This window comes from Ambystoma mexicanum, chromosome 4p (genome assembly GCF_040938575.1).
Source record: "Ambystoma mexicanum isolate Mex_15411 chromosome 4p, UKY_AmexF1_1, whole genome shotgun sequence".
In the NCBI taxonomy this organism is placed as follows: Eukaryota; Metazoa; Chordata; class Amphibia; order Caudata; family Ambystomatidae; genus Ambystoma; species Ambystoma mexicanum.
The window spans coordinates 974,411,164-974,483,252 of NC_090927.1; positions in this window are offsets into that span (position 1 = coordinate 974,411,164).

Genomic DNA, 72,089 nt, shown 5'->3' on the forward strand with positions numbered 1-72,089 from the left:
GACTCAGCAGGCACGCTGTGGGAATCACTCAAATGCTATATAAGGGGGGTGTGCTTAGCCAAAGAGAATGGTATTTTGAAATTAATCCGCCACAAACTGACCACCAGCGAAAACCGTCTGAAATCCTTAGAAAGACAGCAACGAACCACGAACGAAAATCGCACCCAAGCAGAGTTGAAGAAGGAACTTCTCAACTTCAGGACCCTAGCGGAGCGTGAATTAAAATTCCTAGGACACAGACATAGGATCAGACAATACAACGAGGGCCAGAAACCAGGAGCTCTCCTTGCCCGACTGATCGCAGCAGACAGGAAACCCACAAAGATAGAAAGAATTCGATCCCCACAACGAGACATGATATATAAAGAAGACGAAATAGTCGAGTCATTCCGAACATACTATCAAGAACTGTACAGCGCCAATCATCCACCAGACACATAGGCGATCCGTACATATCTCAACGACACCGAGTTGTACTGGCTGGAGAGGGAATTTCGAGAGCCCCTAAATGACCCCATCTCACTAGAAGAGATCCAAGATGCAATAAATAGTCTACCCACCTGCAAAGCCCCCGGGCCTGATGGGCTAACAGGCGAATTCTATAAATCCTTTGCCCACATCATAGCTCCTCTCCTGTTAAAGGTTTATGAAGAAGCAATTGAGGCCGGCATTCTCCCCCAAACGCTAAGGGAAGCACAAAAAAGACAAACCCCCCGAAGAATGCAAATCCTATCGCCCAATCTCTAATTAATCTCGACAAATCCTGGCAAAAATCCTGGCAAAAATCCTGGCAAATAGATTACTCCCACTAATGCCTTCACTGGTGCTAGCAGACCAAGCAGGCTTTGTGCCTGGGCGAAATGCAATATTTGGGATACAGAGAATGTTTGGGGTGATAGCAGCACTGGACCCCAATCAGCAGGCTATAGCGGTGCTGTTAGACGCTGAAAAGGCCTTTGATTCTGTTGAGTGGCCCTTCCTATTCGCAGTGCTGCAGCAACTCGGGCTCGGGAACCAGTATATAAAATTAGTCTCCCTCCTCTACAACCAACCCCAATCAGCAATCATTTTAGGAACAACGAAATCTGCACCCATAAAACTCCAACGCGGCACCAAACAAGGATGCCCACTATCCGCCCTGACCTTTGCACTAGTAATGGAGCCCCTGGCGGCTGGCCTTCGAGAGCAGCAAATTCAAAGAGTGCTTAATATCGTACCTCACAAATTAATAATATCCCTTTACGCCGATGACAGAGTTCTCTATGTACAAAACGCTAGCGAAAACCTCAATCCCATCATGCGAGAAGTAGTAAAGTTTGGGGCAGTGTCAGGGCTAAAAATCAACCACTCCAAGTCAATTTTATTCCCCCTAAACACCAACACTAAATCATTTAATGACAATTACAATTTTAAATGGGAAAACATCCATGTCCGCTACTTGGGGATCCAGATGTCCCTGAATCACCATGAAATATTCAGAGATAACTATGAAAGCGTACTTAAAACACAATGAGAAAAGGTGAACAGGTGGGAAACACTCCCACTTACCCTGTGGGGGAGGGTATCCCTAGTAAAAATGGTAATTCTCCCCAAAATTTTATACCTATTTTCCAATATTCCAATCCTGCTATCTCGGCGCTTCCTGGGGACTGTGAGGAGCTTGGTGCTGGACCTAATCTGGGCGGGCAAACCAGCAAGGGTAGCATACTCATCCCTCAGACTGCCAGTGGCTAAAGGTGGCCTTGCACTCCCCGATATGGAAAGATATTACTGGGCAGCCCATACACAGTTTCTCAGCCACTGGTACTCAACTCAGGTCACAAGACCACATGAACAGGTCGAACGAGCCCTCGCCTCACCAAATCTGCTGAGAGCCGTAATCATTAGCAAACAGGTGGTATCACACACTACACTGAATATAGTACAATCCACATATACCATCTGGCAGAATATTGCTCAAAAATCTAATGTACAGATCAGATACTCACCTCTCCTGCCCATTAAATTCATCCCAGGTGTACCTCTCACTGCTGAAAAAGTATTCCTAAAGTGGGTGGACAAATGCAAGATTAACACGCTAGGCCAACTGTTCGACCAAGGAAACTTTATAACACCCCAACATGCGAAAGAGAAAGGTAGCACTACATCCCTGGATATATTCATATACTTCAGACTACAATACGCTCTGCAAGAACTTATGCCCTTGTTCCCACAACAACCACCAACATGGCAGTTACTACATGGAGCGGGACAAGCTCAAGGAGAGGGGAAACTGGTCTCATCGATATACAGAACCCTGGTAACAGACACATTACCAGCAAACCCAAGAACAAAAGAAAGATGAGAAAACTTGCTACAAACATTGATTCCAGACGAAGAATGGGACTACATATTACAACTAACGCAAAAAGTGGTGCTAAATTCGGGCTTCAAACAAATTAATTTCAACTTTTTACACCAAACATACCACACGCCCCAGAAAAGGAACAGACACCACCCAGAGTTAAACACCACATGCGACAGGTGCGGTACACCGGCAGCTGACTTCATGCATCTTGCCTGGAGCTGCCCAACAGTGGCCAAATTCTGGACAGATGTACTCTGCGAAACTGAAGCAATAATAGGCGAGGAGATAAGACCCGACCCAATAGTAGCACTACTAGGAATGACAAAAACCCTGGCACCATCAATACGGAAACTGACAAATGTACTACTGGTACTGGCACGCAGAAGAATAGCTATGACATGGGGGCGCGGCCCAGGCCCCTCACTAACAAACTGGAGGAAAGACATCATCTGTTGGCAAGAAGTGGACGCAGAATTCATAAAAACAATGCCCCTACACGCGAGGCCTCTGGACATTTGGGGCCCCATCTATCATATCTGCTTTCCACTGCTGACTCCCTCACATCACCGCCTAAGCCAACGCAAACAGGAACCCATGCAGACTAAGTGCCAAGGCCAACACACCTTGCTCAAGGGGTTGAAGACTATAATGAGCGCGTCGGGGGGGGGTTCAGGATGGCATAGGGGGGTGGGCGGGGAATGGGTGTTGGCGCAAGTTGCACAGCCCACAGTTCGGGCTAATATGTATTTCTGTAAACGGTAAATGCAAAAATAAAGTTTTAAATAAAAAAGTACTAATGTGAGCACAAGAAAACACAAAAGCTAATAAAAACTGAAAAAAGGTGTTTCTGTAGAAGCATCTAACAAAAAAAACAAACAGGCTCTTTTAAGAGCCGCCCCTTACCCTGACCCTGAACTCCCCCTCCCCTGGTTGCAAGTTATTCACCCACGCCCGCACGAAAGCCACATCCGAGGATTTTGCGGGTGGCGGCCACGGAAATGGAACTGTGGGGATTGTCCAATCAGATGCTTAGGGTGTGCAGCAATAAGAAGAGGGACTCCTGCTTCACTCAGGCCAGACCCTCGGCATACTTGGGGACCCGCACGTGCCACATTCGGCGCTTCTCACCATGCTGGCCTATGGAAATGGGACTGTAGCGATTGTCCTATGAGGTGGTGCTCAGGTTGTGCGTCACAGGAAAGCACGCCAATAGGAAGAAGGAATCCTCCTGCTTTACTGTGGCGCGGCCCTCGCGGTACTTGGAGAAAGGCATGTGCCACATTCTGTGCTTCTCCCCATGGTGGCCAATGGGAATGGGACTATGGTCTTTGGCCAATCAGGTGCTTTGGGTGTGCATCACAGGAAAGGGCAGCATTCACTTTTTCCATTACTTTGTGTACTGTGGTTTGCAAACTTGGCAAGACGCACAGTTTCCGTCATGGGTGATGGCTTTGTGGAAGATCTGTGCGTGTATGCCCTCAAGAAGACTTGTCTGGCAATTTCGGTTTGGAGGGAGTGGACGCTTTGTGGTGTAGTGTCGAAGCGTGCTGTTTCAGCGGACTGCTTGTAGAATGTCAACATGTGGCCTCTTCAGCAACTGTATATGTTGTGATCATGCACTTTGGAGCCTTCTTTTTGGTTTACATGCCTTGTTCCCGTGTGTTCTGTCAACTGAAGATTATGATGAAAGCAGTGCAGTGCATTTTTCCTACTGCCAAGGTGCTTTTCTCATGTATACCCCCGAGAATAGTGTGGAAGTATTCCAATGATTCCTGTCACCAGCCAGAGGTTGGAAGGGGGTCTCATCAACAGAAGCATGTGTGACTTCTTTTATGCTGCTGGAATGTTCTCCTGTGAGAATGAGAGCATTGCTTTGCGATACATACACCTTTTCAAGGCAAATGGAATGTCTTTGGTAATTTGTTTTTATGTATTTACTATGTGTTGAAATGTTGTTTCACAATCTACACACTGCACTGAAGACCCTATTGTAAGAATGTGAGCTGACGTTGAAAACACACATTTACGTATGAAAACCACAAAAAAGTGCTTTAGGGAAGCACCTTTAAAAAAACAAATAAAAAAACCACAAAGGTTCTTTTAAGAGCCACCACAACTAACGAGGTCCCCTCCCCTGGTTCAAAGTTATTCCCCCACTCCCGCGCGCGCCCAGCATGAAAAGTCTGCGAATATCGCGATAGTTGCAGGGTGGCACATGTTACAAACGCCCCTTTTGCAGATGACGCCCATAGGATGGGCCTGCAGAGGCTACGGGATTGGGCAATAAAGTTTGCGGCTGTGGCGTCTACGGACAGACTGTGCTACACAGTGTGTTTTTAGACAGAAATGCAGAGGGTGTGGTTATGGCTGTGTGTTTCACGAGGCACAGCATGCGGGTTTTAGGGAATTCCGACACACATTGACTGAAAGTGAATGGAAAACACTGTGCAGTGGCTACTCATTTTGCAATCTATCATGTGCATGTATAGTGCTATGGAGTAGCTACAATGAAGTGCCTGATTTTGCTTTCTCTATGTGACACTTTGGTGAGACGACACTTTGGTGAGACGCAATCATGCCGATATTATTGTTGTTCATTGTGCAGGGAAAATCGCACAGCATGTTACACAAGTTTCAGTGCCGTTTGCGATGAAGGAGGCACTTGCCCAGTTCATGAGTTTGTTTCTGAGCTCTTGCATAAGTTTCTATCGCATTATGCAGCCACCGATGTGGCAGCGTAATTTTCTATTTGGGCTGTGAATGCAGACAGCGCGGTACATTACAAAGAAGTGTATTTGTGTCTTTGTTCGACATGTGCCAATGGCATACTTCGCCCATGGGAATATGACATTTCACAGCACAAATACTTTTCCCCAGCCATAACGTTCATCTTACTATGCCAGCCATCCCGATTTCTGCAAGAGTGATGTTTTTTTTTAAGTGTTGCACACTGACTCTCTTGAAAATGCTCTGCAACACATAAAGAAACCTCTTTGTACAGCGACCCCCTTTCCAACCGATTGAACTACAGTGTTTACCACACTGCCACGCCTCCCACTCTGCATGCGTGCATTGGCAATTCCGTTGTTGATCTGTGAAAGGTGCTTTCTTTACTTATCTTTTTTCCTTTCCCAGTTAATTTTAATTTATTATGGTGTTCTCACACATGCCACAGAAGGAACGGCGGGAAAGGTCCGTACAGAAGGGGCAGCACCTGCCTGGATACTATAGGGGACGTTCCGGGAGACAGAATTATTGAGTGGCCCTCACCTACATAGGCGGCAGTCATTGTAATGCTCCCGTAAGGACCGTTCCCATGCACTTCCAAGTACCTTCCCTCTGTACAGTAACGCTTTGCAGTACATGTACAATACAATGACCTTTGCCGGGTAAGGGTCTGTAGCGCGGCATATGGTTTGCAAAGGTTGTTTTACAGCACCACTGCCCTACAGGAGTGCCCCTCTTGTTGCCCGCAGCACATGTGGCAAATGCTGTACATGAAAGTACCCTACGTAATTGTTGAAAGGGCGGTAGCCTGCCCACTCGTCTCTTGTGCTTTCATTTCAGTTGTTGCCACATGTAGTACAAACACTTTATGCTACGCCATTAGTGTTAGCGGTAGCATTCCCGGATATACATACATTGTGGAATACAAGAATGTTTACACCAACGCGAAACACAGCTTCATTACGTGCAGCAGGAAGCCATTTATTCTGTGCGACCCATGCAGCTACATCGCTTTTCTAACCACCACTAAGATTGTTTGTGCTCTGCATATTCTGCTGTTTCCTTACTTGCCTTTACCTGCACTAGTATGTGCGTGAGAAAGGTGCACCAGCTTTGCCATTTTGCAGACTTACTACAAACTGTCCCACCTGCAGTTACATGTTTTCTTGAAGTGTGCGACCGCCAGGCGACCTCTTGATACTTTCCGTCACACTGCTAAGTGCAGACACAGTGTATCTGTTTCACGGGCCATGGAAAGGCAAGCAGCAGATAAATCAAAGTAATGCGACATTTAACATGCCCACATGACACTGCAGGTTGCTGTTCCTTGTTTTACGGTGGCCGTTATACTGTTAGGAGTACTTTAGCCACACATTGGTAGGTTTGCAGAGCCTCCCACAAAGTCGGCAGCAGTACTTTAAATGTGGTAGCCTACTGCATGATTCCGTAGGACTGGCGAAAGGGGCAGTGTTACCAGCAAACAGTGGATGACCTATGCATGGGTCTAGGTGTGGGACAGAAACATGTGCGCTTCCAGAACTACTTTAAAGTGCATTCGAAGATACGGACATGCCGTCACTAATGGAGTCCTATGGATACTTGCAGTGTGATTGCACATACGTCAACCATGTGCAGTCTCCCCAGGAAACGTCCATATTGCTCATCTGTAGTCATCTCGGCCAGTAGTTTGCGGCACAGATTTATCATGCACTGTGAACACAAAAAGAGAGCCTACTGACACACTAAACAACATTTACTATGTATATCTGTAATTGGTACAATACACCAACACTATTCGGAAAAGTAAGGGGTAGCGCAAATGGATACATACACCAGATAATTTGCCCTTTCCACCCGTTTATCATAAGGGCAGCCAAGGAATCAGTAACAAACTTTTGTTAACGGGACGTTATGGTTATGTTGCTGTACCAAATACCTATCCTCTTTACAGAAAACTCTATGCTAAAGCAACATTCTGCTTACAGTGCCTTACTAAAAACCTATGAAATTCACTAACAAAAACATTGTTAAAGGGACGTTATCGTTAAATTGCACTAGTAAAAACCTATGAAATTCAATGGGAAACGTTGCTACAGGGACGTTATGGTTACATGTAAAATCAAAATTCGTGCCACCAGTGTGCACTGCAAGGACTAACACCCATGACATCAAAGATGCCATCACAAATCTCATTCATGACATCACTCATGACAAAACATGTGCAGTTAGTTTTTATAGGAAGCCTCCACAAGGGATTGTTATTGTAATGGTGACAGAAAACTATCAAAGATTATTGGAAGAACTATCATGAGAGAAGTGGTCATGGAGGAATGCATTGCAATACACAGCATTGTATTACACACTTCTTCGCTGTACATGAAGGCACTCATGTGCAAACGTAGCCATTGTCTGCACCATGCCTCATGGAAGTGTAACCTTCAAAATCTTTCCATGTTACATAGTGAAATCATGAATGCATTCATTTTATAGTGTTGGGTACTGTGAAACATGTAAGAAGTAGCTGCCATTGTCTTTATAACTACATAATTGCACTACTGCACAGAAACCATAAAGACACCACAATGCATACAAACATGACCATATACAAGGGAATTAAAGTAAGCTAAAAAGGAGCACTATTACCAGAAACTGTTCACAAAATAACTGATTATCTTCATGCACAGAAACCAGTGTTGTGTTTTACGCTTTCCTTTTCCCCTATATGTATATGTATCATATGATGTGAGTGAACCATAAGGAAAGTAGTGTAACAACATATGAGAAGGGTGCTGTACACAAATGTAGAAGCTTTTGAATTGTTTGTTCCTGACTGTTACTGAAGAAAAGCACCTGCCCTACTTATGGTAGTGAACAAAACAGAGGGAGCCACACATGTGATGTCATGAGCGATGTCATGAATGAGATTTGTGATGGCATCTTTGATGTCATGGGTGTTAGTCCTTGCAGTGCACACTGGTGGCACGTGTTATGGTTGCTTAGCTTACCATAACTGTCGAATTTCGTTTTTTTTCACTGTAACCATAACGTCCCTTTAACAATGTTTTTATTAGTGAATATATATATATATATATATATAGACAAATTCTACCTTCAGGTAGCAAAATCGAGCTGCACTCTCCACAATGCCATATTCACCCAGTTTCCACAAAAAAAAAAAGGGGGGGGGGATTTGAAATCCACACCAACGCTTTCTCGTTTTCTTGTTTTCTTCCTTTATTAGTTTACACAGGAAAAAAAAAATGCATACATCGCATTTAAAAAACAATGGAAATTCGTTTCCACAAATAGAAAAATGACCCCAGTGTGGGTCCTCCCAAGTGTAACACTCCTCCTATTTCGATGTGTTAATGCGTTTCGCGACTGACTCGTCGCTTGCTCACAACAGTTAGCCCTCTTCACCATGTACTAATTTAAAACATAAGGCAAGTGGGAAGAAAGGGAGAAAGGGGGAGGGGTAGCAGCAAAAAAACCAAAAACCAACAAAGGACCACATTTGTGCTCAGCATTCCAAACCAATTCTGTGTCAGACATCTTTGCCTAGTGTGGTTTCCCTTCAGAAATGCATTCTTTAACGGACATTTTTAAGTATAAGGTTTTCTCATTGGGTGAACGTTAGTCTGTTGTTACTATTTGCTCAGTGCTCATACCCTATGGATTTCCATTTTTGGTTACCAAAATGCTCATACAATTTGCCAGATAGTACCGGTGAGAATTTGCCAAAACAGCATTCATTAAAACCCATTTGACCTAATTACTTTTCTGCCCTTACCTCGTACGTGTGTTATTCGTACTGGGTAGGAATTTTAAAGTGCATAGTGCATTAGCAGCTTTAGTTGTTATGTAATTTTAAAGTGACAAGTGCATAATTAAAACATCTTCTCCCACCATGTTAAAATGCAAAAGTGTGTCTAAAGAACTACAAGTTCTACGTCTCCATGGCTCACCCCCGATGCATGATCATATTGTGCTGGTATCCCATCCACGAATTACTTCATGGGGCTAGAGTCTATAAAAGGGCCGTGAACATTACCAATGTGCCAGTTGTCATTGCTTTTTATACCTATTCTGTACATACTCTGATATCCACTAGATCTTATAGAAATGGCATGGTTGTGTCCGTAATCGAATGATTAACAGTGTTGGATCTCTGCTCAGGCCCCTGCACGTTTGCTTGCTTTATATGGTGCTTAATGCACAGAAGCTCTCCATTTTGTCCTTAGTGGTTGAAATGGAGATGACATAGTAGTCATTATGTAGCGATGGACAAAACCTTTTATCCCCAAAAAAACACCCCCCAATAATTATGGGTTGCTGTGTGGTCGCTGAGCTGTGTTGATCCAACTCAGTCTTCTTCCCACCAGCATTGTAATGTCTCCCTTTCCACCCTTCTCTATTCTCCCGGCCTCATGAAAAGAAAAATTTGTGCAGAATTAAAATTCATTCGCAACAAATGTGATCAAAAACAAACACAGAACTGCCAACACCATAGAAATTATTAAAAAAGCATTAAAAACGACTACTTAATATCATATGCACCCAATTCTACAGTCAGGCGTTTCTTGTTTGTCCCTTATTTCGGAAAATCTCTTCACTCTTCAAACGCCGAGATGCAAATGTTGAAACTGATTATTTAAAACACAATGTACAACAAGGTAAATAGCAAGTTATTGTTCTTATAATAACATGTAAGTATGAGAACATAACATTCCTTTAGCAGCCCAGAAAGGTGTATAACTCCTCATCAATGTTAGGCCCGTTGGGCTGTTTGCTTTCAAAGTCTAGTATACACCTCGTTTCTTTTTGTCTCAGCTGCTTCTCCTTGTCTCCTCCCCGAGGGCCCAATTCTATTTTATATACACCAAAGAATCTGAAACTGTCTATTCCTTTGCTGTGGCATTCATAAAAGTGTTTGGCCATTGGACAGTTCACATCGTTATGTGTAAAGGCTCGCACATGCTGTTGTATACGGATCTTTAACTTGCAATTCGTGCTGCCAATATAATATTTCTGGCAGGCACAGATGAGGGCATAGACTACATAGTCAGTTTCACAGGTGATCCATTGTTTGATCTCTATTTTGTGCCCTGTCACTGGGTGTGTAAAAGTGTCCCCATCGATTGCATATTTACATATGTTGCAGCGTGTGCATTTATGAAAGCCTTTCCTTTTCGCTGTTAACCAGTTTCCTGCAATCTTCTCTTCTTCCTTGGTCATAAAGCTTTGGACCAGCATGTCTTTGAAGGATCTATTCCTTCTAAAAGTCACCTCGGGATGGGGTTTAAGGCTTTTGGCTAAATCCCGGTCAGCTAGCAAAATGCTCCAGTGTTTCTGCAAAATGTGTTTAATGCTTTTTGACTGATTATCGAACGTTAGTACACATCGAGTGCTCGTTCCCCCTTCTGATTTTTCTTTGTTCTTGTTACCAGCTTAAGCCAGGAGTAATTCTCTTGGTGTTATTGTAAAAATGAAGATTAAAAAAAAGAGAAAAGTTGATGTCGTATAAAATTTGCAAGTTGTTTTCGTTGTAAATTCTTTGTAAATCTTCTGGGAAAAATGTCTATAAAAAGTACTGAAACTTGTTTTTTTTAATCTTCTATTAGAGAATGAACATCCTTAAATTCCAGCCTAGAGAGGAAAAACCCAGGGACCTGGAGGGAAAGGAGGAAAGGGGGTGCTGTGCCACACTCTCCAACCCAGAGAAGGGGAGACTGAGTGCCCGCTCCCAAAGCAAGGAAGGAAAAGGGGTGCCTTGCCACACCCCCCAACCAAGAGATGGACTGGTATACAGGAGTGCCCAATCCCTGAGGAAGGAAAATGACACCGAAGGAAACTCCATGCTGCCATGCTCTACCCCAACAAAAAGTCATGGAAGAGCAGGCAGTGATCTGTGGGATGCATTTAAAGGCCCTAAACAGAAATCCCTTTGACCTGAAAAACCGCATTTAACCACTGCCACGAAAAACGGCCGTACTTTGCTTTCCCTGTCACATGAGTGGCGAGCAGTTGAACACTGTTACCCAAAAACGGCCCAGCATTGCTTTTATTTCACTTAACTGAGAAGAGGTTATGCACTGCATTCAAAAACGGCCCTGCGTTGCTTTTATTTCACCTAAATGACAAAGAGTTATGCACTGCACCCAAAAGCGGCCCTGTGTTGCTTTTATTTCACCTAAATGACAAGAAGTTATGCACCGCATTCAAAAGCGGCCCTGCGTTGCTTTTATTTCACTTGAATGACAAGAAGTTATACACTGCATCAAAAAAAACACCCTTGTTTTACTTTTAATTCACATGAGGGGCAAGAATTTCAACACCACAACCAGACAGCTTTTGCTTTCCATTTCACTTGAACAGCAGCCCTTGAAACACTGCAAACAAAAAACGGCTAGGCTTTTTCTTTTGTTCATGTCAAATCAGAGAACCATGTGGAAGGGGGCCTACTCGTCCTTATCAATGGACCAACAGCAAATACAAACTTGCTCAAAAAGGAGAAATTAAAGAATCCTGTGACATACCAGACAGGATTTCAAACATGAGATGAAAGAAAACGGCTTGCACACGTTTGAAAAAGAAAAATTACTTTAAAAGGCCATAGTGAAAAGATAGCACTGCTCGCACAGAAATGTCAGGGACCTATGCTGTGGGGGGGGTTGACTAAAGCAATGTACATTATGTTTCCACCCACAAGACTTCAGTCACCTTTGAAGAGGCACAGAATACCGGAAAAAACAGTTTGGGCTAAGGCAGGAAACTTCACAATTAAAAGCCCTGCTTCCCACTGGAAGTTGCAACTACCAGTGAACCATCCCGCAGACAAATGTGTTGTTACTGAGGGCATCATAATTCCCTGCTCTGCCATACTTGAAGGCAGGGGCTCAGGGATTTCAAAGAAAGCAAGTGTGGTTAAAGCTTGACTAGGAGGTGTGAGCTCCTTCCACCAGCCACTACCAAGAACAAACTGACAACTTCAAAGGGTGGTCATAACAATCTCTGGTCACTGGCTGTGGGAGATGAAGCGCCCCTCCCACAGAGGGGGACAGATCCTCCCAAATTACATTAAAGGACTGATTTCATTTTTAGGCATCTTTCGCAGCAATTAGAAAGAGAAATAATTGTGTTTTATGCTGTGTTTTTATATAATTCCCAGGCCGTTTTAAAGAGATAAAGTGCATTTTTCTGGGACTTTGGAGACTGAAATGGCCACTTAGAGTGGTTTTCTGGCTGATCTAAAAATGGGACAAATATGACAATTGCTGGAAAGATGGAAAATGTAATTATGAACATGCTTGATCAATTGCAGATTTATAACTGTTATACATTTTGTGAAAAGGACAAAAATGTGCCACTGGGCCATATTACATCATACAGAGTTGGCGATTGGCTTACCTAATTCCCTAAGACCGATTAAAACCACTTATCTTATGCATATAGCAGGGGCTCATAGAATTATGAAGTTATGAGACATAACTGGTTTTTGTCAAAAAGTGGCCAAGAGAACATAGAATAGTAACAAATGCACACAGACAGATGGTGCTCTCTTCCCTTGAGCCAATCATGCCAGGGGGCCGAGAGAAGAATTGTAAACTGCCCTATCCAAGCGGTAGGGGTAATTACAGAGTATTCCCCCTAGATTGTAAAGTGAGTGATGTCATTTGTGCTATATAAGGGGGACTGTACTAAGTCAGGACACACACAAAAATAAATCCGGGGAGACAGGAGAAGGAGGACGGAGAGAAGGCGGCTGTACCTTACCATCTTTGAGAGTGCAGTGACCAGACCCCTTGCCTAGCTGTCCAGCGTGTCCTGAGATCCAGCTGGCTTTCCAGAATCCCAAACCAAGGCAAAGTGCAGTGACCAGACCCCTTGCCTAGCTGTCGAGAGTGTCCTGAGGTCCAGGTGGCTTTCCAGAATCCCAAACCAAGGCTTACTTTGTAAGTAGCAAATACCCCAGCCCTAAATTGCATACGCCCTTCCTTTTTGTAGTATTGCACCCCATAAAACCCCTATTGAAAACCCCATTGAAAACCCCACATTCCCAGTGTAATTCAGTCACCTTCCCATAGAAGATTCTGTCTTTAGCCTTTGTATGTTAGCATGTTCCCTTTGAGAAATCTCTCAGTGTCTGTGTGAATCCTTAGCATATTTTAAGTAAATCCATTAATCCCCCCATTGAAATTCACGCTACAAGATGTTAGAAATTCGAAATTAACCACCTTGTCCCTGGTGTCGTTCTTTAATTATTATAGTCATGAAAGTGTTGCCTCAAAAGAGTGAGTCTCATTGTAACTGAAAACCGAGTTATCTGTGTATTGTGTGCATCGCCCGATGAATTCCTATTTGCATCTGTCCTATTGCCTACAAGTCGATCTGTTATGTGCCTCTGTCCTTGTCATTGAAACCCGATTTTCCTATTCTGAACTAAACCCCTTCCCTGGGCTGCCTGTCATTGTAAATCTAGTGTAAACCGAATTTCCATTTGCCATTGTATGTTTCCCTTTTGCATTTGCTTTCTCCCAAAACCGATTTTCCCATTTCATTTCTACTTCGCCCTGGTGTGCTGATTAGTATTATCCCCTAGCCGTTGTGAGTAATAATCAAAATCCAATTCTGCCATTTTGCTCCAAAAATGGGTTTTCACTTTCTTTGCTGTCTTCCCTTCTGGGTGTGGCAGGCTTTACCTCAAATCCGATTTTCTCTCTCTATTCCTACTCCTTCCCACTACCTTCCATTCAAAGGAATCAAGTTAGCTGATGTTTGGGGGTGGGTGTTGCAGGGGGCAGTGCTAAGCCATTGCTGTTGTCTCTTTATAAAATAGTTATTTTTCTGTGTTGCCATTAAAGATTGTGTGAATTGTTAAAGGATATCTTTCTGCAGCTGGCCCCTTGTCGTTTGAAGATTGGAATGTGCTGTTTATCTCTGACCTTGGTTGTGAGCTCTGGCCTTCCGGCTTTGTGCAACCGGGTTCTGCTTCCCTCGTCTTGTGTCCTATGGCTTGAGGCCTTCCTTGATTTTCATTAGATTTCTACTACGATTGCTACACACTTATGTTGTGCTATATTTCCTATAGGTTAGTCGTACTTGGTCCTACCAGGCTCCTTATGTAATCCTATAGTTCAATAGTGTTAGTTGCCATAAGCAGCTGCAACCTTCCTCTGCATCTTTTTGTTGCCTTGCGTTCAGCGTTTCTGCACTTAGTTTTTGAGAAAATAATAAAAGCTTTGACAGTATGTATATTTGTCTGTCCTCTATCTATAGAACTGTGTAAATATGTTCTTCATGTATATGAGTGTGTGTTCATGTAAAACTGTGTATGGTTGCGAATGTACTTCATGACTAACACGGATATGTCGCGGTGTCATTAAATAATATCAGCACAGTGGTTTCTCTGCATGTAGTCAATGTTATCCATTATGGCATTTTGATCCATGACCACTGTTGAGGCACCTGTATCCATAAAGACATTCACTGGATAAGGTTGGAATGGCTGTCTAAGAGAATATCTCTCTACATAGGTGTCGGTCATTGGTGCTCCTGGGGGTTGTCCGAATAATGAGTGGCTCTGTGCGTTCTTGACTCTTTGGGCCATCATGTTCATGGGGTTGAGGGGGGCATTCCTGCGACCCTTTCTTCAAGGTTATGGATAATCCTCTCTGGAACAAGAAAACAAATCTGTATGCAGACGAGAGCCAAGAGAGTGAAATTCTTTGTTGCAGTCATGATCTTCTTTTTGTTGGTCTTCTAGGAAGATCTGTATTTAAGCATTGGTTTTGGTGGCTGGCCATGAATAATGAGTTTAAGCATTAAGTAAACTCCTGCGGGGACCTGTGCTCACGTCAAGAGCTGAACAAGCAATCCCCGAGGACTGATGGTCCATTTACTACCTCCTAGTTAGCCAGAGCATACTCTGCCAATCGATTTGATCACTAATCATCCAGAATCTAAACAATGATGTTCATTCTTGTTATTTGTGCTATTGTTTTCCAAACACATCTCACTTTCTTTGCAATACTGATTATCCACTTTCAACTAAATGGATGCAAATTATCTGTAGAAGAAACAAACCATGTCCATGGAACGCTTTGTGTGCAAGTAAGATATAATGGAACTTAGTTAACATCTAGTTTCTGGAAAGTGCTTAGTAAGCTTATGAAAATGAAGCCAGGCATTTCTTTGAATTCCACCCTGCGCGGGAGCTTCAAACAGAAAATACAAATACTGTTTGGAACAAACAAAGTTTTATTAATGGGCAAAAAAATAATTTTGTGAAAGATTTACCGATGGTGTATTTTCGTGAAGACACTATTTAATGCTGCAACTCTTTTCATGCTGCAATTGTAATTTTGTTTTTTTCCATCCAAGTGTAAGTACTGAAGTACTGGCAAACTTAAATTGTGCTAATATTTTAAAAACCACATTTTCATGTTACTTTCTCAACAATTATCAGGACAATGTTTGATAGTTTCTAAAAGTATGCGAGAACATTAGCAAAATATGCAAGACGTTCTGCAACCATTACAAGCAAATTAACCTTTTGCAAAGTTAATAAAATGCGATTTCCATGTGACCTGAAAGAGTTTTAGAGGAATGTGGTAGCAAAGGACTACACCAAAGAAAAATAGTAAAGCATAACCATTCCAAGATTGGCCTCTTCCTTAGAGTGCGAAAGAAGCACAGAACTTCATATAGACCACCGTTTCTGTGATCACCTGGGTAGAGGCGCTTGGCCGCTCAGCTGGTTCGAAACCCTGTCCACTATGCTGTGATCGCTCCACCTTCGTCCCAGTCTTCATCTTCTCCCCTGACTCCTCTGTCACCCCCCACCCCATGGTATTTCGCCTCAGACAACCTCCAGAATACCTACCCAAGCCCCCACTTATCTGCCATCCGTCTCCTCCGCGTTGTGCCCATCAGCCGTCTCACACCACCGAAACAGAAATGGGCGAAAGGCCCGTTTCTATTTTCGTGGAGCCCATGTTGCATCTTGCTTTTTTGGGAGAATCGGCTCATGCCTACAACCTGAAACATCCATCAGTGCAATGGAGGAAGCCCCACGGTGCTAATGGCCCTAACACCCACGTTTGGCTGCTTGGCCGTTAACAAACCACAGCCCGTTGCGAGGCCCAAGCTTTGCAAGGGCCTACTTTGGCTCAGGCTGGCAGGTCATTACCGGCCAAGGCATCTCGCAAACGTGCATGTTAACACAACATTGACATTTTATTTCTGGTGTTCTATTTCAGGGACATCTTTGATTTGTTCAACCTTGAAAAACTTAGCATTTGTTCAGGATCACGACGTCGACAAATTCCAACATTGTAGCATTCAAGATACCATTACATTGAGATTACCAAGACAGCTGGGGTCTTGATGGATGTTCTGGTTACTTCGGTAAATACTGCTACACTAACCTGCCCCTTTCTCTGTTTTTTATCTTTGCTGTAATTCTCGCTCTAATTTTGCTCGACGGCCTACTTAATCCTGCAGTGAACGCCAGCTGCGTCTTTCCCTTTCAGGGAGTCCAACGCCTTGCTTTGTGTATGCCCAGCATGGTCGGCCGAAAAGCTGGAATACACTGGAATAGGCTGGAACAGTACCAAATATCTCCAAAGTATCAACCTCGGAAAAAACAAACTTTCCTCACACTGTATTTTTTTGGAAGAATGGAGCTTACTTCAGCAGAAACATTTGCCACCCTAAAGCACACGCTTATTCAGCATTGGCTGCTTCTCAACCAATCCCCTGATCGCTCCTTGCTAGCTCTCTGCTTCCTGATTGGCTAAGCTGCTCTTCGTCTCCCTGGGATTTAGGCTTCATGAAAGACAGCTTGGCGCCTCACCGGTCCACAGTGTGCTGCAACCACCTACACCCATGCAACTGTGTAAGACCTCTGGTTTAATGAGCTGTGCAGGTGGATAGATGACTGAATTAATGACGTTGCAGTAACGGGAGTTCATCCAGCAGGATTGCCTGTGGGGCAGTTCATGACTAATTGACAGTGTAATTAAACTAACAGTAGAGAATGGTCACTCGTTGGATGGCCAATGCAGGGCCAGATAGACCCTGTTGCTGGTCCTCTTGCAGAGACAGTGGCACTCATGTAGAATCCGAAATGTCTGGCACTGACGATTCTAGACCTATTAAACAGCAGTGATGTGAGATCAATGGTGCAGGGGCATTTTGAGGGGCAACGCGTGATCTTAAATTGATTGTGACGTCTCACTTTCCTGACAAAGTAGGAGGTGGTTCTTTTTTAAAATCCAGATGTGCGAAGCATTCTGAGCTCCAAGCTTATTTTGACAGCATAAGAACAGCAAGTGGTTCGTTCCCACTTCTGGAAGGGCCTTAAGTGGGCTGACAAACTCTCTTCAGTCTTTGTCTGCAGCAACGAAAACACTCTGCGACAGAGTCCCCCATTGCCCTCCACTTATTCCCAGGCAAACACACTGGCAAGCAATCAAGGAACAGTCCCCCAGAGCCAGCTACACATGTTTATGCCTCATTAATTTGGATTTGCCCTGGGACAACTTACCATCACATGGCCTTCTGGGCATGTGGAACTGAGGCAGAAGTTCAGGGCTGGTAAGGAACAAAAATACCACAACACATAAACAAAAATTGATGGGGTTGAGGATCGTGAGGAAATTAGAAAGACATGATGGGTATGTGAAATAATAGCTGCCTTCAGATTTGAAATATTTCTGACATGAACCCCTTAGACAAGGGGCTTTACTTGGGAGTAACAGCCCTGTGACCAAGTGCCAAGTATAGCAAGGGCCTTAGGTGAGGCGCTAGGTGCTGGTACTGCACAGTAAAGCTCTGCGTCGAGCAGGTAGTAGGGATTAGTAACCCAGCATAATGTTTGCTGTACTAATATCATTCCTTTTTATGTGAGAAACAGCACGTGCAGAGTGCAGCACCAGGCCCTCATTCAAAAACAAAGGCCTACATATATGATGCCTGCTATGGAAATAGCAAAGGGAACTATGCATCCTCTCCATTTGTATAGCTGGTGTTTAGGATTCGGGGCATTGGCTGGAAGCCAAGGTGAGGTGAGGGAATCTTGCTGAAGGTCTGCAGGTGGAGGGTCACAGAGAGCAAGGCAGAGCAAGAGAAAGGGACAGCAGCATGCAAAGCTTCTCTGAGGGCTCAGAATGTGGGCCAGTTGTGCCCCCCAGCGTTGGGCTACGCAATATTAGAGCCCGGGGGAAAGTCTGGGTTGCTGTGTTATGAAGCTGGGCGCCTGAGTGGAGATGAGCCATAAATGTGGGGTCGATGGGGGAGGGGAGGGAGGGTGCAAGCTTCCAGGAGGGATTTCATGGAGATAGGGGAGAATCGGGGGTGTGCGACAGTGGTTAAGCAAAACAATGGCGGACCACAGGAGAGGTGCTGGAGGCCAGCATGGAATGCAGGCATTAACCCCCAGTTTGAGCCTGCATTCCTTGCCTCCTGATTGGTTGACGTCTCTGCCGCTGGTGTTATTATACACATGTTATGAGAATTAAGTTATCAGTATCAGAAGGGTGGCAGGCTGAGTCGGCTCTTCTGAGACTTCAATCAATGACTAAAAAGAAGATGTACATAACCTAATTCAAAGAGAATCTTGACAGCGGATGCAATGAGAAAATCCCTTCCTAACATTAGCAGACATACAGAGCATTTCAGGTCAATATCAGAATGTGTAATGTTTATACGTAAACCTGATCAAGAAAGTGACTCAACGAAGTGAAGAGTTTCACCCATCTATTTCCTCACCCTCAAACAAACGTGTGGTCTTATAAGGATGCTATCCTGATCACCAATATCAGCATCAATTAACGTGCCAGTGTAATTTGGCAAAGCAATTTTGGCAAGACTACTCCTGCTGGAATCTTCCATTTGCAGTTCTAATGCTGGGAAAGAAAACTTTGCATGACAATAGTGGTTGGTTCTGATAAGTGCCTGTGGCCTTGCCCTCGGTGATGCAACTAAACTCCTCAATAGCTTGAAGTAACTTGAAATACAGTTACGAGTAATGTATCCTAAATATGGGGTCACCAAGCCTGGTACTCAAGAGACAAATCCACTCCATATTTTCAGTATGTCCCTACAACATGCATTTGATTACAGTGAAATTAAAGGGGAGTTCTTAACATAGTCAGAAGTTGTCTTTAAAACCTGGTGCCTTTGGGGCTCTCTAGGAGAGGACTTGGAGACCACTGTATTCAAACAACTTCAGTTTAACTATTCAGGATCACCTCTCAGCAGCCAACCCGTCTATTATCAATCTAAGTAATTTGAGACTACACGAAAAAGAGAGATTATATTATATTGGAAATAGATAACATCACATAAATATTGCTTGGAGGTTACTTCAAGATGGCAGCATACTGTGTAGTGATATGTTAGCTGCCCTTCACATGCAAATATACTTTTACTTTTCCTGATAAATAGCGTGTGAGGTGCAGCAAAGTACACGTTAGAGGGCTACATTCTAAGGATGACCGTAATAATTAGCGCCTTCTAGTCTCTCTTTTCACATAGCCAATGAAATAGAAGCATGGCACATGGTCATCCAACTCAGCAAAAAATTTGCAAAAAATGTGCCCAGAAAATGGTCATCTGTAGGATGTGGATTTTGAAATACACAGCAATGACGCTATCGACAGAGAAACACATGTTATGTTATGTTATGTTACGTGTCCTTATAAAGTGCAGGGACACCAAAGGCAACTTGGTGCTAAAGATACCAACAGAACGACAGAAAAAGAAAAGCAACAGCGGCTAAAACAAATAGTTTTTTGACGGGCGTCTAAACTGAAGATTATCGGTGGAGAATTCCAGAGTCTCGGTGCAAACACAGAGAAGGAGGGGCACCGAACCTGGCTAGACGATACCGAGGACCCAGGATTACATGACAGCCTTCTTCTATTCCTGGCCACCACTAAAGGCCTCCTGCTCATATATAATGCATTTGGGTTATGGTTTTCAGATGTCTGTGATTTTTTCGAAAATATTTCACCTAATGGAGAAGTGACCGAATTTGATGAACCTAAAAACGAAATCCACTTTTTACTTTTTCTATTTTTTTTTTATAATGCAGGTGGAGGAGACTCCTCGCAGGTCCCCCCTTACCTGTCCCTACCCTAACTTATACCCTTAGCCCGCACCCCACATATTATGCGCTATACATATAGCACTTTACCTACCATTTTCGGTCAAATGTATTCAGTCACTTTTCCTTAGGTGAAATTGTATTCGGTGAAATCTACGGCAACAATGGTCTACCATGTGTATTGACTAAAAATTCTCTGCCTTGTGTATCATCAATTTTATTAGAATTAAGGACCACATTTTGAGGGCTAAATTGGATCAAAATTACCCGACAAAATTGTTGCCCGGAAATTCTGCTCCACCGCAAATTCTTTGCATTACCTCATGAAGAGCTGCTGCAGTAATGTGTATAGTCCGCACACATGCGGTAGCATGCCATACCGTAATGCATGAAGATTATGTTGCCCATGGCATTGCTGTAGTTCTAGAGGCTGTGCCGTGCCAAATAAACCCTGGCGTAATCCGAGGAATATCTTTGGCATGGTTTGAAGTAACAGTCCCAATGACTCGTTCTCTGGTGAAAGCAGCCAATCTGCCTCAGCAACACCATTAATGGCCTCATTTACTTCACCCAGTATCACTGGGTCCCACCACACACCTGTGCTGAGTGAAACAACACCGACAAAAAACAATGCCCTGCAGCATTTACTTGCTACCAGAACTTGTGTACCATTTCTAGTTTTAAAATGACATAACGTTTTAAAGTAAGGGTCCATTCTCATCCCAATTGTTATCCAACCAAGAGACAGAGCTTCTGAGCAAAGGATGTCATTCAATTTAATTACTCAACAGGCCTATTAAAATGATGTGGCGATTTCTTAAAGTGAGGATTGTAGGAAAGATATGGTTTAGATAATAGTTTTGGAGATTAACGGCTTTGCCAGGTAGTTCAGAACTCTAAACTTTGCCGAAATTAGACATAGTTCTGTGAGAACGTTATCTTTAGTTTCCAGAACTCAATGCCTCTATTCTAAACCTCTCTATCAGGTGTACGCTGGAACTTTGACTCCAGGTTCCAGCCTTCAACCATTGTCCTTACGTCTCATTTCTCAATCTACCCCAGGAACTCCGACCTCAAGATTTAGGGGGCAATTATTCGCCTTGTGCTCACTTTCACAATGCGCCCTACGTGCAATGCTATCAACTCCCAGCGTACACGCAGAAAAGAAACACTGAGTTCTGGAACATAAAGACAATCTTAAAAAAAGACCTGTGGCAAATACCAACAAGGGTTAAAGTTCTGGACTCCTAGTGAAACCTGTTCATCACTGTTCACTTTAACAATATGTTCGAGGAACTCTGACGCACAATTTCCAGCATGTGACCTTTTTCCTTATGTTCACTTTCTCTGGGTTTAGTAGGAACTCTCCCCTCAACTTCCAGAAACAACATTTCTCCTTAAGTTCATTTACTCAGTGCACTCTTGGAACTCTGACCTCAAGTTCCATCATGCAAAGTTTCTCCTTAAATTCGCTCTATCAAAGTGCTCTTAAGAGTGGTTTCGGGAGGATAGCTCAGGGGCAACATGCGCGCCTTGGAAGCAAAACGACACAACACAGGTTCGATCCCGGGTCAGGGCTTAGAAACCTCTGGGTATTAAGCGCATTATAAATGACCTATCATATCATAAGATGTTGGCTTCAAGTTCATGCATGCTGTGTTTCTCCTTAAGGTCACTTTATCAGTGCACACTTACGGACTCTGCCACGAAGTTGCAGCATTAAACATTCCTCCTTAACTTTCCTTTCGCTCTGCACGCTAGGAACTCTGAGCTCAAGTCCCAACATGCAGCGCTTCTAAAGTGGTTTGACCCCCAAATGCTTTTCCTCTCTCCCATGGTCTTCTCCCTGCTATCCCCCTCTCGCTACTGGCATCTGTCCCCAAGCCCCCTCTTATGCGCTACTTTCTCTCCATCTTCGGTTTCGCCTTCCCTAACACACCTCCTCATAAGGTCATCCTCTAGCAACTCTGCCTGGCACCTACATCTGGCACCTTACCTCTGCCTCCTGCTCTCTCCTCATATTTGTGTACTCACAGGTTCCTCCATCTTCTGGATTGCTCTCCTTCGCACTACTTCTTTCACACGGGGTCCAACCCCATTATTGTCATCCACAATACAAATAATGTGTTTTCCATCTACAGGCCTAGCACCTCTGGGAACTGGGTACCTGTAAAGATGTGGACATTGCAAAGTTAAAAAAAACAAAGGCACTAACAGCAGAGATAAAATAACAAGAGTGGTGGAATGCCACAATGGTTATTGTGCCAAATGACGTTTTACTGTCAGTGATGTCTTTCCTAAATTAGAATGGAAGATGGCTATTTTACAGCAGACCTATAGTGAACAGTGGATCTGAGTCACGAGCCTCTGGCGAGCACTGCATGACCAGCAGTAACTCTTCCTGATAGCCCCATTTCTATGGACAATAGAGTATGTCCAACCATGCTTCAAGGTCATCTCCCACCCTTAGCCATTGATGTATGATACACATTCTCAGTACCTCCCAACAGCCAGCAACAAAACCTTAACGAAGGCAAATACATCAAATGAATCAGAAGCAGAGAACCCCTTCAGCTCTGCCCAATCATGAATCTACTTTTCCTTGCCAAGATTCTGGAAAGCACCTCCATGCACACTTTCCCATTTTCACTAATTGGAGTCACAAGCCATAAGAGTGCATATGTCTGCTATCTTTGCTAGCAGACAACATTCTTGATCATCTTATCTTGAGCTTCTCAAGCTGAAACATTTCTCCATTTCCAGTTGAAGACATATTTTCAAGGGCTGCAATGTCAATCTGTGAGCCGCTGTGCAAAAGGTCATGGGAGCCCCTCTGCCGAGAACGAACCCGGCCAAATAACCTGTTCTCTGGGTAGGTTCCCACCCGGGAGGGTCTGTGAGCCACTATGTTTGCTTTATTTGAACACAGACATGCTCATTTTCGAGGCCACAGTTTATGAGTCCGAAGGAGGGGGCTTGCTAACACCTGTGAATTCCTTGTCCTTCTTAGGGATAAAACACATTCAATGTCTTATGCATTGTTGGTCTTGGAAGCCTCACTGTTCACCTGGTTTCCATGCCTCCTAGTGCATCATGCAGTGAATACAAGTTGATAACAGGCGTACCTGCATGCTCGGATGTGATGGTCGATGGCGTTGCTATTTAAAAGCTTGGTGTCTGCCTTTACTATGGATCGCATGGGCTCTGCCTGCTCTCTTTCAAAGGCAATAGAGGAGACCGAATCCGCAGGGATGCGCGCTTTTTCTGCACTCACCTCAAAATTGCAATTCAGTCAAAGATGCTGGCAGATTTTATTCGGTGTCATGGGAGTACCTGTTTGCAGTGCTTGGATGCTTTGGAATGGGCCCCTATTTTATAAGCTGTGTCCAGCTCCTGTACACCAACCCAGGGGCCAAGGTCCTCACTAATCACACCCTGTCCAAGATGTTCTTGCTTGGTAGGGGTACCAGACAGAATTGCCCTTTTTCCCCTATACTTTTCACGTTAACAATTGAGCCAATGGCTGCATTTGTGCGAAAGAATCAAGGTCACAAGGGTATCAGAATGGCGGGCTCACCTCAATCCATTTTGCTATTCGCGGAGGACATGCTTCTTTATATCCGGGACCCCGAAGTGAGCCTAGTTCCCATCATGGCAGATATTCACGAGTTTGCAATATACTATGGGTACAAAATTAACCACTCCAAGTCAGAACTGTTCCCACTGACACCTGCAACTGTATGCCCAGCCAATGCACATTGACTTAAATGGTCATCCACCCGTGTTCGTTACCTGGGCATTATTATAGCTAAAGAGAGACAAACGTTATTTGCAGATAACCACAAAAACCTTCTACAGTTGTTAGTCACGAAACTACAGATATGGGCCAAACTTCCTATCTCACTATACAGTCAGATCGTACTCCTAAAAATGGTGATCCTCCCCAAGCTCCACTATCTTTTCAGCAATATCCCTCTTTGGCCGGGTAGGGCATTCTTTACGAGACTCCAGTCCGCAGCCACATCCTTCATATGGAACGGAGGTGCAGCCAGGATGAAATGGGAGAAGCAGGTTGAGCCATATAATACTGGGGGCATAGCCACACTGGATTTTGAACTTTCCTATCTGACGGCACAGGCTCAATTCGCCAAACACTGGTATGACCCGATGGATACTGCAGCCCATATTCCGATAGAGCAATATGCTGCGTCCCCCACTTATCTCCGTTCGGTCTTGTTTAGCAAGCGCCACAAAGACCCCTGCAAATACGACCTATTAGCGTTACTGTCTGTGTCTGGTCGATGATCTTCAAAAGGCTCCGAATAGAGACACCCTATAACTCTGAAGCCCTGCTATGGAATTTCCCCAGCATCTCCCCCACATTTGACGAGGCCCTTCAGAAAACATGGGACCCGGACAAACGGTTAAAGATGCGTAACATGTATCCTGATGGCAAATTTGTGACCCTTGAGGTCTTTGTTGGTACTGTGGGTGTAGTTTTGCTAAAATCACTTCAATATTACTGAATGAGGGCTGCATTTAGCTCGAGATGGCCATTGTTGCCAGATGAACCGGTTTCCCATGAGTGTGTGCAGGTGGTGACCTCGGAGGCTGGAACAGGGATGGGGGTATCTAAACTCTACGCTCTAATACAGACACATTCCCCAACCCTGAACACCATTAAAACAACTTGGGAAACAGATATGGGGGGTCACAATCAGCAAAGAAAAATGGTCCAAATACTGCCAATTGTCTAAGTCTGTATCGTTGAACACTGGTCTTCGCTTGATTCAATTCAAGATCCTTAATCAGCTGCATTATACCCCTGTTAAAATGGCCAAGTTCACCGAAAACTGTTCTGGGGAGTGCCAGAAATGTGGGAACCTATGTGCTAACTCCTTTCATATGTATTGGTTATGCCCCTTAGTAGCAGGGTTTTGGAGGGAAGTGGCTGAGATCATTGGTGCAATAACACAGATCTCGGGCGGCCTTACCCCTCAGAAGTACCTCTTCGGGGACATTAGTAAAGTGGCTGCGACCACTAGAAGACTATTTAATGTATCTTGTGTGGTTGGGAAAAAATTGTATACTACAATTTTGGAAAGCCTCATATCCACCTTGTATTGAAAATGTTCTTCGCGAACTGACTTGTGAATGAATATGAAGAACAATTTGTGTTAACAATGCCCACAACAAACCACCCTAAAGATATTTGGGCCCCCTTCAGAATGTATTTATGTGAAATGTTATCTGATGATTACTTTTCTTCTGTAACATCGCCATGATTGTTGAAACATAGCTGTGCTGTATCACCGAAGTCATATCATCCTATCGTATTTGCATTGAACTGTTTATAAGCGACATGACCATCAATAAATAAAGTTAAAAAAAAAGAAGCTGGCATATACCCAGTAGAGAGCGGACAAATGCACGGAGCTCTGTGGGGGTGAAAGCAGGTCTCTGTGGGTTTCCTTACATCCAGGCCATTTAGCGCTGATGTCAATATAAGCCCAAAAGTCTGCGCTCCCAATTTGAAGCCCTCACCTTTAATTAAAAGAGTTCGACCAATGCACATAACAAAGACCATACTTTTGATTGGATACAATATTATAATTTTCCACTTAAAAAAGTCACTGCAATGGAAGTAAATTGGGCAGAGTGATTCCTGTTCTCCTTTATTCATTGGATCCAAGATACCAGGCCATCCTGACAGCCCCCTACTCAAATGCAGAGAAACACTCTACAAACAACTCGAGCAAAGATACCAGTGCCACCCTCTTCGAGGTGGCCTCTCTTTCACAAACATTTACTACTCAATTAATTTCCTCTGATTCATACACTTCTATAATGCACGGTTTCTGATACCATGGTTCCCCTAAAAGCGGTTCCATCTATCAGGATCCATTACTACACTGGTCTCCAACCTAGTCAGTGGACTTTCTCTGACACAACAAACCTCACTCAGTGTTCCTCAAAGAAAGTTCAGCGGATAAAAACAAACCAATATTTGGTCATACAATGGCTCAAAACATGAATAATCAAGATTTGATTTTCTGAACGCATTCACATGGCTGGTGTTCTCCTGCCTATCTCCATTCTCATCCATCCATGGTAAACACACCCAACACAAACTCGACACAAGCATACTTTCCATCTGGCTCAAAACTGGAACCCTTGCCATTAAAGATTGTTTTCTTGGTTACAGTACTGAGGCTCATCTATCAGTCTGTTCCAGGGCTGATGTGTTTTTGTCCTACTTGGAGCATATGGAACTTCTTCTAGAGGCAACTAGGTATAAAAGGTGTGGTGTGCAAGAGCCTGGAAGAATGATAAAGCATTTTCTTTCAAAACTGTGGTGTCTTAAAGTGTTTATATGGATTTTTCCCACAAAATGATAATGGAATTTGGAAAGTAAAAGGATGCTCAACCCTACCTGAATCTTCTTATTAGAACTTCTACTGGTTATTTGTTTGATAGTCTTTCATCCTTCCGAGGTTGATAAATGAGTACCAATTTCGATTGGGTAATAATGGTAATGTATGTAAATATTAATAAATTATTGTTATTATTATTATTTTTTTTTTATTATTTTTTTTATTGAAACTTCAGCTATAAGATCACAACTTAAAAAAAAGTCGGTCAATCATAACTTTTGATACATAAAAGAGAACCTATACGTCTGAAAATGTCTTACATCCAGACGTCTAGATGCATTAACAAATGACATTGCGTCATGGTTCCACATGATATCTAAGTTATCTTCGGACCAAAAGAATGCATAATCATACAGGAATCAGGTCCAGTTATCTAATAAAGTTTTGCTCAGTAGTTGAGTGACAAAAAACTTAAACAACTGAATTCAAATTCTATGAATGCCAATGCCAGAAAAAAAGAAATTAGTCAACTAAGCCTCAGAACGCAAGAGAAGAGAGTCCAGAAAGTTGACAACAGCACATGTTATTTGGATATCATGTCCAGCAATCACACGGCCCCACCAGTTTGCCATGTCATCGTCAAGTGGGGCATATTTCCCAAGATGGCATTGTCGTTGAGTATTTAACCCTGTGCATGCCATCACCAGATGTTGTGACGATTCTATGGCGTCAAAACAAAATTGACAGATGTTATCTATGGTATCCTTGTTCCTGCGTTGCCACAGCATTTCTTTGGTCTGAATTGCATTTAGCCGGAACTTCAAAAAAATTTCACGGTATTGTGAATCGGGACATTTTACCAAATATCTACAAGGTTTATTTAATTTATGGACACTAGTTTCTGATTTCCACGTGGATTTCAGTGTGCTTCGATGTTCTGAGTTGCAAACCCAAGACCAATTATCAAATTTCTTTTTTGCCAACTGTGGCAAATTAATTAAGTCTTCAATTGATATGTCCGCATTGGTTAGATGGTTGGCCAGGGCTTGTTTCCAGGCATCCAGCAGTTGATTATTGGCGGCTTCATGTTTCCCAACTAGAATTTGGTAAGCCGGTCTCGGTGCAGCAACGCACAATTTCCTCCAGACGCACAGTGATTTCCAAATTACCACAGAGTGTAGGGAATTCAGAGATAACTCATAACGGATCGCAATAATGGATACGTAGTTTGGGAGTCTTAGGACGCGCCTCCAGAATATTGCTTCGAGTTTGTGCCACGTCTTTTCATCCAAATTCCAGCCGGCCTCAGCACCAAAGGCAATCGCTGGAATTACCTTTTGGACCTAAAATGTCAAAACTGGTGACAGACTGAATTTTCCATGTTCGCTGTTAATCTTGGCCCCTTAAATTGCAAACTGGTTCATCTGTGCAATTAAATCTTGCCTCCAATAATGTTCGTTTACGGAGTTATTAAACATGACGCCAAGATAGCGAATAGACTTCACTATTGACAAGATGTTATTCTCGATAGTCCATTTGAAGGTTTTGTCTTTTCGAGATGTTATTGAACCAATAGCCATTATTTTGGTTTTGTCGACATTCAGTTTCAGTTCATTTTGTTTTAGGTAGTCGCTGAGGTTACTCAGCAACCGTTGAAGGCCAGTCTGGGTACGGTCAATTAAAACAAGATCATCTGCATATGCTATGCATTTTATTGGAGTGTTGTTGGTTTTAGGAGAAAAACACTGAACCTGGCTCAAGCTAGCTGGAACATATGCAATAAAGAGCTTAAAGAGCTCAGCTGCCATTGGGCAGCCTTGCTTCACGCCTCTATGTGTAAGAATTGTTGGTGACAGGTCGCCTTGGTTATTTAGCCGTACTTGCATTGATGTGCCCGAATGTAAGGCTTGTATCGGCTCTAATATGGATCTCGGACAGTTCCAGTTTTTTAATTTTGTCCAGAGCAGCTCGCGGTTGATCATGTCAAAAGCTTGACGTAGATCAATAAATGCAAAGAATAGTTTGTTCCTGTCTAAAAGGTTTCCAGCTTTAAGATGGTTAGTATAGTTAAATTGACTTCAACACCCACTCCCTTGGTAAAACCTGTTTGTCTGATATCTAGAATCTTTGCATTTGAAGCCCATGTGTCTAGTTTTTGACGTAGGTACAAACCCAGAATTTTTCCAATAGTATCAAGGAGGGCAATCGGGCGATAGTTGGTTGGTGTCGCTCGATTGCCTCGCTTGAATATTGGAACCACAATTGCCTCCAGCCATGAATCAGGCATTTGCTTTGTAGTTTGTATCATTTTTAACAAGGCTTCAATCAAGATGGCCCAATTCCGAGCATGTTTTTTCAACATGATATTGGTGATCATGTCGGGACCTGCGGCGTGAGAGTTCTTCAAGGTCTTAATCATTTTTTCTATTTCAAGAACAGACATCGTCACCTCCCAAACAGATCCTGATAACTTTGTATCTGTTTGACGTTCTTCTTGGGGCAGCTGATAAACTTCAGAGAAGTGCTCTACCCAGGTTGCACTGTTTATTTCGTTGGATATATGCGCCGAGCATCGAGAGTTACCAGAGTTTAAGATGTTCCATATCTGACGGGTATTTTTGGTCACCAGTATTTTCATCATTATTTCGGCCTTGTTTTGTTGGATAATCATCTTGTGAGATCTCAGCCAGTTACGATACACCTGGCGCCTTTGTTTAATTTCCTTTCTTATATTCTCAGCCTTCTTGGAGGAACTGGAGAACCTTTTCAGCAGTCTTTAGTCGGCTCTCATCGTTTTCTTTTGATCAGAGATCATTGTACTTGACATATGTTTATGGGACATTCCCATTGATCTTGCTGCAACTGTGGTGGACTTCATATTGCTAACCAATGGCGCGTAGTTGACATTTTGATCTGCGTAAAGATTGTAAAGCTGTTCACACAATAATTGGAGTTTAGGACCATTTATTCGCAAGCAATTGCCCCCAGCGTTAACTGAAATGGGAATTTCATATTGTCCTTCTGAGAGTGACCACGCCATCGTGCACGAGAGGCGTAAAAGGTTGTGATCGCTGTTACGCATTTTATCAACATTCAAGTTGGTTATCTTGTCCACCATGTTTTGAGACACCCAAAAGTAATCCAAGACACTGTGAGAGGTGTCACGATGCCAGGTTGCAGATGGGGGGTCATCACCTTTGACATTTCCATTCACCAAATGGCAATTTCGATTTTGTAGGGCCTTCATCCATGCCTTGCTTCGGCTAGAAAGCTCGTGTTCAGCCAATGGTAAGTATAACTGACGGGTGGAGTCAAAGCCAAACCAGGAGCAGTTTAGATCCCCACAGCAAATTATAGACACATTTCTGTGTATTATGACAGCATTGTCTATGAGACTAGCAATGGCCTTTATAAAAAAAGAGCTGTGCTGATTTTATGAGGATTCCAGTATCCATTGATAATCAGATGGTTTTGCCGCTCTTCTGTAATGCCTCGAGAAGTTTGCATGAGAATCCCCTGAATGAAAGAATTTGGATTGGAGACTTCCAAAGTTTTCCAGTAATTAGTGACTTTGATCATTGTAAGTAGCCCAGAGTAGGGGCGACCTTGTAGGTTTTTTACGGCGGGGTTCAAATGACCTTCAAAGCCATCTCTCATTGGAGCCTCAACAAGCCACGTTTCTTGTAAACAGATTACAACCACTCGCTGGAGGTCAGCCTCAAAGTTGTTAAAAAGATGCGTGAACCCTCTCGTGTTCCATGATAGGAACTCGCACCAGGGTTCGCGGCCAGTTGGTCATGGCTTTTGTCTCATGTCACGGGAGCGAGAATTTTGGTTATCCCATTTTGACTTTCGGCTACTCTGAAGATTTTGATTGTGCCTTGATGAAATTTCAGCAAGCGACTGCCTTAGCTCGTTACAGCTTATGGTGGCGTCGGCCTTTGATGGTGGCGAGAGAGCGCGAACGTTGGTACTCTTTGTATGTGCCGGAAGTTCGATCGAGATGTCGAAACCAAAAGCCAGTAGCTCATCAGAGGCGCGCATGATGGTGTTGCGAACAGAGGCGGAAGCAATGTGCAAAATGACCTGATCAGCCGTACGTTCCATTGGATATTCGACAATCTTGATGTCAGCTGATTCAATTGTGCGTAGTGTTGGAATGCATTTGAATAGTCTCATCACATTAGCACGGTTTAGATTGACATCGTTGTCATCGTCTTGAATATTTTGGAGACGTAATTTCCCAGTTGGGGCAATTGAAGAAGAAGAGAGATTTTGATGAGCTCTGGATACGTAGTGCACCTTCTTACTTTGTTGATTTTGGGTACATTTAGCGTTCCATCTTGATGAGTGTTCAGTTGGATGCACACGTTGTTCTCGAGCTCTAGGGTTTTCATTTCCAACACGAAGAGAGAGGACCGCAGGCTTGGACCTTTGATTTGTGGTAAGTTTTGACAGACCCTGGACATCAGTTGGGAGGGAGTGTGAGTCATCATTTTCACTCGCATTGTGTCTCTCAAGTAGGTCGTCCCGGTGTGAATAGGTAGAAAAATCGCAAAGGTCTATTTCAGAGCTACTGTCTAAACTCTCAACTGTCCCACAGTCAGACTCTATTCTTCGCCTTTTGTTCGAAAGGTGAGCCGGCACACAAGTTGGTTTTACACCTTTCGCTGATGTGGCGGTGATTTTGGCCTTAACCTCTTCTGGTTGGGCTGTTCGTGTGAAGAGCCCCAACTTTTTCGGCGATGATACATTTCTGATACATTTTTTTACTTTCGATTTATCAATTGCAGCACAAGGACGTTTAGGATTAGACATATTGGAGACCTGTGAGCTCTTCGCAGTTTTTGAAGTTTTGGATACTGGATCAAGATGAGACGCAGTTATTGATTTCGCAGCTCCCGTTAAAATGCCAAACGAGTTTGACGAACACTGCGGGACTGAAAGCACTGAGTCCGGTCTCTTATCCTTTAATAGAAATACTGCTGGCTGTTCCGCGTCAGAAGGTGCTCCTTTTAAACTCTTACATGTAGTAGTGATTTCCTTCTCGGTGTTGCCCCTGCTGTTTTTTAAATTTTGTTGAAGCTCATCAGGCTGCGACTGACAGCCTGGAAGATTTGGGGTCAGAATTGGTTGGTTGGGTTGCCCATTTTGAGACACACTCAAGGATGCCGGGGAAGTAATTTCCGAGCTAGATTTTTGCCCGGCCAATGAGTTTGGAAGATCGTCTGTCGCACTTTCAATTGCAGACTGTTGTTCGCTGCCCTGATGTTTTTACGGTTAGAAGATGATGCGATACTGAGTTGGAGAAGGCAACATCAACGTTATGCCGCATCCACTTTAGGGCGTCCAATAGTCCTTCCGACAAGGTGTCGTTTTGGCAGTGGCGACGTGCGGCTAAATCAGTCAGGCATTCGTGCCACTGAGTGGTAAGATCAGCTTCTCTCGAGATCTGATTTTTAAGAAAATTATTGAAGTTTTCAGTTTTCACCATTTTGTCAGATAATTCTGCAATTAGAGCTGGCTGGTCTTTTAAAGCATCATGGATCGATTCATAAAGTTTTGTAAAGGGAATCATCGCCATCGAGGTCGCAGCAAGCACATTGTTGTACAGCTGTGTGGCGGCTGCAGTCGAAAGACTAGATTTTTGGGATGACGATGAGGAGCCATTAGTACATGAGTGTAGGCTCGAGGAGGTATCCTCATGTGATGATGGTTGAGTGCTCGCTTGAGCTTTTTTCGAGTGATCAGGCAATTGTTTCTTCAACAAGGAAGGGCTAGCTCTGGGAGTGCTTGCAGATGCCAAGTTGATTATTCGAGGACCTTCAGCCACACTGTTATTTAAAAACATATTCTGATTTATTTCAGGGTCTCCATTAGCAGAGCCAGGGGAGTGGCTAGTCAGGTCGATTCCATCAGCAATTGATGGAGAGTGGTCTTGCCGAGGATGATTTCCCTGGGTGACCAAATCAGTGGATTCAATTGAATTGATCTGTTGCGTTGGCTGAAGACAAGATTGATGACGTTGATCGTAATATGTTAGCAACCTTTGCTTTGCAGTGGCATAGTCAGCATCAAGTTGTGCCATCAGGTGCGATTTGCGTCCTTCAATACTGAAACTTCTACTGTTTTTTCCAATCTTGATGTTTTTTCCTGCTGTGTTTAACTTATTGATCTTAATAGGTAACTCAGATTGGAGTTCTTTGGGATGACCCTTTTTTTTGCCCGTTAGAAATTGATGGAGAGATGTCAAGTTCTTTGTGATTAACAGGTCTTAAAGGTTCCTTTCCAATGATCACGTGGGGTGCAGGTCTAAATGTGTTATGGGTCTTTTTCCTTGACGCTGAAGGTGTAATCAGCATTATATTCGAAGTAGTACAGTCTGTAGATGTACGGGTACCAAGCGGAGCACAAGATTTACTAATGTTTTCTGTGATAATTGAGGTGCCATCATTTGACGACAAGCCAGTTGATGAAAGCAATATTGCTGACATGTCGGTAGAAATAGGCAAAGTTTCACTCAGGCCGGATGTTACAAGTCTGCCAGTTGCAACAATTGAAGTGGCTGTATGAGGTAAATAAAGTTCGACTGAAATATTCACATTTGGGGTTTCAGCTTCAATCATTTCGACATCAGTCAGATCAAAGGGCGAGTAAAAAACTTCCGGACTAGTTGCCAAAGGAGGTATGTGCATGTTGTTTTCCTGCAAAAGTAGGGTGGAAGGCCGTGCAGCTGGTGCAACTAGTGTTAAATTCCCCTTACAACCAACAGTCTCATTTTGCTTTATAATTTCACCAAATGCTGATGCTGATGCTGCAGACAAACGGGCAGGAGAAGAAGGAAGAATTAAATCAATTGAGTCAGTTACCCAAGGCTGCTCGTCGCAGGGCTCATGTGGCTGTAATTGCATGTGAGTGGCGGGTACTTTGTTTGCAATGTTTACTTCATTAGGTTCACTAAAGTCGTTTGCTTCAACCGCTACAAGAGGCATATCTGCAGGCGTTGTTGACAAGCTTCTGTCAATGGATTTTGGATGCGTGGGTGAAAGAGAGGGGGGAGCGCAATCGTCTCCGCAGGGCCAGAAAGCCCATCACCTTACTCACTTACCTGAGCCGGTCGGGAACCGGTCGCCGCTTTCATTGCGGTCCACGGATTTAGCATCCGCCGGTGCTGGAGCGTCTTCCTCCTGGTCTGTGGCCCTGAGTTCGCAGTCATCAAAGACACCGCTCTCCGCTCTCCAGCTAAACAGCAAAACAGGATCATAGCCCTTTGTTCCACAGGGCTTATTATTATTATTATAGCTTGACCATCCTGATGATGGTGTTTGATCCTTGTAGAGCCAATACATTCAAAATGCCTACATATGAAGGAAAAAAAGAGGTTTAGTAAATGTAACCCCACTCACCCCTTTTTATCCTCCAGATTTCTGCCTCTTCAATACGATACACACCACCTACAGGGAACATGTTCCATAGCCGGAATAGTAAATTATAAGAAGTGGAGTTGGGTATTAGCCATACAACAGAGGTCTAACTCTCTCTTCCGACTCATAGACCACATCACTTAAGTAAGTGCACGGTCTCGAAGATGGCCAGAGATTCTCCACAGCTCCACCCCACACCACATCCAGGTAGTGCACGGCTCTGGCTGAATTGCCTTGGTAGTCGCCCCCAGCCTTTGTGATGAGGTTAGAGGTCTAACCTCATCACAGCATCCTTGCCCACAGACCATACCTCACTATCTGCCCAGCTCTGTGCGGAGCCACGGTTGCATTCTCATAATGGGACTGGTCAGCTTGTGCAATCTGGCTAGGGCAATTTAACTTGTGTGACGACCGCTGCTCAGAGACAGGATGAGTCATGAGGGAAGTAAGCTGGTCAGGCACCATGGCAGCAGAGGGATGGTGAGACCACAATGAAGTAAGCATCAGCATCTGGGGATTAACGATTCTGGGACCACAGTGTACATTGGCATCAAACAGAGGAGGCGGCCATGCACTGGAGGGGAAACAGCTAAACAGCAGCTGGTGGGAAACAGCAGTGCACCCAGTGCATGCATATTAGAATACCTGCTGGTTAACATCCAGCTGGTGGTAAACAGCAGTGGAGCCAGTGTATGCATATTGGAATACCTGCTGATTAACGTCCAGCTGGTGGTAAACGGCAGTGGAGCCAATGCATGCATACTGGAATACCTGCTGGTTAACGTCCAGCTGGTGGTAAACGGCAGTGGAGCCAGTGCATGCATTATTATTATTATTATTATATTGGAATACCTACGTCCAGCTGGTGGTAAACGGCAGTGGAGCCAGTGCATGCATATTGGAATACCTGATGGTTAACGTCTGGCTGGTGGTAAACGGCAGTGGAGCCAGTGCATGCATATTGGAATACCTGCTGGTTAACGTCCAGCTGGTGGTAAACGGCAGTGGAGCCAGTGCATGCATATTGGAATACCTACGTCCAACTGGTGGTAAATGGCAGGGGAGCCAGTGCATGCATACTGGAACACCTACTGGTTAACGTTCAGCTGGTTGTAAACGGCAGTGGAGCCAGTGCATGCATGTTGGAAAACCTACTGCTTAATGTTCAGCTGGTGGTAAATGGCAGTGGAGCCAGTGCATGCATTTTGGAATACCTACTGGTTATAGTTTCAAGATGTTCTGAAGCACAACATCTGGACATAAAAGGTTGGCTGCCATAAAACATTGTGCATGCATTCCTCCTCTATACATTACATGTGCAGCCTTTCCTCTATGGAAAGTGGTGTAGTTGGATTAACCTCTTAATATTGACGCCTTAGAAAAAAGGTAATAAAATAACAGCTCTGTTGGCGCCTGTCTTGCCTCTCCTGCTGGCCATCATGAGTAACAGGTGGAATGAAAGTGTGCATGAGCAGCTCAGAGAATGTTGGCTGAGTGATCGAAATGAATGTTCCATGTGCATTTCTGTTTGGGCTGATCTGTGAATGAATGAGTGTGGCCGGTGTATGTTACCTGTCTCATTCAACTTGAAAGCAAAGAGTTGGTAACTGGACCCTTAATGAGTGTTGGGAAGTGGGCAGCTCCTTCCCCCTAGACACTTTAAAGTAAGACCAGATGCATTTGAGGCGCTGTGATGAGACAGGTGGTGAGGGGGGCAGCAAAAGGGATGCCTTCCCATCGAGGAGGACCCCATGCTAATATAACCAATTATAGTGTAACCATATGGTGTGGCCCAAGGCACGCGTAGCATGGCTATTTTGCGTAGATCTTATCAATCATAGGTAGAAGAAAAGGCTTGCACGGTACAGGCGGTATTGCATGCACTAGGCCCAAATCCACGAGGCAACAGAAATCACCAGTCATGCACAAGCTCCCATGAGGACAGTTTGCACTCCCAACCGTCACACTATTTGTTTATTGTTCTTAAAAAGTGTTGCAAAGATGTGTCTCACTCAAGAGGAATGGGCCCCAAAAGGCCGTGATCAGAGGCCGGTGCCTGGTGTGCATGTTATCTCACTTTGGCCAAAGTGTGACCGGGTCCATTCCTGAGTGGCCACGAGTTATAGCCCATATAACTAACTGAGCCCTAAAATCCCCGAATTCCATGACACCAGGTGCTCTTTGACCACCAACTCCAAAGTAACAAGACCTGAAATGTTCAAAGAGGATGGGCAGGATGTATCATTCCAGCGACAAGCATGTGATGTGTATTGTGAGATGCTGGGAGGGATACATTATAATTCAAAATGAGGGTGGAGACCTTGGAGCCGGATAGCGCGGAGGGGGTGTGTGAAGTGTGCGGGTAAAGGTTAGAGTGCCCTGGAACCTCCTGTGTGTCTGTTTTGAAGCCTGTTAAGTGCATGATATGAGTGATAAACAAGCTGTCTATGTAGGAGTATAATTAGTTTGTTGTCTGACCTTAAACGTGAGAAGATGAGCCACGCAGCACCCATGTGATGGAAGATGAATGGACTGGGATGGGACCAATAAACTGCCATCCCATATGAATAAATGCAGCACCTGTATAGGGTCCATCCAATCAGCCACGCGGGTTGCACTGTATGTATTGAATCACTTATGACGATGTTTTGCTTTAAATGTTTCTGTTCGTACCTCTATTTGCAGAACATTCTTAGCAGAAGAGTTCTTTGCTGTTGCTCTCATCTGTGCATGAGATTAAAACTTGTTATCCTTACAAGATCGACTTGGGCCTATCTTCCCTAGCGGGTTGTAGTCTCTCTGGTGTGAGCGTTCAGGCTTGCTTTTAATTGGTGACCCCAACGTGATCCCAGCTCCCCCCATACCTGTGGAGGCTTCCAGGCTACTTCTCCAGAAGGAGCTGCGCCCACCTACAGTGATCGGCCCCAAAAAAACACATGTTCCAAGTTGTTTAGTAGGAGCCATTTTAAGAAAAGTCCTCTCTGTTCTTTGAAGCGGGGCGTGGCTCAGAGGAGAGTGCAGGCCGGTGTTGGAACCCCATGACGGAGGAGCTCGGGTGAGCACGCACATGTGAGTAGACTCTTGTAAGAGATAAAAAGTAGGGGACAGATGCAGGGGGAAGTGTGAGTGGTGTGAACATGTGGAGAGCGAGTTCATTGATGTAACGTGGATGAGGGCAGGGTTATTGTTAATAGAATTTGTATTGGTGATTGAGTGTGAACATCTCAACTGCCTCCTGAAGGAATGTATTGCCAAAACAAAAAAGAGTAGAAACACACACTGGCTCCACTGCTTACCCTTAGCATTATTTTTAACATTGAGCAATAAGCCTGGGCCCGACCATCATTTAACCCCACACAAGGTCATGACAGGACGGCACATGCAACTTCCTCTGGCTCCTCCCACTACGGCACTAAAAGATGCAGAGAGTAGTGTGACAGTTTTAGGCCAGGAAATGTATGTACGACACCAGGGAGGCCCTGAAGTCAAAGAAGAAAACAGCAGGGTCAAAAGCACAGAGGACTTGTTCAGGGAACCACCTGTTTTTCCTGGTAACCAAGTCCTCCTATGCAATTTTGGCAGCTGTTGGGACACACCCAGATTCACCGGCTCTTATACCGTCAAAGCTGTGACTGAAAGAGCGGTGAGACTGTAGGGAAGGTCAGTCTGGAATCACCTCACGGACATCAAGCCCTACATAGCTGCGGCCTCAACTGCCAATGAGATCGACAGTGCCAACAATCATTAGCAAGAGGAACAACAAGATAATTTGGAACTTACATTGCCAAGTGGAGGATACCCAATGGTTACTTGCTCACAGGCAGCGGAGTTAGGGCAAGGACTTCCTACACATCCACAGTGAGGATACACTGTCTGTTTGTTATTTTATTCTCTGCATACATTATTCGAGAAAGTGCGGCTGTGATATTTCATGACTGTGATGTTGCCCAATGATTTACAACCTGAAACTTTTTCGGGCCAATTTGTCCACTTCATTAGAAGGTCCAACAAATTTCGAGCATGTCCTCCTGGTATACATTACCATGACTTCCTAGCATATTTGGCCCAAGCTTACCCACAACTTGAACGAGGAGACCATCAGTTCTTGCAGTACTTTGAGACCCTAAAATTAGAACTGTGTGGAAGCAGCTATTTGTATTGCTATGAGCGATTACATGTTTGACAGGGCTTAAAACAAATACAATTCTAATATAATAACACACGATCTTTGCGCATTTCAGGTGGGCAACTGATATATTCAAGCTGCACAAGGATCCAGCAGCATGGGTAAATGGGTGAAATAATAAAAAATGTGTTTATTTTGTTGTGTCTTTGCATTTCTCTTTTGACGAATATTGCTTGTGTATAGCGAAACTGCTGTATCCTCTACTAACATTACCCCCACCCTAGCAGGTGGAACAACGATGTCAGGTGGACAGGAGAGCACTGAAAGCATAGTAAGGAGGGGTAAACGCAGTGCTGATAAAGACATGAGGGCAGTGGACCTATATCTCACTGACACTGCTCGAGTGGTATTAACACATGACCAAAGTAGTTAAGGAAACCACTGGGGAGAGCTGTTATGTCTGCTCTTTAATCCCCTATGCCATGAGTGACTCCAGAATGTTCAAATCAACTGAAATACCAGCAGGAAGAGCCCAATGCCTTATGTACCTGTCCATGGTTACAACTCGAGAAAGATTCCAAGGGAGAACAGCAGCATTGAGATGGATGTCTCAAGCAACATTCCTATATGAAGACAATTTCATAAAGTCTCTTGACATGATGAACAATTATTGACAGTTAGACCAAACTATGCAATATATAACTGATGGGCCGCAGAAAGACGACGCAAAAATGATAACGTTGAAAGAGCTGCCGTGTCTGAAGAGGAGGGTGAAAAAAATAGGAGGAGAACCAGGATGTTGGGAAAGACTGCAGATGCTTGTGTATGGCCAAATATACACAGAGGAAGGATGGAAAGATGGAGTAGTAGGAAGCACAAACCCTAGTACAATCACCAGTGAATACATTACAAGGAGAGAATGACAAGTGCCTAAAGAAATGGGATGCCAGTGCCAAACTGCTCACCTGGGTAAACAATGAAGCTGGACCAATGCCTATAATACCTCTGAAGAAACCTGAATTGTGCAACAAAAATGAGGCAGAAGTGAGAGTTAACACAGAATGTCGGTATGCAGAAAAGCATCCAGCAATGAATATAGGCACTGCAGTACTGAAGGACCATTACTGGGTGTGCAGGTCCAAGGCATACAAGAAGCTGCCACCCAACTGGGGGTTTGCGTGTTGGTACACATCAATATGCCATCACTGGTAGTGCCCCAGAAGGATATAAATCTTGAGGACTTCCCGAAGATCAACACTAACACGAGAAAGAAAAGGTCAGTGGGAGTAGGAGAAGAAGGAAGAGAGAAACGGTCAGTGGAAGTTAGTAGAGTGAAAAGAGACAACTATTTCTTATCAGAGTCAGAAACATCCCTAGATGATGTGCCACCTGAACATGGGTTATTCAGCAGGACAGAAATGTTTTTCGCGTCAGTGGTTCCAGAAGTCCAGAAATATGCAAACGTGAAATGGCTGCAGATTACCAGGTGGGAGTTGATGCTGACAATAGACTATACGATGAATGGCTTCAACGCAATAAAACAAGAGCTCCGGGTGGTAAGGTTGATGGCGCTCCAGAATAGGTACGTTCTGGACCTTCTCACAGCAATGGAATGAGGAGTTTGTGCAAACATTGGGAGTTCCTGTTGCACGTTGGACCTGCCAATGACGGAGAGAATGGCTCACTGAAAGAAGCAGTGACACAATCGTCCAAGATGCATGCCAAAATGGATGAAGAAGCCAAAGGGACTGGAAAAGACCAAAGCTGGATAGCATACCTCTAGTCATGGCGTCCTTCACGGCTGGCAGATGGACTGAAAGTATTATTAGGGGCACTAATATCAGCGCAAGTGGGACTATGTGTGATAAAAATGTGCTCAAGGTCCCAAAACGACTGAGAGATCAATAGGGATGAAGGTGATGATGGACGTGAATGTAGGATGTGACAAGGACAAGATAGTGGAAGAAAGACAAGCTGAGAGCAAGAATAAGGGAGTGTCCACTATTGCCACATTAGACGATGAAGTTAGATAATCTATCAAAAGCAAGAATTATGGAGGAAGATGGGTATTTTGCAACCCAGAAGGAGAGTGCAAGTAGATGACCTGGAATTTTGACGATCATGCCATCTTCTACGGGCACCTCGGAAGACTGACCAAAATATGGCTACCAAGGATAAAGCTAGTAACATATAGTGGAGTGGTCAACAAATCGACCAGAGGGGGGTACTGAAGAGAGGGTCCCAGGAATGCTCCTCATCACCCCCATGAACATGACAGAACAGAGAGCCAGGAATGCTCGAATTCACCCATTTTATTTCAGACAAATCCCAAGTGCACCACTGGCTGACACGTACACAGAAAGGTATCCCCTCATTCAACTGTACAGACCCAATCCAGTGCATATCCTTTCAGGAACAGGGGACACAACTGAGATTGTGGATGGAAATACCCTAATGGACTGCCTCGATTAAGCACCAAGAAGCCACAATGCTGAGATCATTAGTGACAGCACGACATAGCAGCATTAGTCATGAAGCACACTCGCAGCTCTGCACCACATTACACAAACACACATTTGCATACACGAAGGACATGCTTACACAGTTCAATAGCTAGAGGACGGATACATGTACATACTGTCAAATCGTTATTATTTTCCACTGGCCAAATGCAGTAATGCAGAAACGAAGGCAATAAGAGATCCTGAGCAAGCTTGCAGATGATTATTGCGAATAACCCTATGGAACTTCTGGAGTATATATGGAGCCTGGTAGGACCATGTGTGACTAACCTATAGATTACTTAGCACAATAGAAGCATGTAGAAACCATATTATAAGTTTAAGGAAAATTACAGAAGGCCTCAAGCCACAGAACACGAGACAAGAGGAGCTGACTCGGGCTGCACAGAGCACAAAGCAAGCTCACAGCCAAGATCAGAGATAAACGACCACATTCCAAACTCTAGACGACAAGAGACCAGCTGCAGGAAAATGGAATAAATCCTTATAAATTCAGACCCAAGAGCTCAATTTTGTGGTCTACAAGCATGTGATGCAGCCGAGCTAGACAATGGGCATTCACCCGTGGTGGGAAAGGAGAGCCGATCCCAGCAACCCAGACGAAGAGTGAAACAAGTGTTGCTACATGGAGACGCACTCTCATAGGCAAAGGTTGTACACTACCAGATACAATACAGACACATAATCGTTTCACATTACCTTGAAGAGGTGCACAGAGAGCTAAGAAACAAATCGGGTCCCAGGCCTGGGGAGATCAGCTCCAGCCAATCACAAAAAAGAAAATCAGGGGTGGATGGCAAGGGGCAAGAACCAATAGTAAGCCCACTACTCTGCAACAATGTCCTAAATAGTTTGTTGGGGACGAGGCAGGCTAGCCACCTGACATGCAAGGAAGAGTAGAATAACCTATATAGGGTAGGTCTATATGGGTTACCACTCTCAGCACCCAATCGGTACCAGGGGTAGATTTTTAGGGAAGGGCCCAGGTGATGATGCCATGTCACAACAAAGCTGGGGAGCACGCATTGTAAAGTTGAGATGTACTAAAGAATCCTGATTTTCTTGTATAATCCCAGTTGATTTTTGTAATAAATCGCAGTTCTAACTTGCTGCTGGCTGAGTCCCCCGTTTATTCTGGGGAATGGTATTGGGCCCTTGGGAGTCCGACAGACCTCCAGACGACCTCTGGCATACCATACTGGGAACCATCCCAAGAAGGTTAACTGCATGGGCCATGGCCAAATATGTGCAGCAACCGTTACATACACACATCCAAGAAGTTTATAAGGGGAAAATGTTGATCAACCGTATGGCAATAATGTTCCAGGGCGACAGAGCGGATGTGCACGGCACCAATGGATGCTGAGCCAACAGGAAACCCCAGGCGAAAAGCCCTCAGCCCCCACTTTTCCTCCTCCTCTTGAACATGAGAAAGAAAGGGGCAGCAGCAGGGGTACAGGGAGTATACCCAATACTGGGATTGAGAGCAGCGGTGTGGTACACAAACCCAACATTTGCACTACCACCATAAAGCAAGGAGGAGGGGCAGAAAGGGGTCGGACAAATAGGAGGAGGGACAACAGGTGCCAACGTTGGAAAAGAGGGACCCAGATAAGGGTAAATGACAGTGACCCAGGAGCAGAGGTGAGAAGGAAGGGACAGGAGAATATAGTAACAAACGAGTGGTTGGGAGGACAAATATTACTGAAACTAGACGGGACCACAGCGGGAGAAACAGGAGGGGTGAGTAAGGAAGTAACGGGGTATAAGGAGAATAGTGAGGCACGAGAATGGGCAGAGATAATGGAAAAAGTGGAGGGACAAGAAAAACAGGAAAGGGAGGAACTTGAAAGAGTGCAAACAGAAAAGGCAAGAAAAGTCAGAAGAACTAGAGCGAGAACAGTGAGAGATGAGGAGAAAGGGAGAGCTTGAGGAGATAGCGAGGAAAAGGGAGGATGAGGAAAGGCAAGTACAAATAAAAAGGGAGAAGAGAAAGTTAGAAATAGAGCAGCTCGTAAGAGAGCGACGGCGTGTGGACATGGCTAAGCTTCCAAGATGATATTGACAGTGAAGGCAGAGACGCTGAGTTGGACGACGACTTTGGAGGAAGTGTAGACGAGGGACTAGGTTGGCCTGCCCGAGGAAGCTTAGGGAAGGGCATGGATCGAGACGCAGTAGTGGGGGTCGGGCAAGGACGGGAGTGGATTACGGGGCAACAAAAATGAAAGGGTAAATTGGTCTAGGGCTATATTGTGCAGCATCGACAGAGCTACTACGAACACACAGAGACTAAGGGACCTCCCAGCGCGCAGGAGGGGGGAACTAGCGAGGCCATTCACTGCCACCAAAGGCACTGGGAGACTGTAGGTGAAGATTGGGCTGACACAGTTCTCCTTACCGGAGAAAGGAGTGGGGTGACCTCAATGTAAACCATGGCAGCAGATCGACAAGGAAAACTTAAGGTGTAAGCAGCCCTCATTGACTGCGGGTGCGGGGAAATGGATATACAAAATGGAAAGAATAACAGCAGGACAGACATTAGCGGTAGAGGACATTAAAGGTTAATTGGCTGCAATCCTCAGAGAGGCTACCGATGATGTATGGAAAAGGGCCGGATACTCAGAAGTAACAACCCAGAACACAACGTATGATGGTTCACTGTTTAACAACTGGTGAGCAGCTGTATGGCAAGCTTTACGGTGCAGTACTCAGATGCATCAGATATCAGCGCGATCATGGCACGCAAAATGTGGGAAGACAAAAATGACCTACAATATATTCAAGGCCCAGAAGGGTTCTCTGCAGTGTATCTGAGGCAAATCAGAGAACCACTCCTCTGATGTGTGTGTGGACAGATAGGGCACATCTCTGGAGTGTGCAGGAGCAGATGGGGATGCAGAAGAATGAGGGAATGTAATATCAGTCAACATATCAGAGGGAGTAGACTGAGTACTATACCCAGGATCAGATGCAACAACAAGGACGGACACAGAGCGCATACTCGCAGACACACCAACCCATGACACCAACACCACAAATGCAGGTGCCAGCACAGCAGCATTCGCACATACCCCAGATACCACAGGCACAGAATAACATGCAATCACCATACATAGCACCACAAAACGATGGGACATTAGCACGCACAGACTACATGGGAATGACACCCATTCGGAAACTAGTGGGGACTACCGTGGTGGGGGGCAACCCTTTGCAGGGAACGGAATGTAATTATACTCTCAATAGGACAGCCCTCAGACAGACCTGGTGTGTTCCATCCTATCGATTACACCCAACCCAGCATAGGAACCACGCATAGGGGTGATGATAGGTGACAAGTCTTTCTCCTTTCTTGTAGACACAGGAGGGGTAACTAGATCCTGCATCCGGGAGGGGAGGTGTACAATGTCAGGCAATGCCATGAATGCTCAGGGATTTTCTTGGCCGACGGAATCGGTTCCCTTTATAGCTGATCTTACACTTTCCATAGAGGAGGAGACCTAGCTCTACCCCTACTATATTCTCAACAGACACCTGTGAACATAATAGGAAGGGACATCATGAGCAAACTTACCATGACCATCTCATTCACTGACAAAGGGATAGTGTGTTCCAACTGAGGGAAATTATTCAAGCTTACTGTGGATGCACGGTACAGAGGGAGGTATACGCAGATTAAGAGCTGTTCCCGTATGGAGCTGAAGTAAAAATAGCATGGCTCCCGAGAAAACAGGGAAAGTTGTGGCGCCTTATGAATGAATACATGTTTAAACCAGAACTACCAGTTGATGAGAAAGAAGAGACAATAATACCACTGGAATTAGAGGCAGGAATAGTGAGAGACCACAGAATAACAGTGTAGGCTAACTACCGTGACAGACACAGATCTGTTCAAAGACAACCGCTCAGATCACAAGGTAGCGTTCGACATTAACATTACGTACTGGGTGAAGATACACTAAAGGAAGGTACCACAGTGGATGGCGATGATGCTACAAGCACCGCCGACATTTCTTGAGGAAGACTTGGCAAAGGTCCTCAGTGTCTTATGGACCACATGTCCCTATGACATGGGGCTTCTGAAAGGAATAGGAGCAGTGAAAATAAAACTGAAGCCAGTAGCAATTTTACCACGAGACAGGAAATATCCCCTCTTGACGGAGGCAGATTAGGGTATTTATGAAACGATTGCAGCACTAGTGAAGCAAGGCATCTTCATACCATCAGAATAACTGTGCAACACAGTGGTGCACCCTGTGAAAACAGCAACGGGGTGGGTCATGGCATTTTATACAGGACTTGCGCCCTCCGAACCATATTGTCGAGGCAGAATTTCCTTTACTTTCGAATCCAGCGATAATTCTATGTAGCATTCCTACGGAAGCTACCCACTTCACGGTTATAGATTTGAAGAACGTCTTCTTCTCTATACCACTACACCCTGACTCACAAGACCTAACTTCATTCTTGTACAGAAATAAGAAGTGGAAACACACTAGACTTCCTCAAGGGTACTGCAAATCAACTTACATATTCAACAGGGTCATTCAAAAGGACTTAGGAGATGTACAGTTAGAGAGCATCATTATACAGTACGTAGACGACATTGATTTGCAGCAAAACAGAGGCACAGTGTAGAGGTGACTCTGTACACATGTTGACTGTGCAAGCAGAAAAGGGGTACATGGTAGACAAGGCCAAATTACAATATTGCCAGAAAGAGGTGTACATTGGGCAACTGATATCACAAGACGGGCGAAGAGTGACACCAGAAAGAGCAGAGGCAATACGCAAAACTCCCAAACTCACAACCATAAGACAAATGCAGCAGTTCCCAGGACTATGTAATTACTGCAGAGCATGGGTATTTGACTACAGCACTTATACTAGGCCCCTGTTAAGCACACTGAAAGAAGCACAGAGAGGGGAGGGCACCTTAGAGTGGACAGAAGAAATGGCCGAGGCATTTGAGGAGCTGAAGGAAGAAATATGCACAGCTCCAGTATTAGGGATCCCAGATTATCAAGATGAATTTTTCTTATTCTCGCACTCCAATGGAGTAGTTACGGCAGTACTGACACAAAAGACAAACACAGGGCACAAACCTCTAGTACATTACAGTGGAAAGTTAGATCCAGTGATGAAAGGAGACTACGCGTGCAAACAGGCACTGGCGGCTGCCGTATTCGCAGTGGAAATGTCAGCAAGTATTACCATGGGATGCAGCGCCACTCTTTACATGGAGCATGCTCTCTTCGCATTACTGGAAACAACCAAAAGTATATTGACTACACAAAGATCTTCTGGGTATAAGGTGTTACTGTCAAACCCAGCCTTCAAGATAGTGAGGTGCGAACTTGTCAACCCAGCGATGTTCATCACCAAACCTATAGGGGATGAGGACTATGTGCACCACTGCAAGGCCAACATAGAAAACCATGATGACATCCCAAAGGTACAGGAGAACACACTCGAGGAGGGAGACATACTTAACAATGACAGGTTGTCAACAATTGACCGGGTGACAGGGGAGAGACATACTGTGACAGCAGTAGTGAGATTAGAGGAGGGCGGGACGAGCGAGGTGGTGACAAGCGCACATTTACCGTCACATTTTTCAGCACAGTTGTGGAGCTAGTAGCTTTAATATTGGCACTAGAGCATAGCAAAAACAAGGAAGTGACGGTATATTCAGAATCAGCCTACGTGCACCCATAGTGCATTCTGGGCTGTCATGTTGGTTGAGGAGGGGCTTCAGGTGTGCTGATGGGTCACCAGTGCAGCACGCACTCCTATTGGGCAGACTGACAGAGAAACTCCAATTCGCACTGTGCATGGCAGTTGCGAAGTGTCAGGCCCACACGGGGGGAGGACCCCATCTCCAGGGGCAGCGAGGCAGTGAATGCATAAGCAAAATGTGCCGCTTATTTTGGGGACATTTTAGAAAGGGATGCTTCGTCCCCAGCGTGCAACTATATACGAACAATGATATTAAAAGAAGGGTATAAAACATTACCAGTCACACAGATTATGGAATTGCACGGAGCTGCACCTAGGGAATAAAAGGGAATAAAAGGAATTGTGGCTATGGAGGGGATGCACAGTACCTCTGACTGACGCCTTATGGCGGCAAAACAACACAGGGAAAGTGCTAATGCCATTCTCATTGTTGCACACTGCACTTACACCGTTACACCATCCTAGCCATATGGGGAAGGAGGTGCTTGCTGCTCATATCGGAGAAGATTGGTTCTGTCCTAATTTGGCAGAACATGTGGCAGAATTTATGACTAATTACCTTGTGTGTAAACAATTTACAGCAGGTCATACTCTTAAGGGTACAGAGAGGAGCCATACCTCACCGAATTGGTCCATTCCAACACCTTCATCAAGACTATTTGACATGCTCCAAGTATGCCAGGGCTAGCGCTACATGATAGTGGTTGTATGCCCATTTTTCCAATGGATCGAAGCAGGTCCCTGTTCCCATCCTGATGCCATCAGAGCAGCAATATTCCTGGTTTGTGAAAGTTTCCCACAATGGGACGTGTGTGAGGTTCTGCAGTCTGACAATGGTCCTCACTTTGCCAATGAGATGTTTCACCACATCACTACCTTGTTGGAAATACAACACCAATTCTCTTGTGCCTATCACCTGCAAGCAAACGGGGTGTGTGAGTGCATCAGTGGGCTGCTCATGGAAGGCATTGCCAAAATAAAAAAGATGCTCAACAAAAAGTTGGTTGCATTGTTTGCCTTTAGCGTTATTCACATTGCGCAATTAACCAGGGTCCGACCACCATTTAATGCCACATGAGGTGGTAACCACATGGCCCATGAGACTTCACCTGGCTCCTCCCACTAGGGTGTAATTAGATGCAGAAAAAATGTCTGATGTATTGGGGCAAGAAATGTACGAATATACTGCTTCCTTTTTGGCAAGTGCCTCTTTTATTTCACACCAACTGCAGGTGGCCCGAAGCAAATGGAGAAAACAACAACCCACAGACAAAGAACGTCTGAAACCTCCACAACTTTATCCCAGAGACCAAGTGCTTTTAAGGGATTTCATGCACCAGTGTTACAGGCCTTGGGGACGTCAAGCCCTGTGAAGCAGCGGCCTCTTCTAGCACCAACAACGAAAGAGCCAACGATCCACAAACAGAACAACAAAATGATCACCTCGGAACATCTCAACCCAGCAGGGGCCAAACTATGATTACTCGCTCCAGAGCAAGAGAGAAAGGAAAAGGACCTCCTACACATCCAGAGTGAGGGCACACTCTCTGTTTATTATTTTTCTTTTTGCACACTGACAGCATTAATTGTGAAAGTTGCGACTGTTATTATTGCATTGTACGATGCTTCCCCATGATCCACATCCTGTGCCCATCCAAGGACACTTTGTCCAACAGTAATAGAAGACGTCATCCTAATGTATTTTTCCATGTTTTCCTGGCCTCTTTAACACAAACGTACCCACAATTGGATAGAGGAAACCCTTCAGTGCTTGCATTACTTCGTGATCCTAGAATGCGCAGGTGGTCAACAAACATCTTCAAAAATATGCAAGATTCCAAAGAGGAGTAAGTAATGGGTGATATTATTAAAAGAATGCTCATTGTGTCCTTTGTCTTATTTTCATTTGGTATTTTTGCTCTTTTTTCACAAATATCTTTTGTCATTAGTAAGCTGTAACCCCTACTAACACAACCCCAACATCGGCAGGAGGAATTACCATGTCAGGTGGAGAGGTAAGCACTGTAAGTACAGAAAGAAAAGGTAGATACAGTGCTGATGTAGACATGGGAGGCAGATCTCTATCTCACTGATACTGCTTGAGTATCTAATAACATCTGGTACGCGCACATGACTAGAATAGCCAACCACACCATGGGGAGAGCTGCTATGTCTGCTCTCTTATCCCCTATGCCATGAGTGCCTCCAGAACATTTGTGGCAACTGAAATACCTGCAGCAAGCGCACCATGCATTATGTACCTGTCCATGAGTACTACCCGGGGGAGATTCCAAGGGAGAACATCAACATTGAGATGGATGTCCAAGACAACATTCCCATATGAATATAGGTACATGAAAACACTTGAAATGATGGACAATTATTAGAAGAAAGACGAGGCAATACATACATAACTGATAGCCCACAGAAAAGAGAGACAAAAACAATAACACTGAAGGAATTGCCATGTCCTAAGAAGGGCCCCAAGAAAATAGGTGGAGAACCAGGATGCTGTATGGCCAAGCTGATGGATGGAAAGAAGGGGTAGTAGGGAGCAAGGCGCACATGCACATGACAGTTCCAGTAAACACAGTATAGGCGGAGAATGACAAATGCCTAAAGGAATGGGATGCAAGTGTGAAGTTACTGACCTGGGTGGAAAATGAAGCTGGACTAATGCCCATAATACCAGTGAAGAAAGCAGCATTTTGTTTCCAGAATGATGGAGCAGTAAAGGTTGGAGAAAACAAAGACTGCAAGCAGACAGTGAAGCGTCCATGCATGAAAGTTGGGACGGCAGTACTGATCGGGCGTGCAGATCTAAAGCATATGAAAAGCTGCCACCCAACTGGGGAGGAGTATGCTCATTAGTGCACATCAATACGCCAGCACTAGTGGTCCCACAAAAAGACATCAAAACAGAAGGCTTCCCTAAAGTGGACAATGCCAGAAGAAAGAAGAGGTCAGTAGAAGTGAGTAGGCTAAAGAGACAGAACTACATGTCATCAGCATCAGAAGCGTCTCTGGACAACATACCACCTGAGCTCTGACTGTTCAGTACGACAGAAATGTTCTTCGCGTCAGTAGTTCCAGCTGTACAGACATACACAAATGCCAAATAGCTCCAGATTATGAGGTGGTAGCTTATGCAGACAATAAATTCAACTGTCAACGGCTTCAACACCATGAAAGAAGAGCTCTTAGAAGTAAGATTGATGGCCCTTCAGAACAGATATGTTATAGACCTATTCACAGCAATGGAAGGAGGAGTTTGCACAAAGATCGGGTCTTCTTGCTGCACAATCGTGCCAGTAAATGACTAAGCAAATAGAACACTAACTGAAGCAATTACCAGATTATCGAAAATGCATGCCAAGATGGAGGAGGAAGCTAAAAGTGTAGGAAAAGATGAAAGCTGGCTGTCATATATATTCTCATGGATACCCACATGGATGGAGGATGGACTGAAAGTACTATTAGTAGCACTGATACTAATATTTTTTGACAGTATGTGTGATAAGGATATGCATAACACAATGCAAGAAGAAAACAGAGAAAACAGTAGGGATGAAAATATTAGTAGACAATAATGGTGAGGAGGAAAAGATAGTAGAAGATCAAAATACAATAAGGAGGAAGTAAAGGAGTGTCCACTGTTCTCGAATGAAATGATAGTATTCAATGATCCCAATGACTAGAACAAATATTGGGCTAAATGGGTGTGGTGCAACCCAAAAGGAGACTACTGCTACATGACGTGGAGTTTGGATGACCATGCAAATTACTATGGACATCTTGGAGGAGTAATGAAGATATGGCTTCCAAGAGCTATGGTGCATTGATTTGGTGATTTGGTTGACAGGTCGACCAGAGGTGGGACTCAAGAGAGGTCCCTGGAAAGGCCCTCATGACCCTATTTGCATGACAGCCCGAAAACTGAGAAATGAGAGATGCCAGTCACTGTTTGGCCAGCCCCCAGAAGAGCCAGAAAATTCTACACATGTGTGCAGATATGATAGGTTATTTATAACGCGCTTAATACCCAGAGGTCTCTAAGCACGGACCCAGGGATCGAACCTGTGTTGCTCTGCATCGTTTTGCTTCCAAGGCGAGCATGTTGCCCTTGAGCTATCCTCCCGAGACAGGGGTGGATATATTTTCTTAGACAACCATTCAAACTGTATCCAGCTGACATCTTCACAGACACAGGTGCCTCAACACTGGACCAGGTTGACTAACGATAAATATCCAGCTGTGCTGACATCATTAGAAACACCACGACATAGTAACGTTAGCCACAAAGTTAACTCGCATCTCTGCACGAAGTTACAAAGACACAAATGCACATACAAAGAACATGCATACACAGCTCTATAGATAGAGCACAGATACATGCACATACCATCAGAAGTCTTTCTTATTTTCTTTCATCAGCCAAATTCAGAAACGCAGAAATGCAAGAGAGCAAGAGTCACACAAAACAAGCTTGCAGCCGCTTATTGCAACTAACAATATGGAACTTCAGTGACATATAAGGAACCTGGAAGAACCGAATACTACTAATCCTAAGGGAAAGCAATACAATAACATATATGGACATAGAGAAATCATAAAACAACTGTAGTGAAAGTGATCAAAGCCACTGGCCTCAGAACAAGGAACATAGACATGCAGACTCTGCAGCATGAAGCAAGGGGCCAGTGCTCGCAGCCAAGGACAAAGGCGGCTGGAACATTCTGGGCTCCAGGGGCAGGGATCGAACTGCAAAATAACAGAATAAATCATCATTTATTGCAGACCAACAGGCTCAGTTTTGCGGTCCTCAGCCACATGATGTGGTCGAGCCGAACAATAGTCATTTACCTTTGGTGGTAAGAGAAGCTGTTCCCAGTGAAGCAGACAAGAACTGATACATGTGTTGCTCAGGAGCTGTGATTGCTGGAGATGTTCGGTTTCCTGCATGATCCCTGTCTGTTATGGAAAATAAAGGACAGTTCTAATTTGCCCTTTGCTGAGTCCTCTGTTATTACAGGGGGAGGGTTCATTGGGCATGGGCACTCTGCTGAACGGTGGTCCTCTGGTGTATTGTTTACAACTTTAATATTGATGTACCATACGAACGGTGTCCATACCGCCTTACTGTGCCTATCATTATGTATTCCTGTGATATACGCTTTTGTGAGGCGTGAATCTGTCTTAATAAAACAATTTGTTTTTTAAACTATACTCTGCAACCTGTACACTGGCCACCCTACCTATACAATAAAATACGCTTTGCTCAATGCCATATCCTCAGTGCATCATGCTTGTGACATTCATGAAGTCATTTTAGACTTTAACCTTTCCTGCCTTTTCATTGCAGGAACTTCGTTCACTGAAACATTTAAGACTATTCTTCAACTTCTAGTACCCCCTATGCACTCCATCCTGTCTATCAACTGCCCAATGGCCTTGCATGAGGAATAGCCGTCATATGCAGGTCCACCTAATTTCCTGGTGGATGCCAAGAGATGCAAGACTGCTTTTAGACATGTTTCCACCCTGCTTGCTGCCATATTTCTTTCACCTACATCCATTCTCACAGTGGATGACTTCCAACTATGGATTAAAGACACAACCATTGCCAAGGAGACCTCATGTGAGAAGTCAGTAATGCCAGACGGACAACTGCTTTTAGATTTCTCAAAATATGCCATTTGTATTTAAGTTCATATTTGAAAACAAAGCCTTGATTGCTGTACTCTATTGAGGAATTCCCTGCCTGGTCTATAAACTAAGGGGACATTCTCTAGCGTGGGAAACTGGCCCTCACACTAAACAAACAGGAAAATAAATGGCAGCACAATTTAATAAACAATAAACCTAATATCTGAATGACCTTCTCCTTGCCTGGGCAAGATCTGGGCAAGATCCTGTCACCAGAGTTAAAAACTCAAAATATTCATCAAAGCGAGAAAAAAAAGGGGTTGGACCAGCTCTTAATAGTTCCAAGTCAAAGAAAATCCACTGGTAACAAATCTTTGTTCCGGTACAACGTCCTTTCATTGCCAGCCTGTTTATCCCCAGGCTTTTTAACATGCACATTCCATCAAATGTGCTCATCGAATTTTTTAGGGGGGGGTGGGAAAGGGCAGATAAGGGTTTGGGCGGGTGAGCAATAGCAAAAAATAAGTGTGGGATGGGGATTGAGGGGTACCCTCCCAAAAAAAAAAAAAAGAAAAAACATGAGCACATTCAATGGAATGTGCATGTTAAATAGCCTGGGGATGAACAGGCAGGCGATGAAATGACATGGAACCCTTTGGTCCTGCATGAAAGATCTTCCAATTTCCAGAAAAGAAATAGCACCAATGGTTATCCTGGTTATGGTTTGTCTTCAAAATAGTTTGTCACAGTTCAAAAAAAGGTGTAATATTCTTCAATGTCAATAATACACCATTATTTAAGACTTCTTTAGTTACAAATTTACATTGGTATATTTGTCAGGATGCTTCTTTGTTCTGCTGTTTCTATTTTCAACAACCACACTTCTACTGTTGGTACTATGAGAATAGTCACCTTCATCCCACAGTACATTACTGCTTCAAACCACTTCAACGGGACTTCTTCTGACAACTTAGTATACCACCATAGTTGATGTACTACTACCACTACCCAGTACTTTGAATTAATAGGTAGGCTTCGACAAGATACACTTTAACTTTTTCAGGTAGGCAAGGCTCTCTTCCTGTCTTTCTCAAAAGGGGCAGCCTCTTTGCCCCTCCTTTCTTTTGCCACAAGAACAACCTGCTCCTGCCCATAACACTCACTTCTTTCTAGCTTAAGCAGTCTTTAGCCCCACAGGTTGTATTTTACTTCCGAATAGTCTTCACAAGCAATAAGCCCCCCTTGACCAGCTTTACTCACACCCTTCCACCAGTTATCAGCGCAAAGATCTGCCCAGAAGCCTTGGTGCCACTCTCTCAGCTTCAGGTTACAATGAAACACTTGTGTCTTAGTCCATTTGATGGTTAACAACTTCACATTGTAGTTGGATGGCTCCTTAACTCCTGGCAAGACTGGTTTCACTATGAAAAGGGGGTGCCTCTTGGCTTGAATAATGCTTGTTCTTCTCAATAGTTTAAACTCTGTACTTCTTAGAAATGGAAATAATGTGACTTCTGGATACAGTATAGGATTCAGTCTTTCGAGTGAAAACACAATTGAGTACACGTGACCTCTCTGTAAAGTTAATTTCAAGGGTGAAGGTTGAATAAAGAATTATATTCCTATGTATGTTGTGACTTCCTTTGGAAGTACAATCAAGCACACACAATCTCCTTTTGATGTAGTTTTTCACTCTTTGTAACTTGTATTGTCAAGGTTAAGCACTCTGCAATGGTTTAGAAAGCGTTCCCTCTTCTTAATTAGGGACACACAATCACTCTTATACAGCAACAGTCTTTAAATAGTTCAACAGTGGTTTTCAATGTGCTTTAACTTCTCACGCAAGTGTTAAATCTTTCATGGTATATGCAAGTGCTATATTTCCATTGTTAGTAAGACTTTGGATATAATTAACAATTAACAGATTTCACTTGCATAAAGAAATACCCGAGTCACTTAGGAGTTGGCTACAGTTACAGACAAGGCTTGCGAAATGTATTTGACTGCTGTGCTTCACTCACCGGCTTCATTGACACTAGTTTTGCAGGTGGTACTGCTAACCCAACTTCCTCTACCACTTCTACTGCTTCTGGCTCACTGGGGACCCACACCCTTCTACAGCACGTGTGACTTTGGTCCGAACACTTGTGTTGGGAGTTCCTTTTTCTCACAAGACCCTCGGCTTGCCTTCTGCTTCTGACCTTACTCTAAAATCATGACAACACGGGTCACATGGGGAAAACTCAGCCTCCTGCAGGTCTTGCGCTGCACAGCCTCTGCACTTCAGGTTTTGGGAGGACAGGTCTCCCTCAGAACTTGCAAGTGAAATCTGCTGTCGCCACGTTCCGGTGTCCCATCTGTGCTCCCACTTCCGCTTGCCACAGCCAGCCTTCCAGCTCTCGTTCCAGCTCCTTCTACTCCTTTCCTGATGGGGCCTTTTATGCCCCACAGGCTCAATGATTGTCTTCAGGTGTGGGTTATTAGCCTTTATTGCCTGACTACTGAAATGGCTACTAGGCTCAATGTATTTATTTATTAAACATTTGTATGGCGCCTATACAGCAGAAAGTGTTTCCAAGTGCCACAAGAGAAAAGAGGGTGGGGGGGACAGAGGAGAAAACAAAAATAACGGTCCTACTAGGCCTTGTGACATTTGGATCATGCAAGCGCAGTATAAAGTGCAGGGGGGAGGGGGAAGGGATGGAATAGGGATAGGGTGGAAAGTGCTGGACATAGCGGCCCAGGGCTGGGCAAGTGCTAAAGGGTGCTTGAGAAGGCAAGTGCCAGGGGGAAAACCAGGGGGTAGGAATATGTATGAGGACAGGGTTGGAACAGCCTCAGAAGGCTAGTCAGGGAAGGGTGCCTGAAGGCAAGTGCAAGTAGGAAGAGGTGCGGGGGAAGACTGGTCAACGGAGGGCCTGACCCCAGTAAGACTCATAAGGAACACAGGCACCAGTTGTAGCATCAGGAGGAAACTAGCAGGGGAGGGAAGGAGGAGGAGAAAAAGAAGGTATTGAGAAACTTACGAAACTTAAGGAGATCTGGTTGAAATAGGAGAGGGGCAGGCCGTTCCAAAGGGAAGCTCCCGCCGAGGAGAGAGATCTACCCACTCCCCTCACTCTCTGCTCGGAGAAATGTCTGATCTGCAACGAGTTGGAGCTAGAGGATTAAAGGACTCTAGCATGTAGGTATTTAGGGGGAGGGAGTTGGATATAGCGAGGTCCCAGGCCCCTGAAAGCCTTGTGGATGATGCAAAGGGTCTTACATTTGATCTTGAGATGTTAGGGCTGGAGAGATGCAGTCCCTGGGCTTGAGGCCAAGGAGAAGTCTTGCAGTCCTATTCTGGATTAGTTGAAGAGGTTGAATGGAGGAGACAGGTAGATTTAGGATGTGGCTGCTACAGTAATCAAGCCTTGAGAGAACCAGAGTTCTAGAGACAATGGGCCTCATTACGAGGTGGGCGGTAAGGGATTACCGGCACCGGTAAGGGCACCGGTGGCGGTAATCCCTTACCGCCCTACTACGAGTTCCCTTTGCGGGTCCTTCCTTAATGCCTGGTTTTTTCAGGCGTTAAGGACGGGACCCGCAAAGGGACTCTAGAGCTAATAACGGTACCGCAATTCACCAGGGCCATTCCCCATTCCCATTGAGCCCCGGGTGAGGGGCTGGGGCCTAACGAGGGCGGCCAGAGTGAAGGAGGCATGGAGGAGATAGGAGTCCCAAAGAGAAGGATCTCAGTCTTACTGGCATTAAGGCAAAGATCTGTAGCAGCACACCATGTCTGAATAGCAGTCAGACAGTCAGGAATGAGAGAGGAAGGAGAGGAGGAAGAGGAAGGAAGCTTAAAAAGAGAGCCGTGGGTCATCAGCATAACACCAGAAGTGAGGAGAGAAGGTGGAGATCAAGTGCGCCAGAGGCTCAAGGTAAATGTTGAAAAGCCACGTTGAGATGATAGAGCGCTGAGGGATGCCACAAGTAGAGAGTGAGGTAGAGGAGAGAAAAGGGCCCATAGCCGATTTATGAGGATGGAATGATTGACTGTGTCAAAGGCAGAAGACAGATCGAGGAGCATAAGGGCAGAAGGAGTGTTGGAATCGAGGTTTGGGAGCAAGTCATCACAGGTGTTCAGGAGAGCAGTTTCCGTGCCTCTGGCTGCTCTGAAGCCAGACTGGTGGTCATAGACGCAGCCAACTGATTTAGTGTGACACATTAGTTGGGAGATGACCAACTTCTCCAGGAGTTTACCCAAGAAGGGGTAGTTGAGACAGGGTGGTAGTTAGCCAGGCAGGAAGGCTACAGAGACAGCTTTTTTAGGAGGAGGTACACAAAGGAGTGCTTGAGGGCTGAAGGGAAGGAGCCAGTGGCAAAGGAGTGGTTACAGAACTCAGCCAAGGAGGAAGCAAGAGAGGCAATATTGTCCTTGATAGTTCTAGAGGATCAGGGTAGCACCTGTTTGGAGGAGACTTTCATAGAGCAGACTGTCTTGGTAACCTCATCAGGTGCTATAGGTGAGAAGGGGGATAGTAGGGGGAGCAGAGTCATGGGAGGCATGCATGCATGCAGGGGATGGAAGGAGGAAGAGGAGACAGGATGTCCTGAGTTTTGGTTATGAAATGGGAGGCCAATGCCGTGCAGAGGGCCTGGGAGGGAACAGGAGAACTGGAGACTGCAGTAGGATTGGCACGTTCCTTGCAGATTTTTTTCAGTCATGCTGTTTAAGGCCCCAGAAATGCAGGATTGGATATGGGCCCATTTCTTGGAGCGGATAGAGAGTCTGTATTGCCTTTGGAGCTGGCGGCAGGCCAGTTTGTCAGAGGATGTGCTAGAAGCCAGCCACTTCTGTTCTGCAGCTTTGCACTTGCGTCTCAGCAAAACTAGATCAGAATCATACCAGCTATTGCACTTAGCAGTAGACTTCATGCAGATCCACATGGCAGGGTCAAGGATATCAAGAGTGTTGGAGATGGAGAGGTGAAGGTTAGTAAGATCTGAGTCAGTGTGAGAGTGAATAGTAGGAGTGGGAGGGAGAATGAAGGATGTGTGCGGCCAGAGGCTTAGCCAGGGGGCCCAGGAGCTCAAGGTGGGAGGAGAGGAGAGCATGGTCAGTCCAGGAGAGAGGAGTAGTGAGAGAGTTGGACAGTTGTCGAAGTGTATGAAAAGAAGTAGTGGAGCTATGTTCCCTACTGGTCTGCACCGCTCCCCGCAAACCTCATCGCCACCCCCCCTCCCATGCACAATATAAACCCCCAAACGCATGTACCTGCAGTTTAAGAGAATGTTTAGTGCACTGCACTGAAAGTGCAAGTTCCAACCTCTTCCTACACTTTTATTTTAAAACGAAACCGCATCAGGAGAGTACAGATGAATATTGAAGGAAGAGAAGCTCAGAGTTAGAGGTCAGAACAGAGGAGGTGAGGGTGGCCCACTCCAAAAGGAAGGGGGAGATCATCCCAGGAGTCCTGTAGATGGTATAGAGAGTGAGCAAAAGGCTACGAGAGATGCAAAGCATTCAAAGGAGGAATAGGATTCAGTGGATATGATGATAGCAGGGACACATTCAGGGAACCCAAGGGCCACTCTGCCTCCAGTGCGGTTAGACCTGGGCTTGGAGAGGATTTTCTAACCCTCAGGAAGGAGAGTGTCAAAAGCAGTGATAGAGCTGGCATTGAACCACGTCTTGGTGAGAGCAAGGACGCCAAGATCAAAGTCTTCAAAGAGGTGTCAGAGGAGTGTTTGATAGCACAGCGAGAATTGAGGGTAGCTAGGCAAAGCTGGTTGCCACCTTTAAAGGTCTTCCGAGGCGGGGTACAGGGGCGAGGTACACTAGTCACAGTGTGGACAAAGAGCCAGAGGGGTGGCAGCCGGCAGAATGGCAGGAGAAGTTGATGAGAGACGGGGAAACCTGTCAAGAAGGAGGAGGTTGGGCTGAGAACCCTGGGCCATGATAGTACTATTCTGGTAGACATTAATGATGCACCTAGGTGGTAGGAGGTGTGCCAAGAGAGCTTCCCATCTGGTTCCACCGTTAATGGGAGAGGAAGAAAAAGGGGAGAGGATAGCAACCGTATAGGGATTCCATAGGTCACGGGAGGGGACAGTAAAAAGAATGTCATTAATAGTCTGCCTGGAGGAAGCATTGGCGTAGGTGTCAGCAATGGACAGTCCTGGGTTGGAGACTAGAAGGCCTTTCTTATATGTTATCCTTCCATACTACGAGAGAGGGGTAGGAAAGGTGATAGAGTAGCAATTAGCATAGATAGGAGAGATAGATAGCACCATGGTTACAGGGGTTAGGGCGGATGGAGAGTAGATGAAGGGATTGCACAATGCATGAGGAGCTCACCAGGTGGCCTAGCAGTAAGTCAGGTGAAGAAGAGTCACATAGAACAAGTGAGACAGTCAGAATGCAGATTTTAAAAACACTGTTAGATTTGAATCTCAGGAGTACTGTCAAATGCATCAAAATACAGTCAAAATGCAGATTTAAAAACACATCTAGATTCCAAATTTATGAACACTCTCAAAATGCAGCAAAGTACAGTCATAATGCACATTTAAAAACACTTCTAGATTTGAATTTCAGGAACACTGTCAACATGCAGAAAAGTACAGTCAAGATGTAGGTTTTAAAAACACATCTAGAATCTAGTTTGAATGCCTGCAGCAATGTGGCTACTGGCCATGGCTAAAATAATGTGATTAGTTGGACATAGTAACAAGGGAAAATCTATGTTGCTTTGTCTGTAAATAAAATAAAATATACTTAGTTGTAGGACATTGTATAGAAGATATTCATACTTAAGGTTTTATACGTTATGTGGTAGGTCGGGGAAGAAGGAGTTGGACTCAAGTTAGAGATTCAAACTTCTTTCATTTAAAGAATAAAGAAAATACCTATCTCGCCCTTTCACTATAGGGTATTTCCCTGCCTAGCCAACTAAATTAGAAGTGCTTGTCATCAGGAAGTCGATAAATGAAAAATGTCCCCAGTCCAAACCTAGATCTACCTATCTCTACCACTAATAACCAATAACTAAACTGGGCCAGAAGAATGTGTCTTTTCGAATGGCCTCCCCTTTCCTTTTTCCTCTGCAGCTTGTTATCATGGTTTCTTCATTTGATCCCACTCTTCCAAATGTAAATGTCTCTTTATGATAATCTCTTTAGATAAGACCGGCGGGTCTGATTCACAAGTTTTTGTAACTCTTTCCAACTGTTCACATCCTTTGGCCTTTAACTTATATGATCCTCATCATTATTGTGCTTTGATACCAGCTTTCAAACCTCTTCCAGGTACTTTATATGGTTCACTGTTTTTATGGTGTTTGAGACTTCCTCAGTCTTGGGGTCTCATTACAGTATTCGTTCTGTTTTTGTTAATTTCACTTGACTCTCTTAATTCACACCATGTATTAGCGCTCTTCTTGGAGTGACCTCCCCATTCCTCTTCAATTATTTCACCTTTTTTCTTATTCTTGAATAGGTAATGCATTAGTACTCTTACTAGAGTGACCTCCCCACTCCTCTTCAATTATCTCACATTCATTTGTATACTTGAATAGTTCATTAGATATCTCAACATCTTACTTTTCTCTTCCATGATAGCCCTATGCCAACTATCATCTTTACTCCTCCAGGAGGCCTCCCGCCATTCCAGCTTACCCCGTTACTTGTATTCATTGGGGTTGATCTTGCGAGGCTCCGCACTTGCTCAGGTTTCTCGTTCGGCTTCCCCGTTCCTTCCTCTCTGGTTTCTCGCTCACCTCTCCTCTGCGCCCTTCTCACCCAATGCATGGTGGCAGCTGGAAGCTTACTTCGCTCCCTGTGTTCCTGTTCTTGGTGTAGTTGTGCAGGTGCCTGGTCCACCCAGCATGTCTGTGGTCACGCCACCTCTCTGAATAGTGTGGTCCAGCCCGCCCTGACAACGGTTTCCCCGTTGTCTGTTTCGCCAGCACAACAGTGCCTCTAATGGCAGTCTTCCGCCTCTCGGAGTGTTGCGGGTTCTGCGGCCCTGCTTGACGCCCCCTCTCCAAGGCACTCTACCATGAGGGGGCTATCCCTGCATACCATTCTCTCTCCTCCCTTCAGGCCTCCTTGTCTCACTTTCGTACCCACTTTTTCTTAAATAGGTATTTCTTTCTCCTTCCCATGGCTTGTTTGAGTCAACGTTGTCTACAGTCAAACAGAAGGAAGACACAGCGTTTTTAACGTAAGGCAGACCCATGTATGCAGATACAGTGTTTTTCAAAGGGAGTTCCTCTTGGGAATGGGAGTGTTGGTTCCCTTAGGGCGAGACACTTCCAGTGAGGTCCCACATCCCCAACACCCTAGGGAGGGTCTTGCAAAGCGGGCTCACCTCCCTAGTCTCACAGGGGGTAGCTCAACCTTGGGGAGAAGAGAGGAATACTCCCACTCGTAACAATACATGTACTTTTTTTGACCCTCGTAAGTAGTACATTTTAAGTACCATGTTTTCTACACCTTATGTGTGGGATACACGGTTGTTGTAGTAACATATTGCATCCTTGGGTCATGGGAAAAAGTCCAGTGTGGATTGAAAAAACCTTTTTGTACATTTACTGTTAATACAATGTACATCTTGTTTAACTTGTTGTCAATTTTTCTCAGACCGAAATGTATGAAAGGGAGACACATTTGGTAAGTGTAGAAAGCAGTCTAGTGGTAGTAGGGGTCTATGAAGTAATTACATAGATGATGGCGTGTTTTAAGTGTAATGTAATTAAGGATTTGTTTGTGTGTGTTTTTGTATGTTTAAAGTGGTTGTATTCCCAGTGGTGTATTCTAACTGGATAGTATTGTAAATGTCAATTTAAAGAGCAATTGAATGACTAGATTTGGGTTTAAGGAATATTAAGCAGGCATTTGTTAGATTTGCTGGTAACCTTTGTTTTTGAGTAACTGAAGGTTTGTTACATACAAACCAACCACTTATTTTTTCACATATGCAGTGTGGTGGCCTGAAGTGTTTGTGGCACAACTGCCTACTCTTGTGAACTTTTTCTTTCCAAGAGATTTTTGGGCGCGTGTGAAGTTAGTGAGTTTACAGTTATTTTGAGTGCCATCTGCATTGTGTCTTAAAAGCATTACTATTACATATTGGGCATGTGAATCTATTTGCATGTTTGGAAAATTGTCTCGAGATACATTCAGCAATCATCGTTCATTAGGGACATGCTCTTGCAAACTATGATTGCAGAGACTGCATGTATGTTTCCAAGTGTATGAAAGTGGTAGGATTTCATTGATAGGGATGCATTCTGTCTCCAGTACTTTTATTGGGAATTCTTGTGGACCCTCCTGTGTGTTTATGGTGAATTTAACGATTCTTGCACAGTGGTCCAATTCCTGTCTTATCCCTGAGACACTGTAGGTAGTGTTAGGGTTGTTAGTTGCATTTCTGTGCAGGGTGAGGATTTGTAAACATGGCAGTTCTGAGCCATGTCAGTAAATATTGTCCACAATTGGTGGCAATTGGAATATAAGATTGATTGCTACATTTGCATAGCAATTTACTCCAGATGTGTTGATGAATTTAAAAGGACCAGAGAATGTGGTCTCTCTTTGGTTTGAAGGTCTTGCATTTGCTTTTTCTTTTTTACAGCGATTAGGGGAGATCTGCCACAGTTTCTGTTTGTACTTGTTGTCTTTTTAAGGTTTTATGTTTTGAGGTACAGGGTACACATCCAGATGTGGAGTGCATGCAGTCTGTGGTATTCTAAGATGGAAGGAATGTCAGCTATGGCTTTTTTTACTAGAAATTAGCAGGGGAGCCCCTCCGTGGTGCAGCTATGGTAGGGGGTCAAAGAAATATAATACAAATAGTGCCCATGCGTCTGAATTTTTTATTTGTTGAAAAGGAAATTTAAATCATCCTTTATATTTTACGTGTATCCAGACAACAGATATCACCTCAAAGTTGTCCCTTTAGCAATTTGAATGCAAGCATAAAGAAAAGTTTTTTCTCCAAAACAAGTGGAATACGTGTATGAACACATCACATTCATTTTCTTTTAGGGTGGACTAATCAGTTTTGTGGACACCCAAACACGTTTCGGCAAACAAGTCACCTGCTAGGCAAATTGTTAACGGCCTTCCTCAGTGCGAATAACAAAAGGGACTTAGGGGGAGGCAGACTAAAAAGATTTGTATAGTATTGATTGCATTCAGATTTGGGGAAGCTTTTTAAATTGAAGTAATGACTTGTTTGCACGGCCGCTGTGTGTCTCTTCCCTTTCTCAATATCGAGCTGGCGTTCCTGTCAGCAATTGTAAAGACAGCGACGGTGGCCTCAGTTGTGCCGGAGTTAGAATAAACTAAACGCCCCTCTCATTGGTTGTTAAACTTGTGCCCCCATTCCCAGACATGTGAAGCACTCTCATTGGTCCTGGAACACCGAGCCCGTCTGTGTTTCGTGGTAGTAGTCATGGCAAAGTGTTGCGGAGTCTACGCAAAGAAATTAGCTGTTTTCCGATTTCTCCCCTGATTTCGACATGAAATGGAAAAGCATAGTGCAGCTAAGCCTGCTTCTTGTTGTTTTATCCGCACCAAAAGTTTAGTTGCAAGAAAAAAGAAGCCCGTCATATTCTCGTTAATGGCGGTTGTCATGGCAACGTATTTACAAGTCCCTTGATTGAAAAAGCACATTTTCTGTTTTCTGAGTGGCAGGATTCAAGCACCAGCAAATGGAAGGTGCTGAACGCAACAGCACCTGTTTACTAATCCTTGGACTGGGCTGCAACAATAGTAAAATGCAAAAAAAAAAAAAAATATATATATATATATATATATATATATATACCGCCGCACTTTTAGGTTGGTTTAAAATCCAACAGCTCCTTAATCAGGAATAGCTACAAAAGTGAACAATGAGTTGCGAGAATTATCGCTACTCTAGTAGTCTGATTTAGAAGTCAACGGTGCATTCATCCAGACCACTCAAATGTGAAAGTGGTCTTAGATGCAGTGTGAAAAAAACATCAAGTTACAAAAAGGTGTTGCTTCACTGGTGAGCTGATTGTCACACATACAACACCAATTCATTCTCCCAGAGCACTAAATGCTCAAGTGGGCATGAGTGCCTGTCTGAATTGCACGTTCTGGAGCTATAGTAAACAAAGTTGTTAATAATTTCTCATTACTCCAGTGGTGGAAAACATTTCTCATTCAGACCTTTGGTATGGGTTTCCATTCGGTGGATCCATCGTGCCTCTTTCTGTAGTAAGCATCTAGATATATTAATTGAATTTTTAACAACATCAAGGACCCACCACAGAATATAATTTGCAGAATGTTGTAACTCAATGTAATGGTTCACCAGAGGGGCAGTTAAGGTTTTGCAGCTGATTCGGGAACGGTGTTCCGAAATTGTAATGTGGTCTTTGCGGCTGATTTGACCAGCGTAACACAGCCCACAAGGGCATTCTATGCAAATTGTTTAGTTTTGCAATTTGTTGGAGTGGGAAGGGTCCATATTCAGTCTCTAATTTTGAACTCCTAAGCTATGGCTTTTTTGGCATCAAAGTTCACTAAGAATAGACCAGTGAGTGTACGAAGATGTGAAAGTGATTCGTAACTCATACCTAGAAGTGTGTGGTTGAGGGTTACACCTTGTGACTTGACTTGTGATAGGTAAGAGCATATGCAAGAGACAGAGAGAATTGTTCTTTGTGTACAAACAAAACTTTAAAAAGAAGGAAACATGCTGTGGTACGTGGCATTGTTTTAGTTTGTTGAAGTTTGTCAAAATTGATGATGACAAACTGGATATTGTTCTATTTGGATTTATGTGAAAGCCAACAAGTGTTCCAATTGCTCTATTGACTAAGCCTTGTTCCACGTCAAGGTTGCATTTTAGTATCACTTGGCAGTGTAGGCAGAGAGTTAATCATTTGTCCAATCCACCTGTGTTTTAGATAGATTTTTCTAGGTTATTTAGTCATTGTTGACACATAGGGAGTATCATTGCATGCACTTCTACTTTTTCTGTGCAGCTGATGTGAACTTTGAGTTGCATCTATTTTTTCAGCATTGTTTCGTTACATTGGTCATAGTTTGCAAGGGTTGTCATTAAGCACATGCATTTTTGATTTTGTTGAGTTAATTGTTTCATTACATCAGATGTGTTTTGTCCATAGAGCTCACTTATGTATCTACTTTTCAAGGATGACTTTGCAACTTCAGTAAGCACACCAATTTTAATGTTTTTTAAAATGTGACCAAGACAGAGCCCCGAGGATGACACCTTTGTTCGAAGAACAATTAAAAGCGTTTATTGTTAGTGTTGTGAAAAACAATTCTGCGCTTATTGTGTTGATGATTTCAACTTGTGGGCTAATAACCCACTGGATTATGAGGCAACATCTTTATTAGAGACCCTGCAATCCATTGGTTTTCATCAACATGTTCATGCCTCAACACAAAAGGGTGGTAACACTCTGGATTGGATTTTATCTAAGAATCAGAAGGTGTCCGTAATCTCTGTGGATGAGTGCATTTGGTCAGACCAACACTCTCTTCTTTTCAAGGTTTCTCTCCCTTTCTCTTTTAACAAAAACTCTCAGTCGAATAGATTGTCTGTTTTGACTCGAAACTGTAGAAAGGTCCCATTTGAGGCTTTTGATTCGTTAGTTATACCTGTATTACCCTCTTTTACAGAGAATATTCCTCTTGCAGACTTTATACATTCTTTTAGAGTTGCAACCAATCAAGCTTTTGATACTCTGGATCCACTTAGATCTGTAAAACAGAATAAAGCAGTTAAATATAATCAGTGTTTTACTTCAGAGGTTTTAGGTGCCAGAGGGGCTAAACGGAAGGCAGAATGCAACTGGCAAAAACATCCTTCTAATGATACTGCTAAGACCTAAAACAGGGACGTCATTTCACCAAAATGCCAGGGGTAGCGGAAGTGACATCACAGTGCCACGCCCCCAAGAGTGACATCACATGAAGTGATGTCATTTGACCACACCCCCACCGGAAGTGATGTCATTAGACCACACCCCACAGGAAGTGATGTCATTTGACCACGCCCCCAACATGACATCACAGAAGTGGCCCCATAAAGCATTATCCCTCAGCGCACTTAGAAAAAAAATGGTTATGATATCAGTGTATTGTGACATTTCATACAAGAATGGATCATTATATATAGCAGTGTCAAGGTCCATGTTGCCACGTGAAGTGTATGAACCCCAATCCCCTCTTTATGTGGATCTGCCCTGTTATTTCAACAGGACTACAGAGCGAAATCACATTCTGGGGGGACAGGGACGGATAGGCGGGCATGGGGATAGGGGAAAGCCAGGATAAAAGGGGAGAGGGAGAATATTTCACCAGAAAATGTATGGCATCCTCAGTTTTTAATGATTCTTCTTCTTGTGTTATTTTGGCTGCCAAAAGATTAGTTCAAAATGTGTTCAAGGCATACAGTGCATTACTGAGTGATACAAACTTCAGTACCAAAAGCCTCATCAGTCCTGTCCCCATATTTTATGGGGGAAAAAATCCGTGCTGCATTTTGCATTACTCCCACACTCACCAACACTCTTTATATGCCTAGGTTTCGTTTCCTACATGTTCATTGTCCTCCACACCCCGCGCCTCTCCACAATGGTACACATTCCAAAAATTAGCACTATTATATAGATTTTGGGATAATGCCCAACAGTTGCTCTTCCTTCACTCTGATCATAAGACTTCAAATGTAGTTTCTTACCAGATTGAGCAGAACAGTGGCTTGACAGACGTGCCGGTGCTGCTGTTTCAATGGCATGTGAGGTGAAGATTCTGACTCGAAGGCAGGTTGTTGCTTAGGTGACCGGAAACCAGAGGAGAGGTCTGTGAGTGTTCAATGGCAACAGATCAAGAAGACAGAACTCTGGTAGTGGAGCTGCAGGTGTTTGGCAGAGAAGAGGCTGCAAGCACGGCAGGTGCTGTTTTGAGGTAACAGAATACTGGCTGTGATGCCGATGGTGCCGGGCTGGTTTTAACAGAGGACACTGACTGGGTGTGTCTCATCATTGCTTGGTTGACTACAAATCAAGGATACGGTGCTGGCATTGTGAAGACAGAACTGTAGCTGTGGGGCAGCTGGTGACTGGCTTAAAGGAAGTTGCTGCTTAGATGGCTCATCATTGCTTCATTGACTGAAAATGAAGAAGAGCCAGGCGGGAATCGGATAGCAAATGTTTTCATGACACAAAACTCCAGAAGATGCTGATGGAGGCTACTCAAATTCTAAGAGACTGGCGGTTGACAGATGTTTGTGGCTGTGCTACTAATAGTGCCTGTCTGGCTTCACAGGAAAATGCTAATTGAATGTCTTGCTGTTGCTTAGACTGAAAATCTGTAGGATGCCGGCAGTGTGGCAGATGCTGCCATTTTAACGACACACATGACGTTTCTGTCGCAATGGTCCATTGTTGCTTAGCTCACTGGTAAATAATAGGATGTTGACAAAATTCAACAGCATACCATGCAGTGTTTTGAAGATAAGACAAACTGGTTGTAGTGCATGAGCGATGTATCATGGCTGACTTCATGAGGAGAAGAGGCTGGTAGTGTAGGAGAGTAGCAGATGGTTTTGAAGACTATGTGGTGCTGATTAGGTCTGCGTGACTTGAAAAGAAAGACCTAACTGGAAAATTGAGCTATAATCTAACAGTGTCAAAGAATATAATGGTTCATCTTTTCAGAGGATACCTCCTGTGTCGCATGTCAGCAAATCGGTCAATGGCATCACTCAAATGGAACATTGCCACGTGCACGCCCCCCTCCTCCAGAATTAGAACCAAAATGTCTGCATGCAAAGCAATATACTTTATCTTTCAGAATTGAATACTCCAACCAAGGATGTTTGGTAGTCTCCGTTAAACTTACGGGAACCAGTTACAGGGTATATAGGAAGTTTAGGCTGTACCGGGTCACTGCATGGATTTGGTGACAGATCAGTCACCACACTGTCATCTAAATTGGGAGCTGGAGATCTTCTTGGAATGCCCTGCTCAGCTAGGCACATCTGCATACTGCTATCGCTCGGCAACCAAGAGCTGCTTGTGCTCTCCCCGAGGAGTGAAATGTCGGGAGAGCAAGCACCAGTGGGGGGATCATCAAACATGCCAATACGGGAAGAACAATCCTCAACATCAGGGTTGAAAGAGCACTCAGCGCTATCCAGGAAAGTTGAAGTGTTGCTTAGGTCATCAGCATCACGTGAAACCGTCACAGCAATGTCTGCACGTGAACAAGAGCCTTCAGTGGCCACTACAAATGAAGGAGATGCTATGTCAGCCAAGGAAGGTGGAGCTGTAGACAAAGAGTCAGCATGTGTAGATAGTGAACCAATGTCAGCACATGTAGATGCACTGTCTGCACCTGAAGAAGCAGCTTCGCTGCCAGCAAGAGTTGATGTGCTGGCCGATGGTTGGACAACATGTGCAGCTGTGTTTGAACTGCCACTTGAGTTATCATCAGACCTCTTGCGCTTGCTTGAATCAGAGCCTGGAGTTGGGCCAGCTCCTCTTCCTTTTGGAGAAAACATATCAACGATTGACCTCTGTTTTGGATCCTTGGGTTTTCCTGTAGGTGTAGACATGTTCGTTCTTTTAGTACTGCTAAATCAGAAGCTATTGTTCAAGCAAATGATGGATTCCTCAGTGTCCTCCCGACTTCTTTTGTGCTTCACTCTTCTTTGGAGGACCCCTTCCGCTGAATACCAAAGAGGAGACAAATCTGAAATGTATTGCTTTGGCTTACAAGTTTATCACTGTACTGTCTGAAAATAAGCGAGTACTCCCCAAAAAGAAAAACATATTAAAAATACTCCCAACAAAAAATAGGAAACAAACACTGTGGACCCTGAGCCCCTGCTTTCATGCACACAGTTCCATGGATGTTTGGAGAGGTACCGCACGTAGTTCCAAAGGAAGAAAGTACTATTATTACTGCTCGATCGGTAGACATGCACATGATCTTTTAATGTGTATGAGTAACTAGGTGCAACATAATTATTAGAAAAACCTTTCAGTTTTTCAGTTAAAGCATTTTTACTTGCTTACAAAATACTGCCGTGGGGAACTAGATTTACATTTTTACTCCCTAAAAATCATTTTACTTCCAAGTTTACAAAATAGGGAATACAATAGTCCCACTTCAAAATCTTATCTGGAGCACTGAGTACATACCTAAGTAGTGATTTCAAGTATTTATTTTCGTAGCTTACTTTTAGGTCAGTCCTATCTGTCAGGGTAATACTTTACATTTGAGAGATTAACAGTTGCAACCTGTTCAAACTCCGCCCCTAAGAAAAAAGGAAACCTGTGGGTCCCAAAAAACTGAAGTGAAGCATGCGTTCAGTGTCATACAGTTTGAAGTAAATTTTGTGGTGTTCTCTGATTAAATGGAAGAGAAACAGCCATCTTTTGTGTTGAAACAACTAGGACAAGGCTGCAATGCATAAATAGATATGGACTAACAGATCAGATCATTAACATATGCTCTACATTTTCAATATGTTGCTTCACGTTCATTTACCTCACAGGTCACAGATAAGGCTGGATGTCAGCTGCTCAATGGTGGTACTGTTTGCTGGCGTTGAGAACACAGAAAGGAAGGAACTCCCACACGAAGATGCAGGTCTGAAAATAATAACAAAATATCAGAAAGATTCATTTGTGCAACACCAGACCATATTAATTTTTAATAGAGTTTTAGAGTTCTGGGGTGCATGCATCATGCAGAGACAAACTGGACCACAGAGGCTTTGCACATGACAGACCTAGAGAATGACTTCAGGCCCGGCAACGATTCATCATTAACCTTCTGTAACTCAGAGGGATGCATGTTATGCACCATTGCCCTAGGATCTGTAGGAACTAGCTCTGCAGGCCGCAGCAGGCCCAGGCTGAGGCTGAGTGTGTGGCTCGGGCAAGGAGCAGTTTACATAATGTTTTGTCACAATGTAAAATCCTAGTTAAATGCATTGCAAAATGTATAGGCTGCAGGCCACAAATGACTTGGATTTCATATACCTGTGGTTAATTTAAGCAGTATAATTTGCATAAGCTGTTGCTGTAAGATGGGCTCAGGAGGGCACATGAACACAGTGGCGAGGGGCAAGGGGCACATGGACACAGTGACGAGGGTCACATGGACACACTGGCTGGGGTCGGAGGCACATGGAACCGCTGATGACTTATCTTACAGCAGGAAGTAAAAATGCCTTCAATCCCTCCCCCACATGATCTATAAAAGACAAAATGTAACGTTAGTAAAAACGAATTTGGTGCTGCTGGCATCAGCGGCTTGCTTACTTTCCCTAATGTAATGCCGCTGCCGTGCCAGCACTGAATTCATTATACTAACATACTTGCCAACCCTACAGATTTAGGCAGTAGGCTACTGATTTTTAAGTAGTCCTACCGCCTACAGATTTCAGTGCCAGATCCCACTGCTTTTTACAGTGGCAGGTAATTTATGTGACTCTAAGGCAGGCTGCAGGACATAGCATGCAACACATTAGTCTGTCTGTGCAATGGGCTGGTAGGTGATTACTTTCATTGTGCTCAGACCAATCCAGTGACCTGACAGCTATGTGACTCTGCCCTGCACTCTGGCCGGGACAGGCCTTAGGTGAACCACTAACAAAGGCAAGTGGCAGAGCGTAACACAATCACACCGCATCTGCCTGTCACGTAGTCACTTATTCTGTACTTCAGTTTCTTTCTCCTGACCTTTCTGCCTATTTTGGCACCACTCATCTGCTCATTTTGCACACCATGGCATTGCCCCTCTGCTCACCACAGGTTGCCATATTGTAGAGCAACCAACCTCTACAGTGCAAGTCCCCCAGACGAAGGATTGAATGAATGGGGTACATAGTGAGGGACGCCCATGTATATTGCAGGACCGTGAGAGAATTGGCAACTGTGAGCAATGTGTGGCCTTGGAGAGTATACAGTTCTCAGTGTCCATCAGTCCATGCTGGAAAATATTTAGGGGGGTGGTGGAGCCGCCCTGGAAGAGACATATGCTCCAATGAAGGAAATGGGGTAGGGACAAACATTGAGCAGTGTGGATATTCTGCACACAAACCTAAATTCACTAATGATGGAGAAAGAGCCCAGCCAGCTGAGTAGACTACTGGGAAGCTGGGATTAGGGGAACCAGGCAACGAATTACCTTTGTGGCCACTGGCTGGTGTGGAAGGTGGTGATCCGGTGTGCTGAGCAGTGGATCCCTGCACTCCTGCATCTTCTGAATGTGAAATAGGAGTGCCTGAATATCACAACACAGGCGGGGGAACTACAGGCTGAAAGAGGGAGACTATCAGTCACTAGTACGAGTCCTAGAGGCCCTGGTTAAGAATGTATGTGCCGGTGGCAGCTTAACAACATTGCAAGCCGCCGCCGGCACATATTTACACGTTAGTAAAATGAATTGGTGTCATCAAGTTAATAAGAGGAGGTGCGCCCGTCCGCCCGTGCACCAGTCAAAAATACTACAGACTCCTGCCTCTGTGTCCCGTTTACTGCGCTATGCCAGCACTACACCATGGTCAGAGGGCCTGCCATGCAGAGCTTTTCCGAAGCAGGTCCCAGCACCTCTGGGCCCCTTAAGAACTGCCCCCCCCTGCATGCACCCGTCTGGTGGTGTGCATTGATGGTCGGGTCATGCCCGACGACCGTCTGCATTACCGGCGAGGTCCCTGGTCCCCCATGGTGCGGGCGGGCACACGCTCCGGAGTTCCAAGTCCTCTAGCCTGTTACAGGATTACAGTTGAATGACCCTTGCCATGCAGGTGCTGTGATGGTTTCTATTACACCTACAATATATGTTTTTACACAATTATGTTATCTTTAAAAGCAGTGCTGTGTCCTCATTTTTTGCACATACTGCCTGCCAGTGCTTCAGTGAAAGCAAAACCGGCCTTCAAATAAATCAGCGAGAAACACTGGTATGCAGGGATGGGCCTTTCTACAAGACGTGCCACCACGCAGGATGTTATGCAGTAAATATGGAAAACGACATGCACATGTGTGCCTAATCACACCCATATCATTGCGTAGGAAAGGATAATGCGCTGTAATGCTGTTCTACCAGTAAACTCGTATATACTGTTACTGTTCTATAATTAATTAAAGGTTTAATGGGCTTGATAATGCCCTCCACACAAGCAAATGCTAATTCACTCTCTAGAATCTATCCACCATTCGAACGCACAGAGCCCCACAATGCATCCCCTACTTGTACTGAGGAAGGCTGTGTTTCCAAAGAGACCGCTTCATTGCCAATGCAAGAGAATGTCTCTTCCAAAATAACACAAGGCAAGGCTGCCGGTATAGCACAACCTAAATGGAGGGGGGGTGTTCATGTTCAAACCCGCGTAAACGATGCAGAGAAAGTGCTGAATGTTTAAATGACTGCATCTGCTAGGAAAAGATAAATCCACTTCGATTGCCATATTTTATGTCAATAAATGGTGTGATGTTCACACTTATGCATCATCATAATAGTATGCATGCTAATTATTCTTACTGCTGACACCACCTGCGTATTTATTACAGTTGTACTGCCTCAGCCTACTCGAGTGGGAAATTAATGGTAAAGAATGAAAATGTTACCTCCTACAAGGTAGCTTTTTCCTATTATAGTGACACTGGGCGAGTGATTCGCAGAAGAAACTGGGTGTGCCAGTGCGAAGCACAGCAGTCAGGACAGGAAACGCCGACAATGGCTGGCTCCTCCAGCAAGGCCCCTACTGGTGTGTGCGCCAAGAGGTGGTCCCAGTGCACATGCATGCAAAACAAAAAAGAAGAAACAAAGAAATCAGGACTCCCAATTTCTTTGTTTCTTCTTTTTTTGTTTGGACAACAAAAGGCTGCTCCTGGCCGGCGGGGGAGAGAAAACAGAGACGCCCTGGCCCTGCCACATCACAGTGCCCTCCTGGCTCCAGTCCTGCTCCTGCTTGGGGGAGAGAGGTGCGGCAAGGCACCACAGCGATGCCCTGCATGGATGAGCCAACATGAGCACTTGATACAGAGCCAGCAGGTTCC